Raw genomic sequence first — 60,948 nt, 5'->3', positions numbered from 1 at the left:
TTGGGGAGAGCAGGCTGAGTTTGAGTAATAGGCAATAGTTTATACTGAGAATATATTTTATTTTTTTCAAGTCCTGGGGCCTGTTGCACAAAACTAGGATAAGGGATTAAGCCAGGATATCTTGGTGATCCTGGCTCAATTGATCCGTAATCCGGTTGCACTAAAGATGGATAGGGGGCAGGAGGATATGTTATGGTATAAATTACCATGGAGATTTATTCTGTGGAGCTAGCCTGCTCCAGACCAGGCTAAATTCCAGGATCTATTTAATCTCATCCCTAATGTCAGTCAGCAGTCACCACAAATGGAAACCAATAGTTATTTCACTGCTCACTATACATTGTTATCACATATAACTAGACCCACTGTTATTTAAACGTTTGTGATCATTAATTTCAATGACTTTGGATAAAAAAATGATTTTTAGATGTTGCTATCATTAGATCATTTACAGTTTCCCATAGACTATAAGGCTATATATAAAATGATAGAATATTAGGGCCACAGAGGGGAAAAAAACACAAGTCATAATATTGTCACCAGTTGTTTTAAAGGAGGACAGTTGTTAAAATGACAGATGTGGGGCATTTCGTGAAATTGTACTTCAGTATGGTTTCATAAACAAAGACATGCTGATGTGCCAGAATATTAAGTATCACATTGTCATAAGTATCAAAACAATATGTAGCTTTTCTGCAGAAAGAACCAGCCTCATAAATTTATGACTTTATCCTTTTTCTTCAGTGTGGCCCTAGTACTCTGTCATATAAACAAATACACATTCCATATGAATATAAAAACACAATGTGTAACATTGTTCCTTTATTGAATAAGGACAAAACAAAGCAGGTAAACCATCAGCTCCTTTCGAAACTGAAGTCACAGTGACTCGACAAGATGGAAAGCACAGAATCCAAGCATATTATACATGTATATAACACACCCTGCATGTCTGCACACTAAAATAAATGCAGGACAAATCCATACACATCAACTGAAACGACAAATGAATGGATGCAGTAGCCTCCCTGCAGCCTTGTATTACACACAGTATACCGCACAAACATCATAAGAGGCCAAAGTCGTCAAAAAACGAACCCAAAAAAACCCAAATTCCTCTGCCACCGCAGGACATATTTAACCAAAATTGAAAGCACACATACTAACTAAAATAATTCAACACATATTGGTCCCTCAGCAGCCGACCACTGTCGTCATCAGGGAAGATTGCCGGATTGTCCCAGTCCATGGCTGGTGGCACTCTGGGGGCACTCTCCTTCCTCAGGCAGGCCACATTGTGGAGGACAGCACAAGCCACAGTAATATCACATGCCCTAACAGGGCTGACCCTTAATTTGTGAAGGCAGTGAAAGCGTGCCTTCAGGAGGCCAAAGGTCATTTCAACTCTGGCCCTGGTCCTGGCATGGGCATGGTTGTAGGCCTGCTGTGCTTCCTGGGGGTCTGTGAAAGGTGTCAGGAGAAAAGGCTGGCAGCCATACCCCTGTCTCCCAGCAACACACCAGAGAATTCACCTGTCAACACAAAATCTCATCATTACTACCTCATAAACACAGTGATATTCTTGACACAGCCATGATGGTTATAAATAGGGGTTGTGTGGCTTACCTTGTGATAGGCACTGATAGATTTCAGAGGCCCGAAAGATTCTGGAGTCATGGACTGAGCCAGGCCATTTTGCCACAACATTGCTGATCACACAGTCAGCATTGCAGACCATCTGAAATCATAAGATGAGGAATATTACACCAATCAATGCACATCACTGGCAATGCAGAGTGTTCGTCAATGGACAATATCAAAAAGTTATGTTAACCTGAACATTAATGCTGTGAAAGGATTTCCTATTCACAAAATCGGCCTCATGGGCACCTGAGGGGCTTTTATCCATGTGTGTGCAGTCCACTGCACCAATGACATTGGGGAAACCTGTCACACAAAGTAATGAGTATCCTACTATGTGTTAACAGTTGTCCTGTAATTTGTAGATCCTCTTACCTGCAATCCTATAGAACTCCTCTTTGATGTCACAGAGTCTTCTGTGGCCAGGGAAGGAGATGAAGACATCTGCTAATGCTTTGATAGCCAGACACACACTCCTTATTGTGCGGCAAATTGTGGCCTTGTTCAGCTGTTCTGCATCCCCCACTGAGTACAGGAAGGCTCCACTAGCAAAAAAGCGCAAGGCCACACAAACCATTTGCTCCACACTCAGTGCATGGCTCCGTGCAGTGCGGTGCTTAATCCTGGGACCCAGTACTCTGCATAGATACCTGATGCCATCTGCAGAAAACCTGTATCTTTCATATAGATGGTCATCAGGGAAGGCCAGTGGGTCCAACCGGTCCCTGAAGACCCTTTCTCGCCTGAAGGCTCTCCTCAGCACAAGTGCTTCTTCATCCACCACATCTCGCACGAATGGGCATGCCATTGTCAGAGCAGAAAGGAACACACAATTTTGGGCCTTCATATAGGCTAGTGGCCACACCTGGTGCTGGGGGGTGGGCAAAAGAGGGCGATGCCTTATAACGATGACTTGGTTGTACTGATTGCTGGGAAAATAAAAAAACCTTAGAAAGATGCCACCGTCCTGTGTGCTCACAATAAGAGCTCATATGTCATGGCTCACTTGACTTTACGAGAATATACCTAATTTTTATTTTGAGCTGTGTCATCTTCTTGGAGCTGGGGGAGGAAAGAAAAATAATGATTAATACATTTGTGTTACAGTTAGCATACAGTGTACATTGAAGGCATATCTCACCTCCCTCTCAAGTTTTTTTATTTCAAGGTCCAGTTTCCTAATTGTCCTCTTTTTTATTTCAAACTCCAGTGCAAGATTTTCCATCTTTTACTGAATGTCTATGTCTGCCAGTTCTATTTGGCGCCGGAGGTGGTTGCCATACAACTTTCTGATAGCTTGTGAGCTCTGTGAACACAATACAATTAGCGCAGCTGGAATTTGGCAGGATGTGGTGTCCTTTTATTAATACGCACTATGTTGCCAGGCTGGTTTTCCCACTGTATAGCATCTGGGTCCTGTAAAAGAAATTAGATTTTTTGATTTTGATGAGGACTCCTCAACATTGTAGAGTAAATAGTACTTTCACAGTCTTAACATGATACCTCATGCCTTCTGGAATCCAGAGAGATGGTCTCCTCCTCATCATGGTCTCCTCCTCATCATTGTCTCCATCATGTGCTGTTGCTGCTGCACTGGGGCCTTCACCCTATCACATTTAATCGGATTCATATTGAAGCTAGTAGACAAGACATGCCAGGCCTACAGTATGCCTTTGATGGAGTACTCACTGGATCAGCATCGTCTGGTGCTTGTGCTGGTGGCTCTAACAGGAACACAGTGCTGCCAGACACTGCAAGGCAATAGGTAAACCAAAGTCAGACAGTCCAAATTGATTCAATATGAATGTGGTTGTATCCCATGTAGAGATGGAAGGACATACCTTGAATGAAGCGGGTGGCATCTTGGGAGGAACCTATGCTCGTCTCTTTCCCCCAGGGATCCCCTCTAAGACGGGCCTGCCTTTATTTAGCTCCAAGGCCATGTCCTCTGCTGGGGTAAGGTCAGCCTTTGGTGACCCACCACCCGTGCCTTGTCTGTGGGTATTCTTTTTCACTGCTAAAACAGTACAGACAATGTGTGAGCAGGCACCTTCTGGGTACAATATATGCTTGTGCTTTGTTAAATATTAGTCAGGGACCATACCATTCTGCAGAATGTTCTTGTATTTGATTTTGACCTGCTGCCATGTCCGTTTTGGCCCGTTCATGTTTAATCTACACACACACACACACATTTAATGGAGTCACACTGCAAAAAATTACTTGGTATTTTTGTCTTGTTTTCAGTAAAAATATCAAAAAATTTATCATAGCTTTATACAGTGTGATGGAGTTACTTTACACAATTTCACTCATATCTGCAGTGCATTTCAATAAAAAATTTAACCGTTTCATAATTACAGTACAACTGCATTTTTGGAGATGTGAATTAAATATTTGAATTGTAATTGTGATGTTTCAGCGGAGCGGTGAGTGTGTAATTGTGCACTACTTACGCATTCAGGCGGTCTGCAATACTTTGCCACGCTTTTTCTCTTTGCTTTATCACTGTGGCGGTGTTGCCTTTCTTCTTAATTATATCTTTTACCTCCTCGTATGCCTCCATGAGGATTTGTGCTTCCGACGGGGAAAAGTACGCGGCTCTAGTTGCCATGGTAAATCAGTTAATCTGTGATCTGTGGCGGGGTCTATTTGAGTGAGCCGTGAGCGCGCACCTATCCAGGATTGGTTTCACCTGGCTTAATGAATCCGTGTCTGCTCATCCTGGCTTGGTCTTTGTGCAACCAATTAAGCCTGGACGCACATGTTTTGGCTTCATTGAGCTCAGCTGAGTCATTTATCCCGGATGTCTTAATTCTACTTTTGTGCAACAGGCCCCAGAACATAGAACCTTGAAATGACAGATGATAAGTGTAAATAAACACAAACACACTGTATAAAAAATAGAGGTAGACAGACTTTTGTATCCCACTTTTTACATAGATTGACTTTTTTTAAATCTGAAAGTGTTATTGAATATGACAACTTGAGAAATTACAGTTCAACAATTGATCTTAAAAAATGGTCTTTAAAAACTAAATTTGCATAGAGGGGGTCAATCCCTAATCATTCCCTAAAACCTATGCACTTGTGGTGATCTGAGATTATTTGACAGGTGTAATCAATCTGATAATAACTCCCACCCTATGTTTAAGTTAAATCTCCAATCAAAACTCCAAAAGTGCATAGGGTGCACACCCTAGGGGTGATTAGAAAAGTGATCGAGTTGCCTATTTCAATTTCCTGAGTTTGGCATGCTAACTTCTTAATAAATTCTGCATTTTAGCAAACATGAGTATTTGTATCTTTCTGTCACACTTACACAGTCTAATCCTTTCTTTGTGCTGCCAACCTACACTGTAAACACCTCCCCTAAATTCTTGAATATTAAAGAGGGGTGTGTACTTCCAGGTATGAACAAAATTCAAAACTTAAACCTAAAAATGTAATACATGTTTGTATTTATTTTATGTTATTCCATGTCCAATTTTGACACAATAAATGAGAAAACAAGTCGATTTTAGTTTGTAAAATTCAGAAATGAAAGACGAAAAACGGCAATTTCGTTTTTCCACGCCCCGTTTTGACTCGGCGTTGACGCAAGTGAGAGGTTGGCTTTCAATCATCTGGAGCAACAACATGGCGGCAACCTGATAGCAGCTGCATCAAAAATAGCAAACCTCACATATTTGTGCAAACAGACACAAATAAAAAAAATACAGAGGAAGACTACATAACTAACAGGACATCCATCGACTTCGATTCAGTCTGAATGTCAAGGTGAGACTTGTTTACCAAAATGCCGACGTTTAGCTAACCTACCATCTGTATTTAACGTTAGCCGTTAACTACTGTAGCTTTTTGCAGTTTGTAAACACTGTAGGGATGATGTAGCTAACTTACTGTTACTGTACTCGTCTTGTTTGTTAGTAACTTTATCTGATTCTGAGCATAGCCTACAAAACTAACTAAACACCGATTACTTATCCGAGTTAAATGGCTAACGTTATCTAGCACGTCGTTAGCTAGCTACAGACATGCTAGTTGAATGAAAGTGTAACGTTACATTTGTGCTGGGGTTCGGAACGATAGGAGTTGAGGTGTTAAAAGCATGTTACCCGGTGTAGTCACACCGAAACTATCTGTTTGGAAAACTACCCTCGTCAGTTGAGGAAGGCAACTATGGTACTGTACTGAAACAAACAGCAAAATACCCGAGGCTAGCTAACGTTCACTAGTTAGCTAGCTCAAGCCAACACATAAACATGCGCAGACTTTTTTTGTTGAACACAAAATAAGCATGCGCAGATTTTTGGGTTGCAAGCTTTTCTATGTGCGACACGCATTTACTGAGTCGTGCGACAGCTAGTTGTCTGGCAAGAACATTTCATAATCGATTTTCCTTGTTTGCTTGCGTTCTGAAACGCTGATCTTATGATTTAGTATTTTGACAGCAGACCGGGCAGAAGTAGCGTAAAACGCATAGCCAGCCAGCCTTGTGGACCTATCCTGTAGCAGTCACTCGCTTTCTACAAAATGAACATTAGGCTAATATCCCACCTGATTGCTGAGAGATTTGACTGTTGATGTCGTTATTCACCCACAGGTTCCCTGGAACATAATCCTGAGTTGCCAGTTGAGAAAGGCTAGTGGACTCACTAGAAGAGCTGGCAAGAAATATAGGATTCAGAGCAGTAATAACGATACTAAAGACTGAAAGGACTCATTTTGGTTTGAGTATTTAGCTATTGCATCTGGACTTAGATCAAGGCAAACCGATGGTGCCCTCTCTGAAGTAGAGACCATGGATCGCTACCAGGACCTATGGCCGAAGTACAGGGCTTGGGTTTGAAACGGGGCCATTTACCTCTCCCCCTGCCTGTCACCATCCCATATCAGATCACAGATGGAGGTGACATGGAGCTAAGCAGTGAAATATAATCTCGGCCAGAGATTCCGCTCTCTGCTCAGTAGCACCTGTCACAGCCTGAACTCTCCACAAATATTTTCATCCTGGACCTTGAACTCATTGGGTCTTAGCTAACTGCCCTACATCTCTCTGGTAACTGTTACAGCTAGCCTACAGTTTCCCACAAACCAAAACTAACCCCTTCATGTTTACAGACCTACTCTATCCCCAACGTCAACAGTTTCTCTCAATGCCCAGACCTGGCCACACCTCCTCCCATGTCCTTTCATGTTTTCTAATTGAACTGTATCCCTGAGCCACCACGACACACAGCCAGGCCAAAGGCTTGAGGTCACAGTGCAGTTGCATTGGACTGTCTGGAGCACACTGCAGTGACTAAGCTCTAACTAAGTTGATTTAAACATGAGTGACGGGGAGCTGCAGCACCTGGACTATCTGACTGAGAATGAGCTGATGGGCATGGACACGTTCATTCACCGCATCGACTCAACCGAGGTGATATACCAGCCACGCAGGAAGAGGGCCAAGCTGATTGGGAAGTACCTGATGGGAGACCTGCTGGGGGAGGGCTCCTACGGTAAGGTGAAGGAGATGCTGGACTCTGACACGCTGTGTCGCAGGGCCGTCAAGATCCTCAAGAAGAAGAAGCTGAGGCGGATCCCCAACGGAGAGGCTAATGTGAAGAAGTAAGTTTTGGGGATGGGAGTTTGTGTGGTGGTGGATTTTTCTTTCATTTTTTTCTCTCCCTATCTTTCTTTTTGCTCTTTTCTTCCCTCAGGTTTACACTCTTGGTCATGCATTGTCAAGCACTGTCAGCCCTGAATGCTGATTGGCTAACAGCCATGGTATATCAGACCGTATACCATGGGTATGACAAAACATTTATTTTTACTGCTCTAAATGTGTTGGTAACCAGTTAATAATATGAATATGGCTCCTTGGGGGTCTGTGATAGATGGCCAATATACCACAGCTAAGGGCTGTGTCCAGGCACTCCTTATTGCATTGTATGTAAGAACAGCTCTTTGCCATGGTATATTGGCCATATACCACACCCCCTTAGTCCTTATTGCTTAAATGTCACTGCTATAGAATGATTGCCTGGGTAACGCTTAAGATTGTGTCTCTGATTATCATTAGCGTGTGCATAGTCTATTACTGTGTTCATGCCTACAGTGTCTCATGAACTGTTTTCCCTATATATGACTCGCCATCGTCCCCCTTGTCTAAAGTGCACAACAACACTTTGGATCTTCATTTGCGTTTCTCTCTCCTATTCAAATAAGTCCCTTTCCCTACATGGCAGCACCATAGGGCCTTTTCTGACTATGAGAGATTTCCTAGAGATTTTGAGAAAATACCCTCGGCCAGACCTTTTTCGGTATTGTGAATTACACATTGTCACATCTAGACCACATCTAGAGCACTACACTCGCCTGACAGTTGCCCCCTCCAAGCAGGTCAGTATAAACAGAATTGTCTCGTTGAGCCCAACACTCATACCCGAGTGACGTTTTTGAAACTGCCGAAATGTATAGGCATTTTCCTTATTATACTAATTTGTTTTTTTTACAGGAAAAGACGGTTATTCTGAAATTGTCGCCGTATGTTTAAAGCAGGGATGTGTAACTGCCGGGCCTGCCCCCCCTTTTGTAGGCCCACTGAGGTATAACAACTGTTAAATCCCTGTGGATTGATGAGTAATTGAAAAAGGTTACGGTTGAGGGATGAGGCAAATAAGTCTGGCTGCACAACCGATTGGCAAATGTAATGCAAATTGAGAAATCATGTGACTAAACTAAGTAAAAATAAGAAACTATACTATGAAACAAAGAGAAATTATTTAAGAATGATAGTAAAACGCTTTGGAGCACCTTAAATGAAATCTTGGGCAAATGGCAAACTCGGCTCTTTCGTTCATTGAATCAGATGTCTCATTCATCACAAAACCCACTGATATTGCCAACTACTTCAATATTGTTTTAGGGCTGACCCCATTTCGTTGGCTGGTTTGATTGTTTGGTCTACAGGCTGTTGGTCGACCGAGACTTCTTTAGTCGAGCAGTAGCAATAATTATTTATATATATCACACACAGTGGGCTCCAAAATTACTGGCAACCCTGACTGGCAATGCACAAACTATACTTAAAAAAATAATAATAATAATATAATTATAGAGAAACTCAAAATACCAACATTTGAGAAATACTGTACTTTATTAATGTTTCAATGGAACCAACCAAAATCATACAATTATTTAATACAAAGTACATTTCACTAAAATCAAGGTTTCATAATGATTGGCTCTCCTCATTTAGTACTTAGTGCAACCACCTCTGGCAAGGATAACAGCATGTAGTCTTTTCCTGTGATGTTTGACAAGGTTAAGGAACACATTTGGAGGGATTTTTGGACCATTCCTCTATGCAGATCCTTTCAAGATCCTTCACATTGGGTTTGCGCTTATCAACTGCCCTCTTCAACTCAGCCCACAGGTTATCGATTGGATTGAGGTTTGGCGACAACATGGCCTTGGCACAACATTGATTTTGTTGTCACAGAACCATTTCTGTGTAGATCTTGAGGTATGTTTTGGGTCATTGTCTAGTTGGATAGTCCACCTATGGCCAAGGCCCAGCCTTCTGGCAGAGGTAACCAGATTGTCAGCCAAAATCGCCTGATACTTTGTGGAATTCATTGATGTCACAATCTTAACCAGTGCCCCTGGACCTCTGGAATTAAAACACCCCCAAAACATCCCTGACCCACCACCATATTTCACCATGGGTATGAGGTGCCTCTCCTTGTAGGCATCTCTGTTTCGACGCCAAATGTGCCAATGCTGTATCTGACCAAAACGTTCAATTTTGGTCTCATCTGACCAGAGCACCTTCTTCCAGTCATAATTTAAATGACGTTTGGCAAACTCCAAGCGCTGGCGTCTGTCTTGGGTTCAGAAAGGGCTTTCTTCTGGTAACACTTCCAGCCTGCGGTTGTGGAGGTGGCGTCTGATGGTGCTTTTTGAAACCTGGTGACCCCAAGACGCCACCAAGGCCTGCAATTCTTTCACTGTGATTCTTGGGGATTTTGTTGCTTCTCTCACCATCATCCTCCCTTCCTGGGGGGCAAATGCGTTCTTTACCCGTGAGGTTTTCCATGTTCCATGTCTTTAGAATTTTTAAATAATTGCCCTGACAGTGCTCAGTGGTCTATTCAGTCGTTTGTGAATCTTCTTGTAGCCATTACCAGATTTATAAAGGTCAAACGACCATCTCTCTCTTTTGTTCTCTCTGTCAGTTCTTTTGTTTTCTTCATGGTGTTGGGATGACAAAGGGATATTGCATGCATGTTACCTCATTTAAAAAAAAAAATTTTTATACCCGAGTAAAACAGGAAGTGATGTAATGGCTCAATATAGTTGCTTAAGAGTCAGAGAAACTTAATTAAGTGGAATTTAATTCCTGGCTTAATTATGGTAGATGTTATTTATAGTCATCTTTATGGGTGCCATTAATTGTGAAACTCTGATTTGGAGGACATTGATTTTTAATTAAATGCATATGGAATCATGTAGAAACCAAAAAAGTGTTAAACAAATCAAATTATATTTGAGATTCTTAAAAGTAACCACCCTTTGTCTTGACAGCTTTGCACACTCTTGGCATTCTCTCAACCAGCTTCATGGGGAATGATTTTCCAACAGTCTTGAAGGAGTTCCCACATATGCTGAGCACTTGTTGGCTGCCTTTCCTTCACTCTCTGGGCCAACTCATCCCAAACCATCTCAATTGGGTTGAGGTCGGGTGATTGTGGAGGCCAGCTCATCTGATGCAGCACTCCATCACTCTCCTCTGTAGCAGAGGTAACTCTGGGTCTTCCTTTCCTTTGGCATTGCTCATGAGAGCCAGTTGCATCATAGCGCTTGATGGCTTTTGCAACTGCACTTGAAGAAACTTTCAAAGTTCTTGAAATGATCAGATTTTGACTGATCTTCATGTCTTAAAGTAATGATGGACTGTTGTTTCTCTTTGCTTATTTGAGCTGTTCTTGCCATAATATCTACTTGGTCTTTTACCAAATAGGGTTATCTTCTGTATACCACCCCTTCCTTGTCACAACACAACTGATTGTCTGAAACGCATTAAGAAAGAAATTCCACAAATTAACTTTTAACAAGGCACACCTGTTAATTGAAATGCATTCCAGGTGTCTACCTCATGAAGCTGGTTGACATATTCATTTTTTTTGGTTACTACATGATTCCATATGTGTTATTTCATAGTTTTGATGTCTTTTTACTATTATTATACAATTAAAAAATAAAGAAATCCTTGAATGGGTAGGTGTGAACTTTTGACTGATGCGTGTGTGTGCATACAGTTGAAATTTACATACACTTAGGTTAGTCATTATAACTGGTTTTTCAACCACTCCACAAAATACTTGAAAACAAACTATAGTTTTGGCAAGTCGGTTAGGACATCTACTTTGTGCATGACACAAGTAATTTTTCCATCAATTGTTTACAGACAGATTATTTCACTTATCATTCACTGTATCACAATTCCAGTGCGTCAGAAGTTTATATACACTATATGCCTTTAAACAGCTTGGAAAATTCCCCAAAATGTCATGGCTTTAGAAGCGTCTGATAGGCTAATTGACATCATTTGAGTCAATTGGAGCTGTACCTGTGGATGTATTTCAAGGCTTACCTTCAAATTCAGTGCCTCTTTGCTTGACATCATGGGAAAATCAAAAGAAATCAGCCAAGACTTCAAAAAATTAATTGTAGACCTCCAAGTCTGGTTCATCCTTGGGAGCAATTTCCAAACGCCTGAAGGTACCACATTCATCTGTACAAACAATAGTACGCCAGTATAAACACCATGGGACCACGCAGCTGTCATACTGCTGAGGAAGAAGACGTGTTCTGTCTCCTAGAGATGTATGTACTTTGGTGCAAATCAATCCCAGAACAACAGCAAAGGACCATGTGAAGATGCTGGAGGAAACAAGTAAAGTATCTATATCCACAGTAAAACGAGTCCTATATCGACATAACCTGAAAGGCCGCTCAGCAAGAAAGAGGCCACTGCTCCAAAACCGCCATAAAAAAAGCCATAATACAGTTTGCAACTGCACATGGGGACATAGAGCATTATTTTTGGAGAAATGTCCTCTGGTCTGATGAAACAAAAATAGAACTGCTTGGCCATAATGACCATTGTTATGTTTGGTGGAAAAAGTGGGAGGCTTGGAAGCCGAAGAACACCATCCCAACTGTGAAGCACGGGGATGGCAGCATCATGTTGTGGGGAAGGCAGCATCATGTTGTGGGGGTGCTTTGCTGCAGGAGGGACTGGTGCACTTCACAAAATGGATGGCGTCATGATGAAGGAAAATTGTGTGGGTATATTGAAGCAACATCTCAAGTCATCAGTCAGGAAGTTAAAGCTTGGTCGCAAATAGGTCTTCCAAATGGACAATGACCCCAAGCATGCTTCCAAAGTTGTGGCAAAATGGCTTAAGGACAACAAGTCAAGGTATTGGAGTGGCCATCGCAAAGCTCTGACCTCAGCCCTTAGAAAATGTGTGGGCAGAACTGAAAAAGCGTGTGCGAGCAAGGAGGCCTACACACCTGACTCAGTTACACCAGCTCTGTCAGGAGGAATGGGCCAAAATGTACCTAATGTATTGTGGGAAGCTTGTGGAAGGCTACCCAAAACGTTTTACCCAAGTTAAACAATTTAAAGGCATTGCTATCAAATACTAATTGAGTGTGTGACCCACAGGGAATGTGATGAAAGAAATAAAAGCTGAAATAAATAATTCTCTCTACTATTATTCTGACATTTCAAGTTCTTTAAAATAGTGGTGATCCTAACTGACCTAAGACAGCAAATGTTTACTAGGATTAAATGTCAGGATTTGTGAAACTGAATTTAAATGTATTTGGCTAAGGTGTATGTAAATTTCCGACTTCAACTGTATGTCTGTCTATTCTTAAAGAATTTACAGGGGGCAGTTTGGAAAAAACGAATCCCGTCCGAATCATCCTCTGGAATAACGGACTTTCTGAAGTACTAATTACATAACCAACGTTCTCTAGTAATGCTAGTCCCATGCAAATAGGTCTTTGGTCACATGCATACATGTGCCACGTAAAGAGAGCAAGGGTTGAGTGAGTAGGGAATGTTTAAAAAAAAATATTTAAAAAAATACGAATTTTGGTAACTGAACTTTTTAGTCAGAAATGGCTGTATGTTGCATATGTAGCAACACGGACAGTGTGGGGAAACACAAATGTTCTGTGGTGGTTGCTGCAGCAGGGAGGAGAGGGTGACAAAGGGCGCTAGTCAGTCATACTTCAAAAACATTTTTAATTTTTTTTTTTTTTTTAGCAGTGCAGCAAATATGACTCCGGCACAATCAAATCAATTGCTGGTCGGACTCCCTCTAGTTATTTGTGTGCCTTAATTATTTAATCATAGTGTGCTTGAAGCATCAGACAAGCTCAGTGAATATAGTTGATTTGATTAAAACACATACTTGACTTTTTGCATTTAGGCCAAAGAGTTCATCAGACCAGAGAATATTGTTTCTCATGGTATGAGAGGTGCCTTTTGGAAAACTCTATGCGTTCTATCCTGTGCCTTTTACTGAGGAGTGGCTTCCATCTGGCCGCTCTACCATAAAGGCCTGATTTGGTGGAGTGCTACAGAGATGGTTGTCCTTCTGGAAGGTTCCCCCATCTCCACAGAGGAACTCTGGAGCTCTGTCAGTGACCATTGGGTCCTTGGTCAGAGCAGCGATTTATTATGGACAGACTTCTTCCCACCTTTCTATATAAGGTCCCACAGTTAACAGTGCATGTCAGAACAAGAACCAAGCCAGGAGGTTGAAGGAATTGTCCATAGAGCTCCGAGACAGGACCAAGCCCCTTCTCCCCTGCTCAGTTTGGCCGGACGGCCAGCTCTAGGGAGAGTCTTGGTCTTTCCAAACTTTGTCCATTTAAGAATGATTGAGGCCACTGACTTGGGGACCTTCAGTGCTGCATTTTTTTTTGTTGGTACCCTTCCCCAGATATGTGCCTCAACACAATCCTGTCTCGGAGCTCTACGGACAATTCCTTCAACCTCCTGGCTTGGTTCTTGTTCTCAGAACAGGAATAGACTGAGTTTCAGAAGAAATCTCTTTGTTTCTGGCCATTTTGAGCCTGTATAATCGAACCCACAAATACTGATTCTCCAGATTCTCAACTTGTCTAAAGAAGGCCCGTTTTATTGCTTCTTTAACCAGCACAACAGTTTTCAGCTGTGCTAACATAATTGCAAAATAGTTTTCTAATAGTCTTTTTAAAATGTTACATTTGTATTAGCTAACACAACGTGTCATTGGAACACAGGAGTGATGGTTGCTGATAATGGGCCTCTGTATGCCTATGTAGGTATTCCATACAAAATCTGCCGTTTCCAGCTACAATAGTCATTTACAACATTAACAATGTCTGCACTGTATTGCTGATCAATTTTATGTTATTTTAATGGACCAAAAATTTGCTTTTTAAAAAACAAGGACATTTCTAAGTGACCCAACTTTTGAATGATAGTGTGTGTTATATGGTAAAGTCATACAAATTCAAGAGGGTCATTTTTCCATTATCTCTTATTACAAGAATTAGGGCAGTATATGTTAGAAATGTCAAATTAAATTTTGGTTGATTTTATAGGTACACTTAACCTAATTTTAAATGTATGGCTCTACCATAGGCTAAGCCCTTGGCACTCCACTGGTTTTGTTCAGAGCATCACCATGATCACTTGAATAGGTGTCATGAACTGGATGACCCAGACCCACATCGTCCACAGTCCTGTGTAACTCCGTCAGTAGAGCATAGCGCTTGCAATGCAAAGGGTTGTGGGTTTGATTCCCGCTGTGGCCACCCATATGATAAAATGCATGCATGCCTTACTGTAACCATCTCTCTCTTTCTATAAAAATGGCAGTTTTCGAACCACAGCTGAGGTTTTAATCACACAGTGGAGTTTATTTAATAATCTTGTGATGAGCTGCAGGCGTGTCTAAATATAGAGGATCGAGCTAATGCAACTGTCAAATGAGTGAGTTCTCACCGTGGGAAGTATTTAGAGAGATGGAGGAACAACTCAGTTTAGGCTGCTTTGCTTGCAGGGTCTGGGATTCTAGGCATTTTGTAGAACACGTTCTCTGTACATTTTTCTATTGATTTTTGTTGCAAGTTCTATTTCGGTTAGATTCAATTAGCCCATTTCGAATGTGATTTTAAATTGACTTGATTATGTTAGTGTTGCTGTCTAGGCTACCAGCCACCAGTGTTGTTGTGGATGGGGCATTCATTTGCAGTGATGCAATGTTCTGTCTTGTATTGTACTCACACCCTCTAATTATTACGGTCTAGTACTAAGCACACCAGTGTGTCCTATGTGCTGTTGTGCACATGCCTGAGTTTCTCACACTTTTGGTGGGAACAGTGTCTGTAATATGTTTGGGCCCACCAACACAGACATGCACAATCTTATTTTTTTAAGCATGTGTGAGAGCCATACCTAGCCTTATAAGGCCTGGCCCTGGATGCCATAGTACAGTACTACCCTGAGCCCCTCTCTCTCTCTCTCTCTCTCTCCATTCACACTCACAGCAGCCATCGCTTAACATTCCTGTCTGCCAAACACTTCCTGATTTCACTGCCCGGGGTTGCCACGGGGATGGACACCCTCACACTCTGCCGTTGCGCAATGACCATTCCTGTTGCTTGGGCGAGGCCTCCGAAATTCCGAGCCATGGTTTGGAATGCCGCACGCACACTCCTGAGTGGGGGCGATAGGGAGATGTGTTTGTGTGTGGGGTCACGTTCTTTGAGTCCATTGATTTCATTTGACTTCTAGCAGGTAACATGTTAAGAAGTTTGTCATCATAATGAATAAGCCTAGAATTAGTGCACCGGCAGCTGTAGAATGTAGCTAAGGCCAAGTTTAAGCTACATGTATAGGAGTGGTCACCAACCGGTCGATCTTCAAGACATTCCTAGTCGATCACCTAACATTTCTGTCGAAAAGCCAGCTATAAAGGCTTGCGCTCTTCTTTTATGGTGTGTGTTGCGCTGTTGGAAGAAGGTGCACTTGATTCAGAAGCCCTGTGTATGAGGTAGGCAAAATGTTCCCATTTTGAACCATTTCATTTGTCTGAAAAGACAAACTCCCCCTTCCCAGCAGACCAGGAGATCTGTGGCTAAATCGAGTGTGCCTACTGCGCTGGCCGATCGGATAGCTCAAATCACCATGCCCACAGCTTCCAGGACCCCAGCCACAGCAAAGTTTGATACTAGCCGGCATGAGATTTTATGACTTTTGAAACTATGACCAGAGAGAGACTGTTAAAGAATACAGCAAAGAGCTGCTGTTTTTATGAATGAGTTCATGTCTAAGTTTTTATTCAACACTACTACAAAATATTTCACATTTTCTGGTCAAAGGAACAACATAAATTCGTGCCTGAGGCAGAAGTTTCGCCATCAGGTGGAAGACTGGGAAAAATAGTTTGGAACGGTCATCCAACTCGGAAGTTCAAGTCGGAACTCTGGCATCTTTTCTAGAGCTCTGACTTTCCAACCTGAAGATCACCCCCGAGTTCCCAGTTTTCTTGAAAGCACAATCACCATCAGATGCAGGTACCATCAGTCCAGTAAAATAAAACCGCTAATTATTTACATTTAAATTTATGCTCAGTTGTTTTGTTATGAAAGCTCGACATTTTAAATATAATATGGTCTGAGAAGAACAATATTGCCAAGCATATAGCCAAATATGCTGTGAAAATGTATTCGGCCTACTGCACAAACCTCATTCATACAGAACTGTTTTTATTGGATTAATGTTAAATTCTTTGAAGTCATGTTTAAAAGAATCAAAGCAGTAGATCCCTGCTTGGTTTTTGACTGCAAAGTGACTCAGAAAAGGGTTGGTGACCACTAATGGTGGTCACTGATGGTCAGTCGATCAATTGTAAAACTGTTTTGTAAAAATGCAGGTGTCCGTCCTCCTGGACAGCATCCCACAGAGACATTTGATCCACTGCAGAGCAGATACTCTCACTACGCAGCGGACACAGTCCAGCGCTTTAGACGTCACAAAGCTGACACTCTAATTTCTGTCCTAGAGAACAGCAGTGCTGCTAACTGCTCTTGTTGAACTTGAATGCGGAATGTTTTTACCCTTGAATGAGAGTGATGATGCGGCAAAGGTTTATCAATTGCCTTTTCAGTACTAGGAAGTGAAGTGACCTCAATTCTGATAAACATAGGCCTATATTTACATCAAAGATGGTATCCCAAAACAATAACACATTTTTGTTTTGTGGTGTTGCTCTGTGCTAGTATGATTTCCCTGCCTTTTTTAAATGGTCTGGCATGTATGCATTATCCCTTGCAGCAGTGTTTGTCCCTTTTGCTGTGTGTGTGGCTGCTTGCAGGCGGGATGTCTCTCTGACTCAGTCAGTTGTGATGCAGGCAGTAATTGTTGGGTATATAGCAAAGGACTGGGCCAGCCTGTGACTGCAGGCTAGTATGGTGAGTGAAATGGGCACACCACTGAGGGAGAGCTACAGTACAGTGTGTAGATTGTGTGTGAGAGACTGGCGACTTAGACTAGCGAAAGAGGGTGTGTGCGCGTTCCTGCCCTACATGGTGTTTTCAATAAGCTGTGTGCAGAATGCAGGCACCCCAACGCTGTGCACTGAACTACTGGCTTAAAGACCGACTGCCCCTAAAGTATAACTGCCTATGTGGCGTCTGAGTCAGAAACATGTATTCTAGTGCCAAAATTGACTACAACGTGTAAATAGAATAATTTTGGTCATAAAGTCAGTCTCGTCCTAAACTGAGATTTACGAGATACTTTTTTTTTTTTTTTTTTTTTTTGTCATGAAATGAAGGGTACTGGAACTTTTTTTTTTTCTTTCTTGGGTTTATTTCAATCCTGCACACATTCACACAGCTGGCAGCACCCAAGTAATCATCAATTCAGAGAGCAGCTGCAGGAGACCCGAATCTTAATGCCCATGGTCAATTTGGTTTGACAGTCCATATCCTTTTGGAGCCTTAGGGACCATCAGTAAATTACACATGTACATGGGACAATATTTTATAAGGTCAATAGTGCCTAATTTCCATGAATTAACTTCAAAACAACTATACATTTTACAACTTCAAAATAACTATACATTTATGTACAAATATTGAAAGCATTTAATGATACAACTAAAAGATGTGCACCATGAAAATATTGTCCCATTTACATTGTAATTTATTGACGGTCCGTAGGGTTGCACATTTTGGGGAATATTCAGAGGTGGAAACTAAAGTTTAACATGGGAATTAATATTAATACCATTTTAAATGTAGGTTTTTTTTTCCCATTGGATGTATTTGCCATATATATTTACCATATGGAGACAGAAACATAAACCTTTTACCTTATCACAATTGACATAATTGCAAATGATTAAGTCCTTCCAATAGAAATAAAAATGTAGTTAGGAATTGAACTTTAATTACATGAGTTGACTCTTCACATGGGATGATTTCACTGAACAACAAAATAAATAAAATCTTGAATAATCCCCAATGATCCATCACATTCCCCAAAAAATGTTTTCAACATGCATCTGTAAAATGATAGTCTAAACTAAAGCTTTGGTTGTTTTCCTCTCATGCCTCCATGTCTTCTCCCTGAACCTCCTCAATGTCCACCTCTTGAACATCAGACTCTGAGGCCTCATCTTCACTTTCACTTTCCAACCTTGTTGAGGGTGGCTCGTTGTCAAGCTCAAAAAGCCTCAAATTTGCCAGGATGGCCACCAATTTTTCAACCTTTGTATTGGTGTGTGTGCTCCCAAACAAGGACCAGTTGCACTCTGAGGCGGCTGATGTTGGTGGGATTTAGAGGATGATGGAGGCAACGGGAAAGAGCATCAGATCCTCAAAGTCCCTTCCACCAGGTGGCTGATGAGATATGTTGGCACGACTGCCATATTGCATCCCAAGGCCCTTGCTTGGAAGTGTACTTCGCCAGACTGCCAAGAACCTTGCCCAGGCCAAGGTGGCGAGACATGGTAGTGATGACACCATAGGCCTTGTTGATCTCTGCACCAGACAGGATGCTCTCGCCAACATGCTTGGTCCAACATGTACGCTGCGGCGTGTATGGGCTTCAGGCAGAAGTTTTCACGCTTTTTGATTATTTTCAGAACTGCAGTTTCCTCTGTTTTGAGCAACAGCGAAGTGGGCTGGGTTGTATGGATTTCTTCTCTTACATCTGCAAGCAGAGTCTGAATATCAGACAGGATGGCATTGTCTCCTTCAATCTGTCTAATGGCTACTGCTATAGGTTTCAGGTTGCTTTACCACTCTCCCAAAATACATCATCCAGGAGGATCCTCTTGATGGGGCTGTCCATATCGGCAGACTGTGATATACCATTTCTTGGAGAGACTCCTTCCCCTCCAGAAGACCGTTAAACATGATGACAACACCACCCAGCGGGTGTTGCTGGCCAGCTTCAATGTGGTTCTCTTATTCCTCTCACTTTGCTTGGTGAGGTAGATTGCTGCTATAACTTGATAACCTTTCACATTGATAACATTTCACAAAAAATAATGTATGTCATAAAATATATTCACCCCACCCAATATTGTAATCAAAACTTACCAGAAAGCATGAAGTCCTTGGCTCAGACAATGTAGTAGTGTGGGCTCAATAGCATCTCATTAGTGTGTAAGATCTTGAGAATTGTGATGGAAGAATGCAATGTGCATGCAGAGGGTTGCAAATTGGGGATAGTTTAACCAAAATATGTTGCCTTGTGTATCCCACAAAAAAGATTCACTGTTATAAGCTAACTTTATTTGATGAATTTAAGAAAAATTCCCGGGCTTAACTTCCCATGGAAAATTTCCGGAAATTTCCCGGAAAGTTTCCGACCCTTTAACCGTAACTTGTCCCAGAGATGGGCTATCCAATGTCAAACCAACTTTGCCATGGTCGGAACCCCAGTTGGCTGAAGCTAATAGCCGAAAGAAGTTTGCTCTGCGACTTCAAGACAGGACTTGGTTAGTCGGTTTCAAGTTATCTAGAATAGTTTGACTGTGTACTGTTTTGGCAGAGAGAATGTATAAACTCTTGCCGCGTACGAAACCCACATGAAACCCCCCCCCGCCCCAAAGACAACTCTCATTTGGCTTCGGCCATGGCTGCTTCATTTCTTATTAATGACCAAGCTGAAAAACTAGGCCAAATCAGTAAGTTCAGCCCTTCTGTAAACTAACCTATTATTGTACAACACTTAAGATTAGCCTACTATGACAACATTTACTCATGAAAATGCACTTTCAAATGTAGCTGAGAATTCCTTCCCATCCAGTTGAATGACATGGATAATTCAAACCCAGTCATTTTAAAAACAAGGATAGACTGAGGCATGAATACACTAACACTTTTGGCCTGCCTCGTTTGTGTTTGCTCCCTTCATGCAGTAGCTGTAGTCATTAGTGGCAGGCCGGCTACTCTGTAGCAGATGAATGTGGAGTCTCCTGGGGGTTTGACATGGTGGTGCTTGGGGTGATTTAAAGTTCCCCCTCCAGCGCCAGTTTATAGAGCTGTCTCAATGAGCTTAGCCACCCCAATGTGTCGTTCACCCTTTATTCTGCTGTTATATTCACCTTAATGTTTCATTCCCCCTGAAGTCTACGCATCATTTCTTTTACGATGTGCTATTTATTTATTTTTAAATTTCACCAATGTTTCAGTTGTGATGCCTGTGAGGGAGTTTCATTTGTAACATCTCTAACCTTTTTTGTCTGTTGGTTTGTTTGTGTTTCAGGGAGATCCAGCTGCTACGGAGACTCCAGCACAAAAATGTGATCCATTTGGTGGATGTGTTGTACAATGAAGAGAAGCAGAAAATATATCCTTCTGTGTGTGTGCACACCAGGGTTTCTGTTAGGAAAATGTGACACTGGCCAACGTGACCTGGGAGATTTAAATTTGACCATAGGCATTGGATTGTATCCCATTTAGGGAGTCCACCCACTGTGCTCAGAATGACACATCACATTTAGACTATTGTAATGCATCTTAACAGAACATATAACTCCTCTAATGAAGAAACCAATAATACAAAATGTTCAAACATTTGCCAAAAAGCAATTCTGCTAGCGGTTCATATGTGACATATATAAAAATCTTATTTAGGAACATAGAAATGGGGAATCTGAAGATGTAACAACTAGGACTTGGCTTCTGGACAAAGAAAGAAAGTTGATATGAAAACTAATAGAAGAGGAGAGAAATGGCATACGAGGTATTTCATAGACGGGGGTGTCTAGTAACTTCCCCTAAAGTACATTGAAATACATTTGCCAAAATGTATATAATTACTCCTGTCTATACAGAAATGAATGAACTCATTCAAAATATTTCACCAGAGAGCATGATTTAGGAATAAAAGATTATTTTGATTATTTAAAAAATAGTGCGTATTTGCCTATGCCTATTTGGGCAGGGCGCATGGCAATAGGCCTAGCTGATTAGCTGTCTGTGAAAAGTGACTAAAATATGTGTGAAGATGTGTCTTGAGTATTTTAAAAGAAGGGGAAGGGTGTGTGGCTAATACAGTGGGGCAAAAAAGTATTTAGTCAGCCACCAATTGTGCAAGTTCTCCCACTTAAAAAGATGAGGCCTGTAATTTTCATCATAGGTACACTTCAACTATGACAGACAAAATGAGAAAAAAATCCAGAAAATCACATTGTAGGATTTTTAATGAATTTATTTGCAAATTATGGTGGAAAATAAGTATTTGGTCACTTACAAACAAGCAAGATTTCTGGCTCTCACAGACCTGTAACTTCTTCTTTAAGAGGCTCCTCTGTCCTCCACTCGTTACCTGTATTAATGGCACCTGTTTGAACTTGTTATCAGTATAAAAGACACCTGTCCACAACCTCAAACAGTCACACTCCAAACTCCACTATGGCCAAGACCAAAGAGCTGTCAAAGGACACCAGGAACAAAATTGTAGACCTGCACCAGGCTGGGAAGACTGAATCTGCAATTGGTAAGCAGCTTGGTTTGAAGAAATCAACTGTGGGAGCAATTATTAGGAAATGGACATACAAGACCACTGATAATCTCCCTCGATCTGGGGCTCCACGCAAGATCTCACCCCGTGGGGTCAAAATGATCACAAGAACGGTGAGCAAAAATCCCAGAACCACACGGGGGGACCTAGTGAATGACCTGCAGAGAGCTGGGACCAAAGTAACAAAGCCTACCATCAATAACACACTACGCCGCCAGGGACTCAAATCCTGCAGTGCTGGCTTAAGCAGGGGGACACCTGTCCAGGCCTGTCTGAAGTTTGCTAGAGAGCATTTGGATGATCCAGAAGAAGATTGGGAGAATGTCATATGGTCAGATGAAACCAAAATATAACTTTTTGGTTAAAAACTCAACTGGTTGTGTTTGGAGGACAAAGAATGCTGAGTTGCATCCAAAGAACACCATACCTACTGTGAAGCATGGAGGTGGAAACATCATGCTTTGGGGCTGTGGAATTATTATTTTTTTACGTCTTAAAAATAAAAAGCTGAAATGTCTTGAGTTAGTAAGTATTCAGCAACTTTTTTATGGCAAGCCTAAATAAGTTCAGGAGTAAAAATATGCTTAAGTCACATATGTTGCAAGGACATTTAACATGATTTTTGAATGACTATCTCTATACCCCACACATACAATTATCTGTAAAGTCCCTCCATTTCCAATGCCTCGCAAAGAAGAGCACCTATTGGCAGATCGTTTTTATTTTTTAAAGACAGCCATTGAATATTCCTTTGAGCATGGTGAAGTTATTAATTACCTTATGGGTGGTGTGTCAATACACCCAGTCACTACAAAAACAGGTGTCCTTCCTAACTCAATTTCTGGAAAGGAAGGAAACCGCTCAGGGATTTCACCATGACAACAATGGTGACTTTAAAACGGTTCGAGTTTAATGGCTGTTATAGGGGAGAACTGAGGATGGATCAACAACATTGTAGTTACTCCACAATACTAACCTAATTGACAGAGTGAAAAGGAGGAAGCCTGTACAGAATACAAATATTCCAAACATGCATCCTGTTTGCAACAAGGCACTAAAGTAATACTGTAAAAATTGTGACAAAGCAATTAATGTTTTGTTCTGAATACAAAGTGATATGTTTGGGGCCAATCCATGTTATGTTATGGGGCCAATCTGAGGAGTCTGCATAAAAAAAAGAAACGGATTGGAGCTAAGCACAGGCAAAATCCTAGTGGAAAACCTGGTTGTCTGCTTTCCACCAGACACTGGGAGATCAATTCACCTTTCATCAGGACGATAATGTAAAAAGAAAGCCAAATCTACAATCTGAGTTTCTTACCAAGAAGACAGTCAATGTTCCTGAGTTAGGTTTTCAAGTATATTTAAGTCAACACTATGGCAAGACCTGAAAATGGTTGTCTAGCAATGATCAACAACCACCTTGACAGAGCTTGTAGAATTTTTCTAGTGTAACACGTGTTTAGCAGATGTTATTGCGTGTGTTGCTTGTGTTTCTAGCTCCAACAGTGCAATAATATATATCAATTTCACAACGATACACACATCTAAAGCAATGGAATAATATTTGGACGAGAAATGGCAGAGCGGCATAAACTAAAATACTGTAGAATAGAATACAGAATACATATGAGATGTAACGCAAAATATGTAAACATTGTTAAAGTGGCTAGTGTTCCATTATTAAAGTGGCCAGTGATTTCAAGTCTGTAAACTCTTAACTCTTTTAAGAGCACCCTTTGGCAGATAAATAGCCTCTAAGGTGCTACTGATGGCTATATAACAGTCTAATGGCTTTGAGATAGAAGCTGTTTTTCAGTCTCTCGATTCCTGCTTTGATGCATCTGTACTGACCTCTCCTTCTGAATGATAGCGGGGTGAACAGGCAGTGGCTCGGGTGGTTGTTGACCTTGATCTTTTTGGCCTTCTTGTGACATCGGGTGCTGTAGGTGTCCTGGAGGGCAGGCCGTTTGACCCCGGTGATGCATTTGGCAGACCGCACCACCCTCTGGAGAGGTACCAGGCAGTGATACAGCCCGATATGATGCTCTCAATTGTGCATCTGTAAAAGTTTGTGGGTTGTAAGTGCCAAACCAAATTTCTTCAGCCTCCCGAGGTTGAAGAGGTGCCGTTGCACTGCCTTCACCACACTGTCTGTGTGGGTGGACCATTTCAGTTTGTCCGTGATGTGTACACCGAGGAACTTGAAGCTTTCCACCTTCTCCACTGTGGTCCTGTTGATGTGGATAGGGGCGTGCTCCCTCTGCTGTTTCCTGAAGTCCACGATCAGCTCCTTTGGTTTGTTGACATTGAGTGAGAGGTTATTTTCCTGGCAACACACTCCCTTTTCCGTTTGTAGTCTGTGATTGTCTGTAGACCCTGCAACATACTTCTCGTGTCTGAGCCGTTGAATTGCCACTCCACTTTATCTCTACTGATCTTTTGCCTGTTTGTTTGTTTGCCTTACAGAGGGAATGACATCACTGTTTGTATTCGGCCATATTCCCAGTCACCTTGCCATGGTTAAATGTGGTGGATCGCACTTTCCATTTTGCGTGATTGCTGCCATCTATCTTACGGTTTCTGGTTAGGGTAGGTTTTAATAGTCACAGTGGGTACAACATCTCCTATACCCTTCCTGATAAACAAAGTCACTGTATCAGTGTATTCGTTAATGTTATTCATAGAGGCTACCCGTAACATATCCCAGTCCGCGGGATCAAAACAATCTTGAAGCGTGGGTTCCGATTGGCCAGACTAGCATTGAATAGTCCTTAGCACGTGTACTTCCTGTTTTGAGTTTCTGCCTTTAGGAAAGGAGGAGCAAAATGGAGTCATGATAAGATTTGCTTAAGGGAGGGCGGAGGAGGGCCTTGTAGGCATCCCGGAAGTTTGAGTAGCAGTGGTCGAGTATTGACTCGGGTGTGAATACTTATCTAAATGAGGTATTTCTGTATTTCATTTTAAATAAATTAGCTAGAATTTCTCAACATGTTTTCACAATGTCATTATTGGGTTTTGCGTGTAGATGTGGGGAAAAAACAACAATTGAATACATTTGGAATTCAGGCTATAACACAAAATGTGAAATGGGTCAAGGGGTATACATACTTTCTGAAGGCACTGCATGTCACCAGTAGTAAATGTACCGTTAATCCCCATTTGGTTACATTAATTTCTGTTCATGCGTGTACTAATTACAGTAAATGACTGTTCTCAAGCTACACTTGTGAGAGACAAGTTTTATTTTAATGACCATCGTTTACAAGTTTGTTTTTTAATTGTCTTGTTTTGAGTGCTCCATATGAGCATGTTTGGTTTCACTGTCCTGTTCATGATGAGGGAGCATGTGCCTGAGCATGCATAGAAGTACTTGGCTTGCTGAGTGAAAATGTAGGAAAGTGCCAATTTGGGATATCTGATTTCTGATATTCTTAACTCACCACAACCACCATTAAAAAGCTGAGTTTTTGCAAATGATAATAGTTCCTCACATTATTTCAAAAATCTTTCTGACAATCTCCCGGCCTCAATCACCAAGTCTCTGTAAAAAAGACCAATCATTATCTGATCATCCCATATCTCCAGTGGAAATAATACCTGAACACTTTTCCCTTGCTCAAAGACCGCTGTCTGTCCCAAACTCACTGACATGGGAAACTACAAGGGCCAGGAATAGGCTAGTTGATACAATGTTGCAAGTTATAGCAAGCAACAGCTTCAGCTGGACCTTTGTTGATACAATTACTGTGCTTCACTAGCAATGGTTCACATCAAGACAAATAAAAAGGGTGGCAGACGGGCTGAGTAAGAGAGATGAATGCAATTGGGGAAGACTTTTCATCTGGATATTTTTATACAGTTTTTATTCGTCAGCTTTATGTATTTTTAATTAGTTAACAATGTACCATAACTGGGCTTATAAAAGCGCGAGAAAAAATTGGCCATAGTACTGTTTATCCATATTGAGAAGCTGTAGCTAGTGTACACTTATTTGCGGGTTAATTGTGGGGAACTGTGGCTATCTGACCCGATGCAGGACTCTAGTGTGTGTTCCCTTCTCTACCCTGCAGCAGTGGAGAGACTCCTGATGCAGACATGACTTCGCAGTTAGCTCTGCGTCATCCCCAGGCCTCTCTCTCCTCTCTCCTCTCTCGCATATATATATATATATATATAACTACAAAATCTTCTCTTCGCCCCATGGCAGAATGTGTAGAATTGCCGCAAACTTGCTTTAAAACTGCAGCATTTTCTCTACAGCCCCATGGCAGAATATGTAGAATAGATATTTTTTTTGTGACCCCCATCAAAGTTGCCCATCCCCGACCTCTAGGTTTTCTTGAAGATAATATCTAATTGGTTTACATCTAGTTTTTGCCTTATCAATTTATCTTGTAGTTCCAAGATAACCCGCGTTGCTGCTGGTTCAAAGCCTTGGAGAAACTCACCTAAAGTAAAACAAATGCCATATTTAATCAATTTCCCACTCTGAGACAGTGTTTCTGTTAAAGGAATTAAATTGCTCTGTTTTAATACCCAATTAAAATTAAACACTGTCAATTCATAAGGTTTTGTAAGAACCTTATTCTATAATAATGGACAGAGCCCAGTCTTAAAGTCAAACAGCAGAGTTTATTCACGAGAGTACTGAACACGATACAGGTTATAACCTGAAAATGACGTCATTAGTTCCAGTACCAACCCGTGCCATCTCCATTTCAGTACAAAGGATGTATCTCAAGCCTTCCCACATCCGTCTCCCTACCAATTCAATATAATTTTATGGCTGAGCCAAGGTTTTCCTGTGTAGATAAGCATTCTAGCCAGTCTGAAGATTTAGTTCATTCATTTCTACCCAGGAACAGACCGTCATTGTTCTAATCCTTGATTCATTCACAAACATTATATTCAGTACTAAGATTAAGAAAGAAAATTCATACATATACAGTAACATAATAGTATTCTGATTAGTCAGTCCTGATTTGAAATGTATACATAATTAGTCATTGATAAAAATTCCCTTAACAGTTTCTTAAAAATATATATTTTTATTTAACCTTTTATCTAACTATGCAAGTCAGTTAAGAACAAATTGTTATTTACAATGATGGCCTACCGGGGAACAGTGGGTTAACTGCCTTGTTCAGGGGCAGAACGAGAGATTTTTACCTTGTCAGCTCGTGGAGTCGATTCGGCAACCTTTCAGTTACTGGCCCAACGCTCTAACTAATAGGGTACCTGCCGTCCCCGTTACCTATATGCATTCTGTTAGAGGAAAATGTCTTCCCCTTTCTGTTGTATTTTAATGGCTGTTTAATATGGAACTTTTAATGTGTAAATGCTTCTCATTGCGCTGTTTGTGTTTTGAGTATTCCCTTGACTGCCCATCTTACGTATATGGTGATGGAGTATTGCGTATGTGGGATGCAAGAAATGCTGGACAGCGTCCCAGAGAAAAGATTTCCAGTATTTCAAGCTCACGGGTAAGTTTCTTTCTCTCTTCTTTCTCTCTCGCGCTCTTTTTCTTGGCAGCTCCCTAGCTCAACAGCTATCTCTCGCTCACCATTTCTCTATTGTTCTCGCCCGCCCTTTATCTATTTTGCCATCTTTCTCGCCATCTCTCTCTCTCTCCCTCTCTGCCTCTAGCCTCTTGTTCAAATTCACCATCTCCCTCTTATTTTTATTTTATTAGTCTGAGCTTCTGTTCAGAGTCTACTCAAAGACTAAGTTTAGGCCCTGGACTGCAGAGCTCTCCATTGTTGATAAAGCTAAGACTGTTTTGTTATTGCTTGAGTTTTTTTGCTAAAAGTAATTTTTACCTATTACTTTTAGGGAGCTCTTAGTGTTCTATTACAGTAAGGTATTAAGGTACTTAACCCTCATGCTACCACCATATTGAACATACATGGATTACCAACTGGAGTCATTTTGACCCCAAGAAGAAACTGTTGGAAAAAGCAACAGTCATAGCAAAATATCAACTTAATTCTCATTAAAACATCATTAGACATGTAAATAGGGTTATCTATTTTTTTTAAACTTGTTACATCTGTAAAGTGATTGATAATAATCGGCTAATTTGTTTCATGTCATTACATTAAGATATGGGGGAAGGTGGGATCATGGCTATATTCAATCAAATTCACAAGTTGATTTAACTTATGTTTAACCCTTTCTCATGGTTGGTGTTTTGATGGATCTGTCCGAAATCGTTTGACATGAAGCATTTACTTTTCTGTCATTACATTTATGGCACTGTATGTACTCATTATACGGCATCATTCGGTGCACTCGGAAAGTATTCAGACCACTTCCCTTTTTCCACATTTTGTTACGTTACAGCCTTATTCTAAAATGGATTAACTAAAACAATTTCCTCATCAATCTACACACAATACCCCATAATGACAAAGCGGGTTTTTAGAAATGTTTGCAAATTAATGAAAAATATATAAATATTCAGACCCTTTGCTATGAGACTTGAAATTGAGCTCCGGTGCATCCTGTTTCCATTGATCATTCTTGAGATGTTTCTACAACTTGTTTGGAGTCCACCTGTTGTAAATTCAATATATTGGACATGATTTGGAAAGGCACACACCTGTCTATATAAGGTCCCACAGTTGACAGTGAATGTCAGAGCAAAAACCAAGCAATGAGGTTGAAGGAATTGTCCTTCGAGCTCCGAGACAGGATTGTCGGCACAGATCTGGGGAAGGGTACCAAAACATCTCTGCAGCTTTGAAGGTCCCCAAGAAGACAGTGGCCTCCATCATTCTTAACTTCTTTGGGATAGGGGGCAGCATTTTCACTTTTGGATGAATAGCGTGCCCAGAGTGAACTGCCTCCTACTCAGTCCCAGATGCTAATATATGCATATTAGTATTGGATAGAAAACACTATGATGTTTCTAAAACTGTTTGAATGATGTCTGTGAATATAACAGAACTCATATGGCAGGCAAAAACCTGTTTGTTGTTTTTGAACTCAACCAATATCCCACTGTTTCTTCGACCTGTAATATAACTTTTTGAACGTTTCTTCCGAATGGACCAGATCGCGCATTTGGATTTGTTTAACAAATCCAATTGGACATAAATTATGGATATTATCGAGCAAAACAAGCATTTATTGTGGAACTGCGATTCCTGGGAGTGCATTCTGATGAAGGTCATCAAAGGTAAGTGAATATTTATCATGCTATTTATGAATAATGTTGATTACCCAACATGATGGATATTTCTCTGGCTGGTTTGGGCTCTGAGCGCCGTTCTCAGATTATGCTTTTTCCGTAAAGGTTTTTTGCAATCTGACACAGCGGTTGCATTAAGGAGAAGTGTATCTATATTTCCATGTCTAAAACTTGTATTTTCATTGACATTTATAATGAGTATTTCTGTGAATTCATGTGGCTCTCTGCAATATCACTGCATGTTTTGGAACTACTGAACGTAACACGCCAATGTAAAATACGATTTTTGGATAGAAATATGAACTTTACAGAACAAAACATGCATGTATTGTGTAACAACATGAAGTCCTATGAGTGTCATCTGATGAAGGTCATCAAAGGTTAGTGATCAATTTTATCTCTTTGTGCTTTTTGTGACTCCTCTCTCTGGCTGGAAAAATGGCAGGGGTTTTCTGTCAGTTGGTGGTGACCTAACGTAATTGTTTGTGGAGCTTTCACTGTAAAGCATTTTAAAAAATCAGACTGGCTGGATTAATGAGAATTGTATCTTTAAAATGGTGCCTAATACTTTGAGAAATGTGATTTATGAGATTTCTGTATTTGGTGCCCTGCAATTTCATTGCCTGTTGGCGAAGGATTCCGCTAGCGGAACGGGGTCGTAGACAGGTTAAGTGGAAGAAGTTTGGAACCACCAACGCTCTTCCTAGAGCTGGCCGCCCGGCCAAACTGAGCAATCAGGGGAGAGGGGCCTTGGTAAGGGAGATAAACAAGAACCCGGTGGTCACTCTGACAAAGCTCCGGAGTTCGTCTGTGGAGATGGGAGAACCTTCCAGAAGGACAACCATCTCTGCAGCAATCCACCAATCATTTCCTTTTTGCCAGAGTGGCCAGATGGAAGCCACTCCTCAGTAAAAAGCACATGACAGCCCGCTTGGAGTTTGCCAAAAGGCACCTAAAGGACTCTCATACCATGAGAAACAAAATTCTCTGGTCTGATGTAACCAAGATTGAACTCTGGCCCGAATGCCAAGTCTGGATGAAACCTGGCACCATTCCTACGGTGAAGCATGGTGGTGGCAGCATCATGCTGTGGGGATGTTTTTCAGGGACTGGGAAACTAGTCAGGATCGAGGGTACAGAGTGATCTTTGATGAAAACCTGCGCCAGAGTGCTCAGGACCTCAGACTGGGGCGAAGGTGCACCTTCCAACAGGACAACGACCCTAAGCACACAGCCAAGATATTGCAGGAGTGGCTTCGGGACAAGTCTCGGAATGTCCTAGGCTGGCCCAGCCAGAGCCTGTACTTCAATCCAATCGAACATCTCTGGAGAAACCTGAAAAAAGCTGTGCAGCGACGATCCCCATCCAACCTGACAGAGCTTGAGGATTTGCAGAGAAGAATGGGAGAAGCTCCCCAAATACAAGTGTGCCAACACTTCGTTGTATTAAATCCTTAGTCTATAAATTGCACACATAGGCTGTGTCTTACTTAGAATTAAATGAAAATGAAATGGAAAAATTCCTTACTTGGCTCAGTCTACCGTGCCTTTGAATTCACTTTGAGAAACATGATTTTGGCCAGTGTCTGGCTTATGCGATGGTGCCTTGAGAGTAGGCCAGCAGCGGAAAATACCCTCTCTGTGCTTGCAGAGCCACTGGGGATGCTAAAAAACCTTTGGCCACTCTTGCCAGGCAGGGATGAGGAGATGTCTTTCCAAAAGGTGATAACGTCTGTTTTTCTTCTCATGACCGTTATGTACTCCTTTACCTCTGCTTTTGATTCAGCAGCAGCGGTCCTCTGTACAATGAAGAGCTGAACATGTGAGGTCTTTTGGGCACTTTGTTTTGCTCAAGGGCAGGTTTGGGTGCTGCTGGTACGGCAAATGCACCTGCCGGAGGCACATTGATAGCCTCTGTTTCCTTCACAAGGAGGTTGCGTATCTCTCCAAGCTGGTTACGCACCAGCTCATCCCTTATCACCCGCTCAGTTTTAAACCTGGGGTCCAGGTTGGCAGTTAGGACAAGATGTTTATCATTTATAATACCCCCTGAACTGAGTGGAAACGTTATCTGATCGTTTCTGCAAAAGCAGCAATGTCTATGGCCTGAGACACGGTAGTCAGCGGTTTATTTCTGACACCACGGGGAGAATCATGCCCAGGTTCCCCATCTCTTTCTGCATATTATCAGCTTGTGTTGTCAGTACCTCCACCAGGACCTGTAGCCAACTCATTTCGTTTAGGGTGAGTTTTGCATCATCAGAGGTAGACTTCAGTTTGTTTTGCCACAGTGGGTCTCTTTTAGAACATCTTTATACACACTCAATCATGCGTAATTGGCTGTTCTTGTCATACATGCTGTTGTGGGATGCACTCCCAATCTGTCACTTCTTCTGTGTTCAATGTACACTTCCTAACACCTTTCAGAAGTTTTTCCAGTTTCTGGATCAGTCCGCTAACCCCATCATGCATGTTAATGGCATCCTTTGTTGCGAACTGAAGCATGTGAATTGGGCACCGTAAATGGAGATTTGACTCTGAAGTACTGGTTTACCATCATGTCCACATTGTTGGCTATATGGTCAGTTTGGAACTGAGATCGCAGGTGGTGCGCCCTCCATATCGGATGCTTCATCTTCCTCCTGTCCATCATCATTGGTCTCCTCAAAACAAGGTAGGTTGAAGGCTTCGACCATGTTGCTTGCGCTGTCAGTCACCACTCATATTAATTGTCGCTGCACGTTCCAGTTCCTCAGGACACTATTTTTGGTAAATGCCCTCTGCTGTGTGGTGGTGTTGTATGTGCTCTCAGCTCAACAACACTGTGTGTCCTTGATAGTTTCCGTCAATGAAACTGGCGACAATCCCCAAGAAAGTGTCCCTTTCAGCTAGTCCAAATGTCGTTGACACAAATCAAAACCATCACCTAGCTGCAATAGTTCTCAAATTGGCTTCCATTTCTTGCAGGGCCGTGCTATATATAGGCGGTGTGTAGCCTGGTTTAGCTTCACTTGCAGAATACCACATCCCTTCCCATTCTCCCTTAGTTATTTGGGAGAAACTCTCCAAATGCAGGTGTGCCAAGTTTGTAGCATCATACCCAAGAAGACTCAAGGCTGTAATCTCTGTCAAATCTGCTTCAACAAAGTACTGCGTAAAGGGTCTAAATACTTATGTAAATATGTTTTTGTATTTTTTGCAAAAATTTCCCAAAACCTGTTTTTGCTTTGTCATTATGGAGTATTGTGGGTAGATTGAGGGGGATGACTTAACACATTTTAGAATAAGGCTGTAATGTAACAATTTCGAGAAAGTCAAGGGGTCGGAATACTTTCCGAATGCACTGTAAGCAGATTAATAAATGAGCTACCACCTCAACTTATTTTCCCAGCCAGAGATCAATTAGCCTAACTAAATATATAGACGGAGATTCAGTGAAACAAAATCACATTGATTATCAGACAGGCTTTTTTTTATAGTAAAGAGCAAAATCCACTTAAGTTACATAACATTCTAGCAACTTGTTTCCTCTCTTTGTGCTTTTCTAAGACTGGCGGTTTCCTGGTCTCCTCACTCCACTGCTGCCTGCTTCATTGTTCTCAACACCAGTTTAAATCAATATACTGTTTTCTAGAAATCAGGCTGTTTGGGCTCATTTACATTTCTATGATGTCGGACTGGGCCAGGGCTCGGGCTTCAGCTCACCAGGGCTCACCTGGGCCAGAGAAATTCATGGCCATGATGAGGGCTGATTGTTTTTGCAAAAGCAGCGATGTCTATGGCCTGAGACAGGGTAGTCAGCAGTTTATTTCTGACACCACGGGGAGAATCATGCCCAGGTTCCCCATCTCTTTCTGCATATTATTGGTGATGTCAGCTTGTGGTGTCAGTACCGGACTCTAATTTTCAGGCCCGAGGAGAACACTTGGCTGTGGTCAAAATGACCCCAAAGGACTGGATTTTTATTTCATTTGAAGTCTTTATACAGAAACACTAAGCAATTTATGTATATTTATTAAGAACAAGTTCATTGACAAGGTCATTAACATTTTGAAGAATTGAATAAACCACCTATTGGCTATGATATAAAATATGCCTCTGGGTTCAAAATGACCCTAGTCGGTTGTATGAGGATTAATTGTTACCCAGAAATGAGTTGATATATAACGGCTGCATTTGGCCTTTAACACAAATTTATAGTCACACTTGATTAAAAGACCTATTAGATTGCTTGGATCGATACATCGTGTATGGCTGAGCTCACACTCAAAAGGTGATGAATTATGCACTGATGTTTTGATTTATGCAAAATATCAATTTGTTTGTGGTGTGCACAGATCTCAAGTTAGGATTCACTGTAGAGCTAATGTGGTGTACTGACTTATCTTGTAGGATTTTATTATTAACCCTCCCTCCCTCTCAGGTACTTTTTACAGCTGTTAGATGGCCTTGAATATTTGCACAGCCAGGGAATCGTTCACAAGGACATTAAACCAGGAAATCTGCTTCTGACTACCGACGGGGCACTCAAGATCTCCGACCTGGGCGTGGCAGAGGTGAGATGTCATCTCGCTTACCTCAGTCACCTTTACCTGTATATTACCTATTGTTAGGGATATGCATGTTCTTAACTATATTATGTAGATATCATTCTTCCCTCTGAGTGTGCTGATTTTGAGCCTTTTCTCCCTATCTCTCGCTCCCCCACCAGGCTCTGCACCCGTTTGCAGAGGATGACACGTGTCGTACGAGTCAGGGCTCGCCGGCGTTCCAGCCCCCCGAGATCGCCAATGGCCTGGACACCTTTTCAGGGTTCAAAGTGGACATCTGGTCCGCAGGCATCACACTGTGAGTAATAGCAATTGCAATGTCCAAGTCCACCCTGACCCCTAGCTCAGCACCTTCTGTTGATCTGGAAGGATAATCAATGGTAATGAAAATAGCTCCACCGAGTGCTTTGATTACCTATCTGTCCAACAGATCTGCTCTTTCCATGACATCGACTGACCAGGTGAATCCAAGTAAAAGCTATGATCCTTATTGATGTCCCTTGTTAAATCACCTTCAATCAGTGTAGATGAAGGGGAGGAAACGGGTTAAAGAAGGATTTTTAAGCCTTTAGGCAATTGAGACATGAACTGTGTTCGAATACTCGTACTAACTGCACTAACCATACTATTTGTGACGTGAATTGAGTATTTAGTATGCTTTTTGGTCATAGTATGGATATAGTTAGTATGCCAAAAGTTCCCGGATGTCATACTAAATTCGCCAAAATATGAAGTATACACGCAGAGGACACTATTTCTGTACTTTAGGGCCCATAATTCAGGAAATGGGCGTGGCTTCTGTCGTGGAAATTTCCTCTATTTACCAAATGATGAGAGCAAACCACACACAAGTCAGAGTTAGTTATCAAAGTCCATCTTTAATTATATGAGCTCTATCACAGCCCTGTGACTCTCAGATCAATTCAGTGTCTATCAATGAATTCTCTGAGTTCCTTACACATTGCAGCTGAGATCCTTTAATAGCAAAAAACACACATAGTCAGACAGCATAGACATAATAAATCGTTCAGCTTTGTCTCCTAAACTGTTATTTTCTCAAACTCAGAACCATAAACCAATCCTCCATATCAACAGGCATATATCAAATCCATCCTATCTTGACAAGATCACAGAGACACACAGACATTGTGGAGCCAAGAGATACACGCTTGACCTCTCCCTTCTCTCCGGCCCAAACAACTTAGTCTTGACATAGAACAGATACTGCAACCCCGCCACAGTATTATACAAAAATAACATTCTGATGAGAAGTAACTTACAAACATATGATGAATATAAAACATCTTACCTATGTTACCAACCAATTCTGATTATTCCCCAACACTTCACATCGTTTCCAGATTTGAAGAAAATATCGGAAAATAGGCAGTCGAAATACGAGAGAGGATACAAATGAGTTGCTTTAACTAATTATGACAGATGTGTTGAGCTATGTAATAAAGTAATGCCTTACATGTTATATTGGCTGACAATTTGTTAGCTGCGCTGTCCTTATGAACCACATAGTGTTACAGCAGGATGTATTGGTATGTTGTTAGCTAGCTACCTAACGTTAGTTGGCTACTTATACATCGAACTTGCCAGTATGTTAACTAAAGGCTAACTCCCCAACGTTTATTGACTTGATTATTCCCATCATTCTTAGCTTAGCTAAATGTTAGTCGGTGTGTGTTCACAATTGACATTCGGGTGCTTTCGTAAATTTGCTCTGGCCATCTACTACAATTTCAGAGGACTCTCGTCTGAGTGTACCAGAGCGCAGAATAATTAAATTACGAGCGCTCAACACCGGTTGAATATAGCCGGTGTCACTAAACGTTGGGGGAAAAGTAATTCAATTGTTGCCAGCAGCACAGTCACCAACTCTCAGGATAACATGAAACTACCAGTTCTGCTAGGGCGAGTAAAATGGTCAGAGTGGTCTCGTTTGTGTCTGGAAGTAGCTAGCAAGCTAGCCAACGTTAGCTTGGGTGCTTGACTGCCATTGTATGGTCAGAATGCTCAAATAAACTCTACTTCTCAGCCCGAGCGTCCAGTGTGCTCTCCGACAGGGAAAGGCTCTGAATTTACAAACTAACAATCTGACAACGCTCTGAATATGAGCGCACTCTGGCACTCCAGATTGAATAAATAAAATGTCTAACTTGTAATTTGTTATGCTAACTAGCTAGCAAAAGGTTGCATAGCAACAGCATAAACTTCCAGTAGACATGTGAAGAGCTAATACGATCAACTGAAAGCATACTGTTCATTTACAGTATACAAAAATGTACTTGTAGTATATACTCAGTTAAGATGGGGAGAAGTCTGTCCATAATAAAGCGTTGCTCTGCCTTAACAACACTATCAACAATACAGTATGTTAGTATGGGTATTCAATCACTGCTATGGAGTGTGCCATTCAGAGGGTGAGGGGGCAAGACAAAAGATTTAAGTACCTTTTGAACAGGGTATGGTAGTAGGTACCAGGTGTCAGGAACTGCAACGCTGCTGGGTTTTTCACACTCAAGTTTCCAGTGTGTCTCAAGAATGGTCCACCACCCAAAGGACATCAAGCTTACTTAACACAACTGTGGGAAGCTTTGGAGTCAACATGGGCTAGCATACCTGTGAAACACTTTCGACACCCTGTAGAGTCCATTCATCACAATACCCACTGATATTGCAAACTATTGTAATTATTTTTCATTGGCAAGATTGGGAAACTTAGGCATGACATGCCAACATCAAACGTCGACATTACACATCCAAGTATAACTGACCTAATTATGAAAGGCAAGCATTGTCATTTTCATTTCTGTAAATTGAGTGTGGAAGAGGTGAAAAAATTATTGTTGTTTTTCAACAATGACAAGCCACCTGACAACTTGGATGTTAAATTACGGATGATAATAGCGTACGATATTGTCACTCCTATTTGCCATATCTTCAATATAAGCCACTAGAAAGTGTGTGCCCTCAGGCCTGGAGGGAATCAAAAGTTACTCCGCTACCCAGGACTAGTAAAGCCCCCTTTACTTGCTCAGAAGGCTGACCAATCAGCCTTATTACCAACGTTTTTGTAAACTTTTGGAAAAATAGTGTTTGACCAGATACAATGCTATTTTACAGTACATTTTTAATTGACAACAGACTTCAGCAGGCTTATAGGGAAGGACATTCAACAAGCACAGTACTTACACAAATGACTGAGAAATTGATGATTAAAAGATTGCTGGAGCTGTCTTGTTAGACATCGGTGTGGCTTTTTGACATTATCGATCATAGTCTGCTGCAGGAAAAACATGTGTTTTGGTTTACTCCCCCTGATTTATTCTGGATAATGAGTTAGACAGCTAACAGAACACAGAGGGTGTTCTTTAATGGAAGCCTCCAACATAATCCAGGTAGTCAGTGATTCCCCAGGGCAGTGGTCTAACCCCTTACTTTTTCAATCATTACTAATGACATGCTTTGAGTAAAATAATATATGTATGCAGATGACTCAACACTATACACATCAGCTACTACAGCGACTGAAATTATTGCAACACTTAATGAGCTGCAGTTAGTTTCAGAATGGGTGGCAGGAATATGTTATTCCTAAATATCTCTAAAAACTAAAAGCATTGCATTTGGGACAACTCATTCACTCAGCCCTACACCTCAACTAAGTGTTGTGGAAATTGAGCAGGTTGGGGTGACTAAACTGCTTGGAGTAACCCTTGATTGTAAACTGACATCGTCAAAACATGTTGATACAACAGTAGCTAAGATGGGGAGAAGTCTGTCCATAATAAAGCGCTGCTCTGCCTTAACAACACTATCAACAAGGCAGGTCCTGCAGGCCCTAGTCTTGTCGCTCCTGGACTACTGTTCAGTCGTGTGGTCAGGTGCCACAAAGAGGAACTTAAGAAATGTACAATCGGCTCAGAACAGGGCTGCATGGCTGGCCCTTAAATGTACACGGAGAGCTAACATTAATGATATGCATGTCAATCTCTCATGGCTTAAAGTGGAGCAGAGATGACTTCATCACTACTTGTTTTTGTAAGAAGTTTTTACCAGCTGAATGTACCGAGCTGTCTGTTTAATCTACAAACACACAGCTCTGACACCCATGCATGTTCCACAAGACATGCCACCAGAGGTCTCTTCACAATCCCCAAGTCCAGAACAAACTATTGGAGACGCACAGTTTTACATAGTGCCATGACTACGTGAAACTCTATTCCACATCCAGTAACTTATGCAAGCAGTAGAATCAGATTAATTAATTTTTTTAAAGATAAAAATACACCTTATGGAACAGCGGGGACTGAAGAGACACACACTGGTACAAGCACACACTAGCACACGCACAGTGGTATTATATTGTAGTGGTGTAATATTGTTATGATTTACTGTTTGTCTTTTGTTTTATGTGTGGTGTAAGTGCCTTAATGTGATTGGACCCGAGGAAGAGTAGCTGCTTCCTTGGCAACAGCAAATGGGGATCCCTAGTAAATACAAATGCCCTGATGAATTGAGGCTGTTCTGAGGGCAGGGGGGGTCCTTAATGTTTTTTACACTGTGTATTTTCAACGGCATTCTTTGTATTATCATTTTGAGAGGTAATTATACCAGGTCATAGACCATGCAAGTTAACAGATCTCAGATATGAAGTCTCAAACTCATAATATGTGATGTCTTGCCTATTTCCCTTTTTCTATGCCGTAGATACAACATTACAACGAGTCTTTATCCGTTTGAAGGGGACAACATCTATAAGCTATTTGAGAACATTGGGAAGGGAGACTACAGTGTTCCAGAAGAGTGCGGGCCTGCCCTGTCAGACCTACTGCAAGGTGAGGATGACCATGATGAAGACCATTTCTGAATTAAAGGTTGATTTAGCTTGAGGCTTTACACAGCCGTTGGTCAGTCAGTGGCTTACTCCGGTCATGTAAAGTGAGAGCTTTCTTCCAGGTCAACTCAAATGCACCCGATTTCAACTACTGATGGCCTAAAATTGAATGTTAGTGCTGGGCTGGAACAAAAGCCTGCACCCGCTATCTATCCCGGACAGGAGTTGGCCACCATTGTGTGTTAGGGGAATCACTGGAATACATTGAGAAATGCCCTGTGGTATTTTCTGAGCTTGACCAGTAGATGGCACCATGACTTTGACTCCATCTGTCTCCTCTGCATCAGAGGCCTGTAACCTATCATACACTCTATTGAAATTCCTCTGAACAACCCTGCCGCTATCACTTTCCAATGACATAGGAACAGAAGTGGACTACGCATATGGTAGAAACTCAGACAATGAGATTTGGCCTTGGAGACTTAAGATATAAAAGGGAGATATCTTCTTCAGAAAGAGGCATGTTAGCACGCCTTGTGGTGCAGTCTAGATACTTCAAAATTATTTCATTCCCGGGGTGTGTGTAAGTTCACGTGTGCGTGCGTATACAGTAGTGTTTTCCTCTGACATTCAAAGTTGATCTGATTGATATTGAAGGGTTTAGGCAATTAATTTAATGGCAATGGGTAGTGTAGGACAGGTCAAAGGTTTATCTCTGATGCAGATGAGGTTTGTCTGCAAGCTCATCATAGCTTTCGCAAAAGACCCACACACATTTTGTGAACGAGACTAGATTCAGAACAGAAGTATTTTTTTCCCCCTTTGTTAAACTTCTTTTTAGTCAAAGCAAGCTTAAAAATAGTCATAGAAATTGGTTTGATATTTCTCTAGTCAGCACTGTCATTAATGCAGACCACCATTAGCTGACTGTCCATTTCCTCTTGACGTGTCTGTGCGCATGCCTGCTTGTATGTTAGATATGTGTGTATGTAGTGGTGTGTGTGTGTGTGTGTGTGTGTGTATGGTGACGCAGCCCAGTTCTAAGAGCCAGCCTGCAATTAGCGTCTCTAAAATAAACTCGCTGCCTGGCAAAAAGGTGTCCTTCAGCACGCCCATGAAAGCCATCAGCACACATGGCGTACCTCCCCCAACCTGTAGAAAGTAGAACCCATTAACGTAGTCATGCTGATAGCTCTGCACGGCTATGGCATTGAAAAAGCATTAGTTATTTTTTGGGACCTAATTGGAATGACTGTGTTAGTGTAGGTTGATAAATGTTTTGGCACTATATATTATCACATTTATTGCAGCATTGTGCACATTTTGCGATGCTCTAGTCTGACCTTTTTTGTCATAATATTTGTATTATGAGCAGTTCATCGTTGTCATTCTGTCCTCGGATAGCCCTCCCCCCTTGCTTTGGCAGTAATAAGGACAGAGAGATGGATAGTAGGGATGTGCAAGATTAGGGCCGACCCCATTTTGTCGGCTGGTCGTTTGTTTGGCTGATAGGCTATTGGTCGACCGAGATTTCTTTTAGTCAAGCAGTAGTAGAAAAAACTAAATATTAATCATGGTGTACAAGACACCTGTCTGAGTGGAGGCCATGGGGATGGCACAGTCCATCAGTCTAAGAGATGTGCTATTGAAATTGTATGTGGTGATTATGTACGAACAATTGTGCAACACAAAATAAAAACAATATTATTTTATAACATGCGCTTTCTCCCGCATTGGATAGTGGTTGCTGTTCTGACACACATCAGTGTGCTGTTAAATTGTTGCCTTTTCCTAGACCTTGTTGCCAAGTGCAAAATAGCAAAGTTACCCAGCATATTGGCGTTGAGAACGATGCGGTGGAAGCAGCAGCAGCAGAATTGGGAGATGAGAAAACAGCCCTTTACTTAATTGTCTAAGAACAGTGAGGAGAGAGGAAACCCCAACTTAATTAGGTCTGTAATCAACAGCCTAACTGTTAAATGTGCCTGGCTTTATAAACCATCCATATCTACAGAAGTAAGACAGATCCTGCTTCTGTTGCCTGTTTGAGTGGTTTGTTTTAATGGCCTACTGATCCCGTGAGCGCCGAGCCTCACGCAACAATTTCACAAATTCGGCGGTAGGCCTAAGAGCCCATCCTGTTTAGTCTTAATACCGTAACTTAGGCAGGCCTACAGTGCATTCGGAAAGTATTCAGACCCCTTGACCTTTTCCACATTTTGTTACCTAACAGCCTTATTCTAAAATGTATTAAATTGTTTTTTTTTCCCTCATCAGTCTACACACAATACCCCATAATGGCAAATCAAAACAGGTTTTTAGAAATGGTTGCAAATGTATTAAGAATAGAAAACTAATTTACATATGTATTCAGACCCTTTACTCAGTACTTTGTTGAAGCAACTTTGGCAGCGATTACAGCCTCAAGTCTTCTTGGGTATGACGCTAAAAGCTTGGCAGCTTGGGGAGTTTCTCTCATTCTTCTTTGCAGATCCTCTCAAGCTCTGTCAGGTTGGATGGGGAGCATCGCTGCACAGCTATTTTCAGGTCACTACAGTGATGTTTGATCGGGTTCAAGTCTGGGCTCTGGCTTGGCCAGTCTAGGACTTTCAGAGACTTGTCCCGAAGCCACTCCTGCATTGTCTTGGCTGTTGCTTAGGGTCATTGTACTGTTGGAAGGTGAACCTTAGCACCAGTCTGAGGTCTTGAGCGTGCTGGAGCAGGTTTTCATCAAGGATCTCTCTCTACTTTGCACAGTTCATCTTTCCCTCGATCCTGACTAGTCTTCCAGTCCCTGCTGCTGAAAAACATCCCCACAGCATGATACTGGCACCACCATGCTTCACTGTAGGGATGGTGCCAGGTTTCCTCCAGATGTGACGCTTGGCGTTCACGCCAAAGAGTTCAATCGTGGTTTCATCAGACCATAGAATCTTGTTTCTCATGGTCAGAGAGACTTTAGGTGCATTTTGGCAAACTCCAAGCGGTCTGTCATGTGCTTTTACTGAAGAGTGGCTTCCTGCTGGCCTCTCTGGCATAAAGGCCTAATTGGTGGAGTGCTGCAGAGATGGTTGTCCTTCTGAAGATCTCCAAAGAGGAGCTCTGTCAGTGACCATCGGATTCTTGATCACTTCCCTGACCAAGGCCTTTCTCCCCCAGTTGCTCAGTTTGACTGGGCGGGCCAGCTCTAGTAAGAGTCTTGGTGGTTCCAAACTTCTTCCAGATCTGTGCCTCGACACAATCCTGCCTCGAAGCTCTAAGGACAATTCCTTCGATCTCATGGCTTGGTTTTTGCTCTGACATGTACTGTCAACTGTGAGACTTTCTATAGACCGGTGTGTGCCTTTCCAAATCATGCCCAATCAATTGAATTTACCACAGGTGGACTTCAATCAAGTTGTAGAAACATCTCAAGGATGATCAATGGAAACAGGATGCACATGAGCTCAATTTCGAGTTTCATAGCGAAGGGTCTGAAAATGTATCTAAATAAGCTAATAAATTTGCAAAAATGTATAATTCTGTTTTCGCGTTGTCATTACGGGGTATTGTGTGTGTGATCCATTTGAGAATAAGGCTGTAACGTAAGGAAATGTTTAAAAAGGGAAGAGGTCTGAATTCTTTCCGAATGCACTGTAAATGTGTACTCTTCCTCTGTATTATAATTATTCCTATTTCCCCCTTTTCATCTCCCTTTTCCACTCCTGTGTTCTTACATTTAGCTTCTTTGTCTTCTCCAGGAATGCTTGAATATGATCCCGTCAAGAGGTTTTCAATACAGCACATACGGCAACACAAGTAAGTGACTGAAGTAATCCATGTTGAAAATAGCCCAAATGACACCTTCCAAGTCTTCAGTTCGATTCCATTCATCTTCTGATTCGATTGAACTGAAATGGAATTGACCCTGAAATACTCCAGTCCATGTGCCCTCTTTGCCCTCAGCTATGCTGTGAAGTCTGTCACTGTTCATCCAGACTGTTCTAGTGTTCCACACAGAGAATTAGAATGATTCTGTTGTGGTTCTCTGGTTCTACTGCTCCAGCATCAAAGACAGACTGCCTGAGACCTGAGGAGGCAAAGGGATGGGCACTTTATATCACACATCTCAAGCTATGAGTTTCTCTAAGAACCTCAGACAATTAGATTTTTTGCCTTGGGGAGAGTTCAGATATAAAATGGAGATATCTTCTTCAGAAAATAGGAATGTTAGCACACTTTATGGTGCAGTCTAGATGCTTCGAAATGAAATAAACAAGTAATGGTACTCTAGAAACCGAGAAGTCATAGATCTTTGTTTTTATTAGTATGCAATAAGCAGGCTCGACAATAACACTTGTCCAGGGAAAGTACAATTTCTTTGGGACAAGCAAATTATAGATTTTAAGTTGTCACAATGAACAAATCAAATAAATCACTCAATCACAATATCAAACAATTAGGCTGCTCCAATCACAATTCGATCATAGTGTCCTCTGGATGCAATGTGTTGCGCACTGTCCTCCCAATCTCTCCAGAGCTTATCGGAGTAGAATTATTGTAGGCCAGCATTGATAGGCACGAGCGGTCTTTCAATGATATGAAGTTGCAAGATGGGTTTTATTGTCAGTTAGTCTAGATCAAAGTGTGCACATTTGTTGATATTCATTGCTAGTTAGTGAGTTAGTTGACCAGTTATAGCAAATGTTTGGTCAGCAATGAAAAAGTAATGGTGTGTGCATCACCTGTGTGTGGGCCATTGCCAAAAGAGAGAGCGAAAGAGACATTGCAGTAGCAGGTAAAATAATGATATACAACAGACTATCAAGATAACAAATTCAAAACGTTGTGTAGTTTGGCTGGTTATCTTGATAGTTAACTATTTAGCTATTAGCATGTATTAATATCATTGTCATGGCTGATGTCCTAAAAAACCTTCCACCACCACTTTTGTATAACTGCAAATGGCAGACACTCAGTTGTTACGAGTGTGCAGTTGATGAAACCAATGCTGCATACTCTGATTGTAAACTGTCTCAAGTGCTGAAAATCTGGTGTCGAGAAATAATTCAGACACCATTGGAAAGCTGGAATTCTCCACTATGCAATACTGGCCGTAACGGAAATATTTGTAGAATAGCCTACTTGACAACTATGTTGTCAAGATCTTCATGAAAACAGAATATTTTAGCATACAAATAGATCAACAAACATTTATCAGTGGGCTAGGAAAGTATAAACTAGAGGTCGACCGATTTATGATTTTTCAACGCCGATACCAATTGGAGGACCAACAAAAGCTGATACCGATTTAATTGGCCAACTTAAAAAATATATATATATATTTGTAATAATGACAATTACAGCGATACTGAGTGAACACTTTTTTATTTTAACTTAATATAATACATAAAAATCAATTTAGTCTGAAATAAGTAATGAAACATGTTCAATTTGGTTTAAATGACGCAAAAACACAGTGTTGGAGAAGAAAGTAAAAGTGCAATATGTGCCATTTTAAAAAAAGCTCATGTTTAAGTTCCTTGCTCAGAACATATGAAAGCTGGTGGTTCCTTTTAACATGAGTCTTCAATATTCCCAGTTAAGATGTTTTAGGTTGTAGTTATTATAGGAATTATAGGACTATTTCTCTCTATACCATTTGTATATCATATACCTTTTGACCATTGGATGTTCTATTAGGCACTTTAGAATTGTTAGCCTAATCTCGGGAGTTGATAGGCTTGAAGTCATAAACAGCACTGTGCATCAGGCATTGCTAAGAGCTTCTGGCAAACGCAGTAAAGTGCTGTTTGAATGAATGCTTACGAGCCTGCTGCTCCCTACCACTGCTCAGTGAGACTGATCTATCAAATATCAAATCATATACTTAATTCTAATATAATAAGCACAAAGAAATATGAGCCTTTGGTCATTAATATGATAAAATCCAGGAACTATCATTTCGAAAACAAAACGTTTATTCTTTCAGTGAAATACGGAACCGTTCCGTATTTTATCGAACAGGTGGCAACCGTAAGTCTAAATATTGCAGTTACATTGCACAACCTTCAATTTTGTCATAATTATGTAAAATCCTGGCAAACGAATGTCTTTACACAGTTGGCAACGAGCCAGGCTGTCCAAACTGCTGCTGACTCTGCTTGCACAGAAAGCAAGAAGTGACACAATTTCCCTAGTTAATATTGCCTGCTAACATGACTTTATTTTAACTACATATGCAGGATTAAAAAGATATACTTGTGTATTGATTTTAAGAAAGGCGTTGATGTTTATGGTTAGGTACATTTGTGCAATGTATGTGCTTTTTCCGCAAATGCACTTTTGTTAAATCATCACCCGTTTGGCGAAGTTGAAGTAGGCTGTGATTCGATGATAAATTAACAGGCTACGCATTGATAATATGCAGTGCGAAACAAGCTAGTTAACCTAGTAATATTATCAACCATGTGTAGTTAACTAGTGATTATGTGAAAATTCATTGTTTTGTTTTTAATTAGATACTTTTAAAGCTTCCTTGCAACTTAACTTGGCTCCTTGCAGCCACAAGGTCCTTTTGATTCTGCACTTGCGTAACAAGTGGTCAGCCTGCCACGCAGTCTTCTCGTGGATTGCAATGTAATTGGCCATAATCGTCATCCAAAAAGGCAGGTTACCGATTGTTATGATAACTTCAAATCGGCCCTAATTAATCGGCCATACCGATTAATCAGTCGACTTCTAGTATAAACGGTATGGAGGGAGAGAATAGAGGGAGAGAGGCTGGCCAAAGCATGCTGAAGTCTAGTTACCAAATGTGCCTTCAACTTATCTGTAACGGATGTTTTAATAAAATTATATTTAAACTTAATCTGATTGTCTGGTCCCTCAGCTGGTCAAAATTTGAGATCAATATATCAACAGGAAAGTAATACTACACCGATTTCAAAAGTGGGTCTATGTGTGTGGCAATCAAGATGTGCCTTCAGTCATAAGCAAAACACATGTACAATACTGAAGTACACGCATGCGAACCATGCATACTCACTGAAGTCTTGCAGATGTTTTCTTGGTTTTGGGCATGTTCCAGGTTATTGCAATTTCTTCTTTCGTACCGGTGCTCTGAAAAGGTAAACAATACTTTCTTGTAGATATTTCCTCACGTTTCTAGCAGCTGAAGGACCGACACCACGGACAATCGGCAGAGTAAGATCAAGTATCATTTTATTCAATATTTCAACACTAGCTGGTCTACAGGCAAGCTGAAATCAATTTTCTCCTTTTCTGTGTGTGTGAAAGAGACCAGAAGAGAGAAGCATTTTCAAAGTGCATTCTGACAATAAACTCCAATGACTTTGACTCAGTTTCCATGGTTACTAATAAGTCATCCTTTTTCTACAAGGGGGTCCTTGGCCCTCTTGCAATTTGGGGAGAGAAAAAGAGTGCGTGAGAAAGGGAAAGAAAAGTAACCCTAGGGAGAGAACAAGCGGGGCGAGAGAAAGAAACCCTAATCACCCCCTCAGTAGCCCTCCTGCTGAAACATTCTCCACAACTGACTCTGATGGTGCCTCATTTAAACTCTTTATAGCAGAATGGTGCTGGGTATATAAGCAGTGAAGCATACATGAAATACACTTTCTATATCTGGTTGGGTTGCATTAAAATGTAGCTAAATGTCAGCATAGGAAAACTGACTTAAGTTGTGATACAAACATGTCAGTCAGCCTATTGGAGAGGTATCGGGCTATACTGGCTTACCTTTTGCCAAGATGTGTTTAGTAACTAGTCATACAATTTCCCCCCACCCACTTTGCCTTCTGCCCTTAGCTGGGTACGTAAAAACACCCGCCAACAGAACCACCGGTGCCGATCCCTGCCAGCGCGGAGAGCTGGGACGTGTGGCGCAGCATGACGGTGGTGCCCTACCTGGAGGACCTGCACGGGTACACGGAGGAGGACGACGACGAGCTCTACGACCAGGAGGACACAATCATCTACACTCAGGACTTCACTGTGCCAGGTAAGAAGGGAGGAGCCCTACATAATTCCACTTTATTGGGGTATTGTGTGTAGGCCAGTGACAAATCTCAACTTAATACATTTTAAATTTAGGTTGTAACGCAAAGTAATGTGGAAATAGTTGGAGTGAATACTTTTTGAAGACACTGTATATGACTTCCCTGTGCCAAGTAGAGGGAGCGAGTTAGAAACAGACACACACATGGATTGGTGGCGGGCTCAGGAAAGGCATGGGGAGTTCAGATGGAGGATAGACTACAGTCAGTAGGAAGCAAAATAGATCAGAACTTCACAAGTGCCTATAGTTTGTTTTTAAAAGGCTTTGGGGGAACAGTGTTGCAGCCATCTCTTTACATGTTTCAGTGTTTCGAATACTGTATGCCACAAAGACGGGGCTTAACCATGTCCTTTTTTAAGTTGATGCTACCAGTTTAGACTGTTAAACGTTCAAAGCTCGGGGGGACCATTCAACTGGAAATATAACATAGTACCTCCATTAACTTACTGCACTAAAGACATTTTGTAGGTTGGGCAAACCTCACAGTTTGGACAGTTGTTATACTCGAAAATCAATAAATACACATCTTTCCTGAGTCTTGGTTATAATGGCTTAAGAGGACCTAAACCTAGTGCTAAAGTCTTGCTTGGCAACAAAGGGACTGATAATATAACCGCCGTATTCCCTGCCACTGAAGTATGATGACCTACAAAAATCCAATTGTTCAATGGAGCCGCAGAGAACTTGAATGGCGGTGATTGACTTTATCTAATAATACACTACATGACAAAGTATGTGGACACCTGCTCGTCGAACCTCTCATTCCAAAATCATGGGCATTAGTATGGAGTTGGTCCCCCTTTGCTGCGGGGACTTGCTTCCATTCAGCCACGAGCATTAGTGAGGTTAGGCACGGATGTTGGGCGACTAGGCCTGGCTTGCAGTCGGCATTCCAATTCATCCCAAAGGTGTTTGATGGGTTTGAGGTCAGGGCTCTGTGCAGGCCAGTCAAGTTCTTCCACACCGATCTCGACAAACCATTTCTGTATGGACCTCACTTTGTGCACAGGGGCATTGTCATGCTTAAACAGGAAAGGGCCTTCCCCAAACTGTTGCCACAAAGTTGGAAGCACAGAATTGTCTAGATTGTCATTGTATGCTGTAGCGTTAAGATTTCCCTTCACTGGAGCTAAGGGGCCATTTCCACTCTGTAGTCCAATGGCTGCGAGCTTTACACCACTCCAGCCGACGCTTGGCATTGTGTATGGGGATATTGGGCATGTGTGCTGGTGCTCAGCCATGGAAACCCATTTCATGAAGCTCCAGTTCTTGTGCTGATGTTGCTTTGAGATGTTTTGGAACTCTGTAGTGAGGGTTGCAAACGAGGACAGATGATTTTTACATTCTTCAGCACTCGGCGGTCCCATTTTGTGAGCTTGTGTGGCCTAACACTTCGCAGGCTGAGCCGTTGTGGCTCATAGATATTTCCACTTCACAATAACTTCACTTACAGTTGACCAGGGCAGAAATTTGATGAACTGACTTGTTAGAAAAGGGGCATCCTATGAAGGTGTCAAGTTGAAAGTCACTGAGCTCTTCAGTAAGGCCATTCTATTGCTAATGTTTGTCTATGAATTGCAGGGTTGTGTGCTAGATTTTATACACCTGTCAGCAACGGATGTAGCTGAAATTTGTATCAATATTTTGAAAATCATTACATGTGGTAAAAGCAAACTGCGACTAAAAACGAAGGTAGGAAACAAACACCTCCTCTTCGCAGGGGCCCCACAAGGTTACGTGCTCAGCCCCCTCTTGTACTCCCTGTTCACCCATGACTGCGTGGCTATGCACACCTCCGACTCAATCATTAAGTTTGCAGACGACACAACAGTATTTGGCCTGATTACCAACAATGACGAGACAGCTTATAGGGAGGAGGTGAGGGCCCTGAGAGATTGCTGCCAGGAAAATAACCTCTCACTCAACGTCAACAAAGGAGCTGATTGTGGACTTCAGGAAACAGCAGAGGGTGCACGCCACCATCCACATCGACGTGACCGCAGTAGAGAAGATGGAAAACTTCAAGTTCCTCGACGTACACATCACTGACGATCTGAATTGGTCTACCCACACACACAGTGTGATGAAGGCGGCGCAACAGCGCGTCTTCAACCTCAGGAGGCTGAAGAAATTTGGCTTGGCCCCTAAAACCCTCACAAACTTTTACAGATGCACAATTGAGAGCATCCTTTCGGTTTGTATCACCGCCTGGTATGGCAACTGCACCACCCATAACCGTAAGGCTCTCCAGAGGGTAGTGAGGTCTGCACAACACATCACCGGGGGCAAACTACCTCCCCTCCAGGACATCTACACCACCCGATGTCACAGGAAGGCCAAAAAGATCAAGGACAACAACAATCCGAGCCACTACCTGTTCACCCCGCTATCATCCAGAAGGCGAGGTCAGTACAGGTGCATCAAAGCGGGGACCGAGATACTGAAAAACAGCTTCTATAAACAGCCATCACTAACATCAAGTGGCTGCTGCCAACATACTGACTCAACTCCAAAAATGTATGTAATAAATGTATCACTAGCCACTTTAAACACTGTCACTTCATATCATGTTTACATACCCTACATTACTCATCTCATATGAATGAGCAAGTAATTTTTAAAACCATATGACCTGATTACACAAATAATCTGGTCCCATCATAGCCCATCAGTTTTTTTTCTTCAGCTGATTGATTACTATGTCATACCCTACAGCTAGGGTCCTGAGTTTGTTAGTTTAGCCTAGTACCACACCAGGAAACTCTGGGCCCTAGAAAAACTATTCCCATCCCCCGGCCTCTGTGGGACCTGTGTTGCCACCTCTGAAATCACCACACAATGTTACAAAATAAAAAAACATGTCCTATTTGTATGATGAAATAGTTTTAATGTTTTTTGTGGTGGGGATGGGCCTCCATAGTTTTACGTGTCTCAGTACAACTACGACAGTTTCAGAATGTAACAAGTAAAAAAATCTATAAAACAAGTCTCAAATATTAGGAAAATGCCTATCGGCTGTTTACAAAACAATGCGCTGCAACGAGAAGCGCTCTTGGTCTGTAATATGTCTCTCTGTGTGTGTGTCTGTAACTATGTGTTTGACTGTCACGGTGTTCTGTGTTGACCAGTCTCTCTTCCCTCTCTCTCTCTCTCTGTCCAACAGGCCAGGTGCCAGAGGAGGACTTAGACGAGGGTGAGGTGGATCGGAGCCGGGCCCAGGCCAAGCCTGTTTGTGTGAATGGAACAGAGAGCAAGGCCAAGCCAGAGTGCAGGTCCTCGTCCTCATCCAACCCCTCCCGCAAAGGAGTATCCACAGCCAGCAAGATACGCAAGCTCTCCAACTGCAAACAGCAATGACTGCACCTCAACAACCCACCTGGTGAGAAGGGTATGTCATTCTGGATGTGGTAGGTGTAATATTTTTTGCACTCTCTCAAAAAGCATTTACTCCTCTGAGTGATGGAGAGAATTGTGAATGAGACATTTGTGCTGGGGGGGGGGGCACAAACACAGACTGCAGAGCTACTTGGTAGGATGTGCAGCAGTGTCTGTATTAATTTGTTCCAGAGATGACTCACGTTGGTCTAGATGGAGTGGGGTGCAGGCAGGATATTGTTTCCCTCTCTGTCCGTCGCTACCTCTCTCCCTGTCAGCTGTATTTTCTCTGTGATCCTGCCTGCCCGGCTCTCTCCTAAATAACCCCTATTCATTCTCCATGTAGGGTCTGCCATCATTCAGCTGCTTTATCTGTGTGCTGCTGGAGGCAGAGGGAAGTCTCGATCACTTTGTGTGTGCGTGCGGGTTTGACAAATAAGCCTTTGATGCTCATATAAGGAAAAGTGTGCCCTTAAATATCCTTTTTAAGTCGCCGTATGTCATAAATAATCCTATTTGTCATGCCATAGTCTCGTACAATAAAATGAACTACATGAAGCTTGCCCTTCCTCTCTTTAACGCTCTCTCTCTGTCCTCCCAGGTTCATCTTTCCCGTCCTTCTGTTTTTGGAGTGCTTGGCAATGGTGAGAGAAGCCTGCTGATGCGGTGCCCCACGTTTCCTCCTGAACCATTCGGCTACAAACTCTTCTTCAAGGATGCCATGCGCTTGACAGAGAGCGGGAAAGGGGGAGAAGGAGAGAAATGGAGACTGCTCAGAGACTACCCTCGAGGGTCTTGGTGTGAAGTGCTTGTGTTTCCCTTCACTCCCTCCGTTGTCTGGCTGTCCCAGAGGCGTGGCCTGGCCGTGTGAGACCCACCTTTTCTGAGTCCTGCCCCAGTTTGTTTTAGTTTATAGACCATCTTTTATTTTACAGAACCTAACTGCAGTTTTTAAAGATGCACATGTGTAAAAAGAATGACGTTGATAAAGAACACGTATATATTTAAACTATGATGACGATGATGATAGTGCTACCCATGTAAAACTGCATGCTGTACGGAGCTTTGAGTAAGGAAAACTACTTGGTTAAGGACAGACAAATGGACGAAAACCTTGACAACCACCGCGGATGGTGAGTTGGCGGGGGGGTGTTTTGTTTCCATTAGTTTTGTTTTGATTTTTTTTCAATAAATATTTTAATTATTTATGTAAAACATGTCCCAACCAAACCCTATTTGTTGTCTGGCTCCCATTTTTTTCTTTTCTGACGGTGCACATGGTCATTATACTGCAGGGTTTTATTTATACATATGAATTACCCTTTTGGTTTTATTTCATACCAACACGATGTTAGTGGGAACATTACATTTCCATGGAGGGGGAAGGGAGATCGAGGGCGATTCGAAACTTTAAAACTGAAGAGGGGATCAGAAAATGTCAAATGGGATTCTTCAGACCACGGAAAAACTGGAGTAATATGTTGTCGGGCATCTGTGTGTTAAAAGATGCACTGCTAGCCTTTTTTCCCCTCTGATTGTCTTATTGTTCCCTGATCACATCCCTGGAAACTTCTCTCCCCCTCTCTTCCACCTCCATCTTTCCATTTCTCCCTTGCTCTCTGGTCTGAATCACCTGCACTTTCCTCTGCTGTCTTTCTCCCTCTTTTTCCCTCTCTCTTCTGACTTACCTGCTATCTCCTTTGCCCTCCATCCCCCTCTTTCCCCTTCTCTCCATCCCTCCAACTCATCTCCTCTGCTCTCTCTTTTGCGCCCCCTCTCCTCCCTCCCTGTGCTATGACTCACCTGCTCTGTAATCTATTCTTAGTGCTGGCCTGATGGGGGCAGCTAATTGCGTAAGATGGCGAGAGACAAACACTGCCTACGTCAGCCCAGCACTGAGAGAATCTCTGGCAGAGCCCAGACCAGGCAAAACTCAGTGGGGAAACCTCAGCAATATACCTTTTTGATTAATAAAGAATTCCTGCTTTTCTGACCTCATTCTTAGTTTATTTCTTAACTGTTGGAATGAACCCATCCCCATTCCCATGATTGTGCTGATAGCATCTCTGACAATGTGTATGTCTGCCCTGCATCCTCTGTGGTTTACCAGTCATCTATTGCTGTCATCGCTATTTTGTTTCGTCGTTCAGTCTGCTCCCCTGCAAAGCCACCTTGAATTTATACAATGACGGAAGTGAAGTGAACACAGGTTCTTCTTTCTGTCTTTTTTTTTTTCTCAAAGAAATATGTACATTGCTTAGTCCCTGGAAGTCTAGGAATCACGGCATTACAAAACGTTAGGGATTTCTACTCTGTACAGATATTTCTTTCTATACATAGACGGGGACCTTTTTTGTTCAACAGCTCGAATTCCCGCTTTGTTTTGCAGAATAAAGTGAACAATGTAACAAGTACCAGTAGCCAATATTTTAAGGTCTAAATCACATTTGCAAGTACAACATTGCTTTAACATGGAAAAACCATCCCTTCCAGTGAGGTTGGGTAATTGGGTGCCAAGAACTCACACACAGTCACACACACACACCATTTGAATATGCTGAGTATGCATTGTCGCAAGGGAATGGGTGGCACACTTTTGCCCCAGCTAACACCTGCCTCCAATAATCAACTAATTATGATTTTCAGTTTAGAATGCAATTAGTTTATTCAGCTGTGTTTGTAGGAATGGGGGGGGGAAAGTGATATCGCTCCGGCCCCCGACCAACTCTGTGGCCTTGTGGTTAGTGTCCACCCTGATGTTGGGAGTGTGATCTTCGGCCGAGTCATACTAAAGACAAAAATGGGACCTGATGCATCTGCTTGGCACTGCATTAAGGAGATCGATTTAGGGTAAGGCCCTGAGAGACAAGCGTCCTGTCCAGTGGGTGTACTTATACATCAAGCTGCCTCACTCTAGGGAAACAGGAGATCGGCTCCTGCTCCAATGAGCCGTTCCGGCTCGCTCGTGCAAGTCTACTTACTCTCGCCCCAAAGGACTTGAGTTACCCATCCCTGCATTAGCATATGCAGGGTCAAACTACTGTACTGGAAGCATTTAATCAATTCCAAGCATTTAGTTCAGTCAGTCAATGATCCCAAGTTTTCCTTCCCCCAGTCCCCTGCTCTCTCTCGTCTCCTTCCCTGTCCTCTCTCTCCCCTCACCTTGGGACGATCTGTTGCATACTCCTTGATTCCTCTCTCTCCTTGTCTCCTCAAAACTCATTGGATGAGGAAGCCAGAGGTCCCTTCTCCAATGGGTTTTAAAGAAGATGAGGATGCAAGAAGTATGCAATTGAGATTTCCCTGTCTTTCTCTGTCCTTTGTCCTTTCTCGAACATTCATTCCAAAATCATGGGCGTTAATATGGAGTCGGTCCCCTTTGCTGCTTATAACAGCCTCCACTCTTCTGTGAAGGGTTTCCACTAGATGTTGGAACATTTCTTCAGAGACTTGCTTCCATTCAGCCACAAGATGTAGTGGAGAAGGTGGAAAGTTAAGTTCTTCGTGTACACATCACAATCAAACTGAAATGGTCCACCCACACAGACTGTGTGGTGATGAAGGTGCAACAGAGCCACTTCAACCTCAGGAGGCTGAAGAAATTTAGCTTGTATCACTGCCTGGTACAGCAAACTACACCACCCTTTTACCGCAAGGCTCTCCAGAGGTTGGTGCTGTCTGGACGACACATCACTGGGGGGAAACTACCTGCCCTCCAGGACACCTACAGCACCCGATGTCACAGGAAGACCAAAAAGATCATCAAGGACAACAACCACCTGAACCACTGCCTGTTCACCACGCTACCATCCAGAAGGCAAGGTCGGTACAGGTGCATCAAAGCTGGGACCGAGAGACTGAAAAACAGCTCAAGGCCATCAGACTGCTAAACAGCAATCATTCACTCAGTCTGCTGCCAACATAGGCTCAAATCACTGGCCACTTTAATAAATGGATCACTAGTCACTTTAAACAATGCCACTTTAATAATATTAACATATTAAACTCATCTCATACGTATATACTGTACCTTATACCATAGGTATAGGCATAGGCCTTAGCCATCGCTCATCCATATATTTATATACATATTCTTATTCCATCTCTTCAGATGTGTGTATTAGGTAGTTGTTGGGAATTGTTAGATTACTTTTTAGATATTACTGCACTGTCGGAACTAGAAGCACAAGCATTTCGCTACACTCGCATTAAACATCTGCTAACCATGTGTATATGACCAATATAATTTGATTTGAAGAGCAATTACGGAGGTTAGCACTGATTGTTGGGCGATGAGGCCTGTCTCTCAGTCTGCGTTCCAATTCATCCCAAAGGTGTTCAATGGGGTTGAGGCCAAAGCTCTGTGCCGGCCAGTCAAGTTCTTCCACACCGATCTCAACAAAAGATTTCTGTATGGATCTTGCTTTGTGCACGGGGGGGCATTGTCATGCTGAAACAGAAAAGGGCCTTCCCCAAACTGGTGCCACAAAGTTGGAAACACAGAATGGTCTAGAATGCCATTGTATGCTGTAGCATTATGATTTCCTTTAACTGGAATTAAGGGGCCTAGCCCGAACCATGAAAAACAGCAGCTCTAGCAGGGCAGAAATTTAGCTGGAAAGGTGTTATCCTATGACGGTGCCACGTTGAAAGTCATGGAGCTCTTCAGTAAGACCTTTCTACTGCCAATGTTTGACTATGGAGATTACATGGCTGTGTGCTCGATTTTATACAACTGTCAGCAATGGATGTGGCTGAAATAGCCGAATCGACTAATTTGAAGGGGCGTCATCAATATACAGACACATGAGAAGATGGAAGGTCAAGGGCAAAATGTTATGGGTCTGGGGCATTGGAGAAGGAGGACAAAAGAGGATGAGCACACACAACTTTGTGGAATGGGTTGAGGGATTAAATTGGTTTTCTAGATTTGTTTGAACTAAGCAGAAAATGGGTACATTTGGGTAAATTTTCTGTGTTGCGACATTACTTTTTAAATTGAAATCCATGTGATGCGGTTAAAGATACAATTACACAACAGAGCACAAAATGAGCACTTTAATAAATAGTTACAGTGCATTCGGAAAGTATTCAGACCCCTTGACTTTTTCCACATTCTGTTACGTTACAGCCTTATTCAAAAATGGATTAAATAGTTTTTTCCCCTCATCAATCTACACACAATACCCCATAAGGACTAAGCAAAAACAGTGGGTTTTTTAAAACATTTTTGCAAATGTATTAAAAATAAAAACCGGAAATATCACAAGTTAGACCCTTTACTCAGTACTTTGGTTGTGTTTTTTATTTTTGATTTAACTGGGCAAGTCAGTTAAAAACAAAATCATTTACAATGACGGCCAAACCCTGAACCAGACAACACTGGGCCAATTGTGCACCACCCTATATGGGACTCCCAATCCCAGCCGGTTGTGATACAGCCTGGAATCGAACCAGGGTCTGTAAAGCACCTTTGGCAGCAATTACAGCCTCGAGTTTACTTGGGTTATGATGCTAATACTCTTGGTACACCTGTATATGGGAAGTTTCTCCCATTCTCTGCTGATCCTTTCAAGCTCTGTTAGGTTGGATGGGGAGTGTCACTGCACAGATATTTTCAGTTATGAGTTTTTTCTTGTTGGTCATGACCAATTTATCTGGGTCACGGTACCAAGTGTTGGCAGTTGATGTTATTCTTCAATAACACAGACCTCAAAGCAAATCAGGGGGAGAAATATAGGTTTATTCATAGGGAACAATTCGTAGTTGTTTTGCTGGGAAGTAAGATGGTTGATGTTCATTCTTTCCCTGTTCTTTTTGATTCTCCTCAGAACAAAGTGACAGGATGTCATTTGTAACCCAACCCTAGCCTGTGGTTGACCAATTAGAATTTCTTGCAATAAAACTGGGCCAACGGCCATTTGGCCGTTCAACAATTCGGAACTTGCCACATGTAGCTATGCAATCCGGGACTGAAATTCCTCCCGTGTCTCTGACCCATAAATCATTAATTCCCTATTACAGAAAAACTACTATTTCCATTGATCATTAATTCCCTCTTGACCTTTATTCCTCTGCGTTGTGTATTTATCTTTTAATATTCTTACCCTAGGATATCTAATCTCCAAGCAAGGAAACCTATCTCCTAGCAAGAATATACCTATGAATTTACAGTATAACATCACATATGGTACATTTCAATCAAGCTGTAACGCGAACTTCCGTGATACGTATTGAAATAGAGCCCTTAATCCCACAAATGTCTCAAAGTTCACCAGCAATTGTAAAGTCCTAGTTATTTTGTTATTTCTAAAGATTATTATTTATTTCATGCGATTTAGTGATTCATTTATTGCCTGTCACTCATTTTAAGGTAAACCCTGTCTAGTTTTAATATGGCAAAATTACAACAGCTCAAAAAAATAAAGGGAACACTTAAACAACACAATGTAACTCCAAGTCAATCACACTTCTGTGAAATCAAACTGTCCACTTAGGAAGCAACACTGATTGACAATACATTTCACATGCTGTTGTGCAACTGGAATAGACAACAGGTGGAAATTATAGGCAATTAGTAAGACACCCCCAATAAAGGAGTGGTTCTGCAGGTGGGGACCACAGACCACTTCTCAGTTCCTATGCTTCCTGGCTGATGTTTTGGTCATGCTGGCGGTGCTTTCACTCTAGTGGTAGCATGAGACGGAGTCTTTACAACCCACACAATGGCTCAGGTTGTGCAGCTCATCCAGGATGGCACATGTGTGCTGTGGCAAGAAGGTTTGGTGTGTCTGTCAGCGTAGTGTCCAGAGCATGGAGGCACTACCAGGAGACAGGCCAGTACACCAGGAGACGTGGAGGAGGCTGTAGGAGGGCAACAACCCAGCAGCAGGACCGCTACCTCTGCCTTTGTGCAAGGTGGAGCACTGCCAGAGCCCTGCAAAATGACCTCCAGCAGGCCACAAATGTGCATGTGTCTGCTCAAACGGTCAGAAACAGATGCTTTAGTCCAGGTCTGGGAGGAGATCCCTCAGGAGACCATCCGCCACCTCATCAGGAGCATGCCCAGGCTTTGTAGGGAGGTCAAACAGGCACGTGGAGGCCACACACACTAAAATGTTGACTTATTTTAAGGACATTTACATCAAAGTTGGATCAGCCTGTAATGTGGTTTTCCACTTTAATTTTGAGTGTGACTCCAAATCCATATCTGTATTTCAATGTTGCAACTTGCTGAAAATTGTCCACAGTATTCCTACCAGCTAGTTTAAACAGTGCTGCAAAAATTGCACCTACCGAGAGTGCATCAAACATGATTTAAACATGGAAAAGTGTTTATTTCTGTATTTCAATGTTGCAACTTACTGAAAATTGTCCACAGTGTTCCTACCAGCTAGGATGAACAGTTTTGCAAAAAGTTACAATTACATCAAACATAATTTAGACCTTGTTTATGGAAAGTGTTTTATTTCTGTATTTCAATGTTGCAACTTGCTGAAAACAGTCTACAGTGCAGTGTTCAGCACAGCAAAAATTGGACATCCAGAGTGCATCAAACATGATTTAGTGCTTGTTTATGGAAAAGTGCTTTATTTCTGCATTTCAAATCTTGCAACTTGCTGAAAATTGTCCACAGTGTTCCCACCAGCTAGTTTAAACAGTTCTGCAAAAAGTTACATTGCATCACAAACATAATTTAGACCTTGTTTATGGAAAAGTGCTTATTTCTGCATTTCAATGTTGCAACTTGCTGAAAACTGTCAACTGTGTTCATTTACAACTCGAATAAACATAACAAAAAAATGTTTTAATCCAAAGTCCATCAAACATGATTTAAACATGGAAAAGTGTTTATTTCTGTATTTCAATGTTGCAATTTGCTGAAAATTGTCCACCGTGTTCCTACCAGCTAGGATTAACAGTTCTGCAAAAAATACATTGCATCAAACATGATTTAGACCTTGCTTATGGAAAGTGTTTATTTCTGCATTTCAATGTTGCAACTTGCTGAAAACTGTCCACTGTGTTCATTACAACTCGAATAAACATAACAAAAAAATGTTTTAATCTTAGAGTCCATCAAACATGATTTAAACATGGAAAAGTGTTTATTTCTGTATTTCAATGTTGCAACTTGCTGAAATTATCCACAGTGTTCCTACCAGCTAGGATAAACAGTTCTGCAAAAAGTTACTTACATTGCATAAAACATGATTAATACCTTGTTTATAATATTTCTGCATTTCAATGTTGCAACTTGCTGAAAATAGTCTACAGTGTTCATGCACAGCAAAAATTGGACATCCAGAGTGCATCAAACATAATTTAGTGCATGTTTATGGAAAAGTGTTTATTTCTGGACAACTTTGATTTGAAATCTTGCACTTTGCTGAAAGTTGTCCACAGTGTTCCTACCAGCTAGTTTAAACAGTTCTGCAAAAAGTTACATTGCATCAAACATGATTTAGACCTTGTTTATGGAAAAGTGCTTATTTCTGCATTTCAATGTTGCAACTTGCTGAAAAACAGTTCCTACCAGTGTTTAAACAGTTCTGCAAAAAGTTACATTGCATCAAACATGATTTAGACCTTGTTTATGGAAAAGTGCATCCATTTCTGCATTTCAAATCTTGCAATTTGCTGAAAATTGTCCACCGTGTTCCTACCAGCTAGGATTAACAGTTCTGCAAAAAGTTACTTACATTGCATAAAACATGATTGTTTATGGAAAGTGTTTATTTCTGTATTTCAATGTTGCAACTTGCTGAAAACAGTCTACAGTGCAGTTGTTCAGCACAGCAAAAATTGGACATCCAGAGTGCATCAAACATGATTTAGTGCTTGTTTATGGAAAAGTGCTTTATTTCTGCATTTCAAATCTTGCAACTTGCTGAAAATTGTCCACAGTGTTCCTACCACTTAGCAATTAACAGTTCTGCAAAAAATACATTGCATCAAACATGATTTAGACCTTGCTTATAGAAAGTGTTTATTTCTGTATTTCAATGTTGCAACTTGCTGAAAATTATCCACAGTGTTCCTACCAGCTAGTTTAAACAGTTCTGCAAAAAGTTACTTACATTGCATAACACATGATTCAAACCTTGTTTATGGAAAGTGTTTATTTCTGCATTTCAATGTTGCAACTTGCTGAAAACAGTCTACAGTGTTCAAGCACAGCAAAAATTGGACATCCAGAGTGCATCAAACATGATTTAGTGCTTGTTTATGGAAAAGTGCTTCATTTCTGCATTTCAAATCTTGCAACTTGCTGACAATTGTCCACAGTGTTCCTACCAGCTAGGTTAAACAGTTCTGCAAAAAGTTACTTACATTGCATAAAACATAATTTAGACCTTGTTTATGGAAAAGTGTTTATTTCTGTATTTCAATGTTGCAACTTGCTGAAAACAGTCTACAGTGCAGTTGTTCAGCACAGCAAAAATTGGACATCCAGAGTGCATCAAACATGATTTAGTGCTTGTTTATGGAAAAGTGCTTATTTCTGCATTTCAATGTTGCAACTTGCTGAAAATTATCCACAGTGTTCCTACCAGCTAGGATAAACAGTTCTGCAAAAAGTTACTTTACATTGCATTAAAACATGATTCAAACCTTGTTTATGGAAAGTGTTTATTTCTGTATTTCAATGTTGCAACTTGCTGAAAATTGTCCACAGTGTTCCTACCAGCTAGTTTAAACAGTTCTGCAAAAAGTTACATTGCATCAAACATGATTGAGACCTTGTTTATGGAAAAGTGCTTTTTTCTGCATTTCAATGTTGCAACTTGCTGAAAACTGTCCACTGTGTTCCTACCAGCTAGGATTAACAGTTCTGCAAAAATGTACTTACATAAACAGTTCTGCAAAAAGTTACATTGCATCAAACATGATTGAGACCTTGTTTATGGAAAAGTGCTTTTTTCTGCATTTCAATGTTGCAACTTGCTGAAAAGTCTACAGTGCAGTTGTTCAGCACAGCAAAAATTGGACATCCAGAGTGCATCAAACATGATTTATTGCTTGTTTATGGAAAAGTGCTTTATTTCTGCATTTCAAATCTTGCAACTTGCTGAAAATTGTCCACAGTGTTCCTACCACTTAGCAATTAACAGTTCTGCAAAAAATACATTGCATAAAACATGATTTAGACCTTGCTTATAGAAAGTGTTTATTTCTGTATTTCAATGTTGCAACTTGCTGAAAATTGTCCGCAGTGTTCCTACCAGCTAGTTTAAACAGTTCTGCAAAAAGTTACTTACATATTGCATCAAACATGATTTAGACCTTGTTTATGGAAAAGTGCTTATTTCTGCATTTCAAATCTTGCAACTTGCTGAAAATTGTCCACAGTGTTCCTACCAGCTAGGTTAAACAGTTCTGCAAAAAGTTACTTACATTGCATAACACATGATTCAAACCTTGTTTATGGAAAGTGTTTATTTCTGCATTTCAATGTTGCAACTTGCTGAAAACAGTCTACAGTGTTCAAGCACAGCAAAAATTGGACATCCAGAGTGCATCAAACATGATTTAGTGCTTGTTTATGGAAAAGTGCTTCATTTCTGCATTTCAAATCTTGCAACTTGCTGACAATTGTCCACAGTGTTCCTACCAGCTAGGTTAAACAGTTCTGCAAAAATTTACTTACATTGCATAAAACATGATTCAGACCTTGTTTATGGAAAGTGTTTATTGCTGTATTTCAATGTTGCAACTTGCCTAAAACAGTCTACAGTGCAGTTGTTCAGCACAGCAAAAATTGGACATCCAAGAGTGCATCAAACATGATTTAGTGCTTGTTTATGGAAAAGTGCTTTATTTCTGCATTTCAAATCTTGCAACTTGCTGAAAATTGTCCACAGTGTTCCTACCACTTAGCCGTTAACAGTTCTGCAAAAAATACATTGCATCAAACATGATTTAAGACCTTGCTTATAGAAAGTGTTTATTTCTGTATTTCAATGTTGCAACTTGCTGAAAATTGTCCGCAGTGTTCCTACCAGCTAGTTTAAACAGTTCTGCAAAAAGTTACTTACATATTGCATCAAACATGATTTAGACCTTGTTTATGGAAAAGTGCTTTTTTCTGCATTTCAATGTTGCAACTTGCTGAAAACTGTCCACTGTGTTCCTACCAGCTAGGATTAACAGTTCTGCAAAAAGTTACTTACATTG

At 41.5% G+C, this 60,948-nt stretch overlaps 1 protein-coding gene and 1 pseudogene across 1 annotated transcript; one reads left to right on the top strand and one right to left on the bottom strand.

The window, feature by feature from the left end:
• Window positions 1–1,279: 1,279 nt before the first annotated feature.
• Window positions 1,280–2,449, bottom strand: LOC121841201 (annotated as a pseudogene).
• Window positions 2,450–5,238: 2,789 nt separating this feature from the next.
• Window positions 5,239–51,763, top strand: LOC112226590 (serine/threonine-protein kinase STK11). The gene is given in 12 exon segments (XM_042307644.1): window positions 5,239–5,421; window positions 6,248–7,257; window positions 20,489–20,572; window positions 27,145–27,234; window positions 33,367–33,499; window positions 33,655–33,791; window positions 38,213–38,340; window positions 42,080–42,137; window positions 46,146–46,153; window positions 46,156–46,338; window positions 49,559–49,783; window positions 50,372–51,763. Coding segments are annotated over 10 exon segments (1,299 nt in total). The 5' UTR covers window positions 5,239–5,421; window positions 6,248–6,973; the 3' UTR covers window positions 49,753–49,783; window positions 50,372–51,763.
• Window positions 51,764–60,948: the final 9,185 nt, after the last annotated feature.

The sequence above is a fragment of the Oncorhynchus tshawytscha genome, linkage group LG28 (assembly GCF_018296145.1).
Source record: "Oncorhynchus tshawytscha isolate Ot180627B linkage group LG28, Otsh_v2.0, whole genome shotgun sequence".
Taxonomy (NCBI): domain Eukaryota; kingdom Metazoa; phylum Chordata; class Actinopteri; order Salmoniformes; family Salmonidae; genus Oncorhynchus; species Oncorhynchus tshawytscha.
The sequence above is the reverse complement of the archived record's forward strand: the minus strand, read 5'-3'. Positions and strand labels throughout refer to the sequence as shown.